We start from the raw sequence: 72,089 nt of genomic DNA, 5'->3' as shown, positions 1-72,089 counted from the left end.
CTGCTATGGCTGATTTTCGATCTCAAGCTCACATCTCTTCCTTATCCTCTCACTTCTTGCTTTTCTACCATCCATAAATCCGTTAGAATATAGTACAGTACAGACCCTTCTGCCCACAATGTCTGTGCTGGGCAGAATGCCAAATTAAACTGATCCCTTCTGCCTGCATGTGATCCAGATCCCTCCAGTCCCTGCATATTCTTGTGCTCACCTAAAAGCCTCTGAATGCCACGATCATATCTGCCTCCACAACCACCTCTGGCAACCTATCCCAGTTACCCACCGCTCTCTGTGTAAAAAAAAAATGCCCTCATGTCCCCTTTAAACATTCCTCCTCTTACACTAAAGCAATGTCCTCCTGTGTGTGACGCTTCTACCTTGGTAAAAAGACTCTGACTATCCATCCCATCTATCCCTTCCATTATTTTATAAACTTCAGTCAGCTTGTCCCACAGCCTCCAATGCTCCAGAGGAAACTGTATGTCTAACCTCTCTTTATAGCTAACACCCTCTAATCCAGGCAGTATCCTGATAAATCTTCTCTGCAGCCTTTCTAAAGCTTCCACATCCTTCACATAATGGGATAATTAGGACTGCACACATGTGACCTAACTAAAGTTTTATACATCTGCATCATGACTTCCTGGCACTTATATTCTGTGTCCCTCGTAATGAATCATGCCACATGCCTTCTTTAGCACTCCCTCTACTTGTGTGGCCACTCTCAGGGAGGGGTGGCCTTGGACTGCAAAATCCCACAGAAGCTCAAAGAGTGATTGATCTTCATTGATCTATTGATCTTAGTTATGAAGCAATCAATGAGTAAACTTTCATATTCTATCTGAATACAAAATTTCAAAGATTCATGGTATTTCTAGTGAATTAATTTTCCTGATTTCAGTTTTAAATGGTGCTTCCCCCTTACCTTGATTCTGTGGCTACATCAACGTTAACCATGGATTCCCTATTATTGGTTCCTCTATCAGGTATTAATGTTTCCTGTACTGAGTATCAATCGTTCTTACATTAAGCGTCAACACTCATCAGCATTCCCTGTGTCAAACATTAAAGATCCCATCAGTATTCATTAATGGCATTTGTATAAAGCATCAATCCCCCTAGTATGGAGAATTCTATTCACAGCTTGTTCTGGATTCCAGCATCTACGGTGTCTTCTTTTTCTCTTGGCAGATAAACAGAAAAAAGAAGTGTTGTCCAGAAAATAGAGGTGATCAGAGACCAGAAAGGAAACCTACTCACGTAGAAAGCACATCCAAGGTATTAGCCAAGTGTCAGGAAAGGAAGATATAATTGAGATATAGGATGAGGTTAAAAAAAATGGGGAGGCATTGGAAAATACAGTGGTACATACTGTTTAATGGATAATTAGTCTGATGAAATTAGGAAGAATCCTAGGTTACTGAAATCAATAGGGGAAGAAAGGGAGTTAGAATAACTTCCAGATATCAGTAGATTCGTTGGATGTACCAGAATCTTCCTGGGATAAATCTAATAACCACAGGTTGTCAACTTAAGCTTGGGAATTGGGCAATTCTACAAGCAATAATCTGGCACAGAATTAGTAGTGTATTGGTTAAGTGTGAATTGATAAGAGAAAACCAGTATGGATTTACTAAGTACAAATCATGTTTAACTCACTTAATGTGTTCTTTGATGAAGTGACAAAGAAGGTTGATGAGGGAACAGTGGTTAATGTGATATATATAGACTTCCAAAAGCATTTGATAAGGTACCACGTTACAGACTTTTTCATCAAGGGGGAAACCCATGGAATAAAAGAGTCCAAAACAAAATAGACAGAAAGTTAGTTTTGTGGCAGAGAATCAAATTTGACTGTAAGTCCGTCTATTGATCTGGAGGAATGATCAATGACCCTTACTTAGAGTGTTGTTTTGTCTTGGGTGGACAAATAACAATTTCCAAAACTGCAAAAGACACAAAATCTGATGGCATAGTGATAAAGGATGGGTGAGTGGTATAACTGGCTTGTTCTTAATGGAGCTAGTACAGGCTTGACAGGTCGAACAACGATTGATACTGTATTGATAACCAGTTGTCTAATATTGAAAAATGTGGTCCATAATGAATGTCAATGGCCTTCTATTGAACAAGAATTCTCCATCACTGAGCAACCCTCGTGAGAGTTCATTGCCCATTAGTGAGAATCAATGACAAAATACTGAGCACTTATTATCCCAGTACACGTGACACCCCACCCCACTTTGTGACATTCATGCTACAGAATTTTAACCCTACAGAGTTCACAAATCACTACCCAGAAATTTGAGATTCAGAATAAAATTCATTTCCCTGGAATTAATGTGAAAAAATAAACATTACTTCAACTCACTTTTTCTTGATGTGTATGCAGATGACACAGCTTTGCATTAGGGCAAATTATCTTGCAGCCAGTTGTCTGGGAACACAATGCTCTCTCTCTCCCATAAAGCGATGTGGGGAGGTAACCTGTAACAAGCATCAATGGCCACTGTACTGAGCATTGGACGTCAATGATCCAGAATTGCATCAGGGGTCCAGTAATTAGCTTCAGTGGTTCTGTGTTGAGCATCATTTGTTCAGCATTGACCATCACTGACCTTTGTCATAAGCATCAATGGTTCAATATTGTGTATCATCAGTCCAATATGAGCATCAGTAGCCCTGTACTGACATCAGTGGTCTGGTATTAGGTATCAATGATTTAGTATTGATCATTGATGGTCCAGTACTGAGCATCAATGGTCTGGTATTGGGCATCAATGGTTCAGTATTGACCATCAGTGATCCGGTACTGAGTATCAACGGTCTGGTATTAAGCATCAATGGTTCAGTCTTGACTATTGATGGTCTAATACTGAGCATCAATGGTCTAGTACTGAGCATCAATGGTCTAGTATTAGGCATCAATGGTTCAGTATTGACCATTGATGGTCTAGTACTGAGCATTAATGGTCTGGTATTAGGCATCAATAATTTAGTATTGACCATTGATGGTCTAGTACTGAGCATCAATGGTCTGGTATTGGGCATCAATGGTTCAGTATTGCCCATTGATGTTCTAGTATTGAGCATTAATGGTCTGGTATTGGGCATCAATGGTTCAGTGTTGACCATCAGTGATCTGGTATTGAGTATTCATGGTCTGGTATTAAGCATCAATGGTTCAGTATTGACCATCAGTGGTCCGGTACTGAGCATCATTGTTCCAGTTAAGAGTGTCAATGGTCCAACGTTGAGCATCGATGGGTGTACTTGAGGGAGCACAGCATAGGCTCCCTAGACTGGTGGACTTGCATGGGAGGAAAGACTGGATGCTCTGAAATGATCATCTTTTATGTTTAAAAGAATGAAAGGAAGTATTATTGAAACTTACACCATTCTTAAAGGGCTTGGCATAGTGCTTGCAGGGAAAATAGGTAAATAGGTTTAGTATAGTCACGTGTACCGAGGTACAGTGAAGATCATTGTTTTGCATGCTGATCATTTCCTCTCATCAGTGTGTCAAGTTAATGCAGGGGAAAACAACAGCAGGATGTAGAATAAAGAGTTACAGTCAGAGTGAAAATGAAGTACAGATGTACAATAAAGTGACGAGGTAGAATATGAGTTCAAGAGTTCATTTTCCCATGCCAGAGGTCTATTCAGTACTCTTAAAACAGTTGGATAGAAACAATCTTTGAGCGCATTGTATGTGCTTTGTATCTTCTGTCCAGTGGAAGGGGGGAGAAGAGAGGATGGCTGTAGAAAGCTGAAGCAAGCTCTGATGTATACAGCTTGGATACTCTCTACAGTGCATCTATAGAAACTGGTGAGGGTCAATGGGGATATGCCAATTTTTTTTTTAACCTCCTGAGGAAGTAGAGGTGCTTTATTTGGCTGTAGCATCTATATTGTTGGTTATTGGTGAAGTTTTCTCCTAGGAACTTGAGGAAAGGTTGTTGTTGTGACACCCAGTCATTCTGTCCCGGAAGGGTGTTTCCCCTGGCTGACCAATCTCAGACCAGGGCTCACAGTCTCAGAGTTAGCAGTAGGCTATTTAAAAGTAAGATGTGGAGAAATGTCTTCACTCTGACGCTGCTAAATCTTTGGAATTTGTTGCCTTGGAGGTCTATGGTGGCCTGATGACTGAGTTTGTTTAGTGATCAACAGACTGCTGGCCATTAAGGTAATCAAGAGCCATGGGACACTGAAGAAAAATGGTAACTAGCATTTCATTCTGCTTATTCTGAAATTGTGACCACCTAGTCATAGGTTCCTCAGACAGGGATAAAAAAAAAACACCTTATAGCCAGAATGTCAAACCCTGAAAGACCTTCTGGCCCAGGAGCACAACTGTTACAAACTCAGCAAGTCAGGCTGCATCCATGCTGAGAGAAAGGGTTAATGAGACTTATTAGCAATGCACAGCTTTTGGCTGGAGGTCAGTCATCAAGGGACATGTAGAAGTATTTAATGTGATGAAGTTTCAGAAGTAGATAGAGCAGAGTTGTCAACCCTTGTGTAATACAGTCAGTTATGTTCTGGCAAGAAAGAAAGAGGGGTGACCTTACAAACATGAGATCCTGAGGGGTGTGACAGTGTAGGTGTCAAGATATTTCCATCAGTGATAGAAACTCTATGAGGGGACATAGTTACAAGATGAGATGGTTCTTCATTAAAAACTGAGGTGTGTAGGAACCTCTTCTCAGAGGGAGGTGAATCTCTGGAATCCTCTATCCCAGAAGGTTATGGAGGTTGGGTCATTGAAGCTATTTAAAGAAAAAGTAGGTATGTTTTTGAAAGATTGGGAACTGTCACAGAAAAAGAGACAAGACCTGGACATATCAACTATGGTCATACTGAATGGTGGGAGAGGACCGAGGGGCCAAGAGGCCTACCGCCGATCTTACTTTCCAATACTCTCATGACACAGAAACCTGAGTTCAGATTCTGGATCTCTGGTCTTGAATGCTACAGATCTAGCCCTCAGTGCACATCTATATCTGCTGTTGTTATTGATAATAGTGGCATTTGACTTAGTTGTGGATGGTAAGACCACCACAACAGGGAAGGGTGAGGAAACTGAGGGCAGAAACACCAGTGAAAGCTATCAAACTGCAAAATTAAATTGGTGTACTATTGTTATATATATCGAGGTACAGAGACAAACTTCAGTTTGCTTGCCATCCATGGAGATCATTTCATCATCTGAGTTCATCAAGCAGTACAAAGGAAAGCACTAAGAAAATGTAGAATCGAGTGTTGCAGTGACAGAGGAAGTAGAGTGCAGACACACCAGTGGAACAGACACAAGGAATTCTGAAGATGCTGGAAATTTTGAGCAACACTAAAAATGCTGGAGGAACTCAGCAAGTTAGGCAGCACATAGAGAGGAATAAACAGCCAACATTTTGGGCCAAGACCCTCAACCAGGACTAAGGAAGGGAGAAGAAGCCAATATAAAAAGGTGGGGGGAAGGAGAGGGGCTATGATATAAGAAGCTAGGATGTGATCGTGAGAAAGGTAAAAGGCTGAAGAAGAGGGAATCTAATGGAAGAGGACAGTGGGCCATGGAACAAAGGATAGGAGGAGGAGAACCACAGGGAGGTGCTGGATAGTTGACGCTAAGAAAAGGAATGAGAGGGTGACCAGAATGGGAAATGGAAAGAGTTGGGAGGGAGGGGGATTGGAGAATAATTGCCAGAAGTTAGAGAACTCAATGTTCATGCCATTAAGTTGGAAGCTACCCAGACGGAATATGAGGTGTTGCTCCTCCAACCTGAGAGTGGCTCTGTTGTGCCAGTAGAGGAAGCCATGGTATGGAAATGAGAAGTAGATTCAAAATGGGTGGCCACCGGGCAATCTTGCATTTTGCGGCAGACAGAGCGGAGGTGTTTAGTGAAGCAGTCCCCCAATCTGCGTCAGGCCACATCGGGAGCACCAAATACAACAGATGACACCAATGGGTTCACAAGCAAAGTGTCGTCTCAACCGGAAAAACTATTCGGGACCATGAATGGAAATGAAGTGCCAAGGCGGTGATAAGGTAGATTATAAAATCAAGGAATTGCAAGAGATCAGAAGGAGAGAAGCTGTCTTTGAGCTTAGTGATATATGTGCTTTCAGGCTTTTGTATCTTCTGCCTAGAGGGAAGGGGGAGAAATAAAATGTCCTGTGTGGGTGGGGTCTTTGATTATGTTGGTTTATTTGCCAAGGCATCTAGAAGTGTAGGCAGAGTCCACAGAGGGGAGGCTGGTTTCCTTGATGTGCTGAGTTGTGTCCATAACTCTCTGCAGTTTCATAAGACCCTGGCAGAGTAGTTGCCACACCAAGCCGAGATGCATCCGGATAGGATCATTTCTATAGAGCAGCAATAAAAATTTGTGAGGGCCAAAGTGGACATGCTAAATTTCTTTCTCGTCCTGGAGAAGTTGATGTGCTTTCCTGTCCATGGTGTCTATTGGTGATGTTCACTCCTAGGAACTTGAAGCGCTCATCCCTCTCAGCCTCAGCACCACTGATGTACGTGCACTGCCCTTTCCTGAGGTCAATGACCAGCTCTTTTGGTTTGCTGACATTGAGGGAAATGTTGCCATGACACCATGTCACTATTGGTGGAGTTGACAGGACCCAATTGTATGAGTGGAGTTGTTTTAGAGAAAAAAGATGATTTCTACTGGCTAGGTTTGGGCCCATTTTAAATTTTACACCAGAAACCATGCGATTGTCATTAAAGCCATCTCATTCACAAATATGTCTAACCCTATTAACCTTAAATAACCTTTCTAAAGTCATATACCAATTATACCAAGTCAGTATTTTAAAACAAACTCCACAGATGCTAGAGATATGAAAGAAAATGCTGCAACCAGCTTGCCAGCCTGGCAGCATCTTTGGAAAGAGTCCCCAAATCAAATACTAATTGTTTTTCCTTCTGCAGATGCTGAGTACTTCCAGCATTTTCTGCTTTTATTTAAGGTTAGGAGAGCTAAGTGTCTCAGGTTTAGCCTGAAGCAAGAATCAGTTCACCAAACAGTTCACAAAATGGCGACTGCAAGGACAGTCTCACAAAATGGCCACCTCCATTCCTGCAACCACATGGCAAGAACAAAGACTTTTCTCTTTCCACCACCCTTGCCAGATTCCAGTTCACTGGTTTTTAGATTGTAGTTCTTTCTGGCCAATAGCAATGATTCCTGACTGCCTCATTTAAGTTGCGAAGGCAATTAAAGACTAATTATAAATAATTGTCTTGCCAATAGCAGGTGGCACTATGGCACTGCTGAGAGGGCATTTGTCTCACTGCTTCAGAGACCTGGGTTCAGTCCTGATCTTGGATGCCGTCAGTGTGAAGTTTGCAGGTTCTCCCTGTGACCGCATGGGTTTGCTCTGGGTGCTTTCATTTGATCTCCAGAATGTAGGTGAGTGGTAGAATCTAGTTGGAGGATGTGGGAAAATAAAAGGATTAATGCAAAATTAGTGTAAACAGATGGTTGATGGTCAGCACGAACTCAATGGGCCAAACAGCCTGTTTCTGGGTGTCACAGGTTCACAGAGATTGACTAATCAATAAAAGCAATCATTTCCGTGTTGCCCCTACATTCGAGCTCCTTGAATGATTAAAAAATGCTCTTACATTGTAAAAATTACTGGTCAGTATTTAAGTTTTTGACTTTCCTCCGGCCTCAACAAGGTGCAATCATAACAAGCGTTAACACATCCACTTTACAAGGAGCAAACTGGGTTTGAAACGCAGCCACCAATTCAGATGAAGGCTACTAAGATGAAAGTATGATCTGAGAAGGAACAAAAAGTTCTCCTGGTGTGCTGGATCATGCAAAATCAATGAAGCAAAGAATAATAACGTGGATCGACCTGCCACTCCTCGTGCTCATGGCTGTCAGAATGCATGGGTGCAGAACTGGCTGGCACCTACATAATGGCAAAGACTGTGTGTGGATGGACCAGCAGTATCTATCAGCAGACACTGGGAAAATCACTGTGTGCAGTGTCAAGCTATCAGAGCAATACTACACAAATACAGGCCTTTCAGCCCAATCATCCCATGCTGAGCATGGAGCCCCCCAATTAGCCTCAATTTCCTGCACTTGGCCTATATCCCTCCAGACACTGTCCCTCCATGTACCTATCTAAGTGTTCCTTAAAAAATGCTATTGCGTCTGCCTTAACCACTTCCACTGGCAGCTCACTTCATATACTCACAACCCTCTGTGAGAAGAGGTTGCCCCTCAAGTCCCTTTTAAATCTTTCCCCTCTCACCCTGAATCATGCCCCCTCGTTTTGGACTTTCCTACCCTTAAGAAAAGACTGTTACATCCACCCTATCTATGCCTTTCATAATTTTAAACACTTCAATATGATCACCCTTCATTCTCCCATGTTCCAAGGAATAAAGACCGAGCCTAAACTCTCTTTATAATTCAGATATTCTAGTCCTGGCAACATCCTCATAATTACTTTCTGCACTCTTTCCAGTTTAACCACATCTTTCCTACACAGGAAGACCTGTACATAGTAATCCAAGTGCCGCCTTCCCAGCAACTTATAAAAAGCAACATAATGTTCCAACTCTTATACTCAGTGTCCTGACTGCTGAAAGCCAGGGTGTTAAATGACTTTCTCATCATTTTGTAAGGCCACGTTATTTGAACTATGCAATTGCACACTTGTATCCATTATATTCTTACCTTTCATAACATATCTCCTACACTGGTGCTGCTTTGACCTCATACTTATCTGTATTGAAATCTTTTTGTCACATCTTGGACCACTTCCCTAACTGATCAAAATCCCACTGTAATCTTCAGAAGCCTTCTTTACTACAAACAACACCTTCTAATTTTGTGTCCTCCACAGATGTACTGATAAAACCTTGTGTATTCATATCAAATCATTTACAGTTCATACTGTAGATAATGAATAATAAGGGCCCCAACACTGATCCCTTTGACACATCACTATGCTGGTCTCCATTCTAGGAAACAATCAGGAACCAATGTCCTCCGCTTCCTACCTCTGAATCAACTTTGGATCCCCCTTACTAGGTCTGACTGGATTCCAAACAACTCTACCATGGGGTACGATGCCGATGGACTTGCTCAAGTCCAAATCAATAACATATGCCACCTTACATCTTTTCTATTTTTTCTTGATACCTCTTCAAAAATCTCAAAGATTTGGCACACTTGAATTTCCATGCACAAAACCACACTTCCTCCTTCTTATCAGTCTCTGGTAGATGCTGTCCATCAGAATTCCCTCCTTCTTCTTAAAAACAAAATGGCATTAGCCACCTGCCGGTCTTTGGGAGCTTCACCCGTGCTCACCCCTAAGGGCAGCATTTCTCTCTCTAGTCGCCCTTTTAATACTGCTATAGAACGTCTTGGATTTTCTTCTGTGTTACCTGCTCATCTCATCTCATACCCTCTCTTTGCATTCCTGATGTTCCTCTTAAGTGTATTCTTAATCATTTATCAATGGATTCACTTATCCCCAACCTCTTACACCCATTGGATGCTTTCTTCATTTTCCTGACCAGAGCCCATCTTTTGTCACTCGCTAAACATGCCAGGTTTACCCTTCTCTCTAACAGGAACTTTAGACTTTTTGATATCACGCTCTTAAAAGCCTCCCAGTCACCCAGTTGGTACCTTTCACTTTACACAGCCTCACCCAACGGACTCCTGCTCGATCCCGTCTAATTCCCTCAGTATTAACCCTGCTCCAGCTGAGGACCCTAACCTGTGGATATGCCCTATCCTTTTCAACCAATACCTTAAAACTAATAGAATTGTGGTCACTAGAGCCAAAGTGCTCTTTGACATTTAATTTCCAAAGTTCAAAGCAAATGTTATCATGCAAGTACGTATATGCCACCATATACAACCCTGAGATTTGTTTCCTTGTGGGGAATGATAGGTTAAGCATGAGAGCAGTGTTAGAACATGCATTGATTACCAATTCCCCAACAACTCCTTCACACAACACACATCAAAGTTGCTGGTGTACTGCGTCCGGTGCTCCCGATGTGGCCTTTTATATATTGGTGAGACCCGACGCAGACTGGGAGACCGCTTTGCTGAACATCTACGCTCTGTCCGCCAGAGAAAGCAGGATCTCCCAGTGGCCACACATTTTAATTCCACATCCCATTCCCATTCTGACATGTCTATCCACGGCCTCCTCTACTGTAAAGATGAAGCCACACTCAGGTTGGAGGAACAACACCTTATATTCCGTCTGGGTAGCCTCCAACCTGATGGCATGAACATTGACTTCTCTAACTTCCGCTAGGCCCCACCTCCCCCTCGTACCCCATCTGTTACTCATTTTTATGCACACATTCTTTCTCTCACTCTCCTTTTTCTCCCTCTGTCCCTCTGAATATACCTCTTGCCCATCCTCTGGGTCACCCCCCCCGCCGCCCCGTCTTTCTTCCCGGACCTCCTGTCCCATGATCCTCTCGTATCCCCTTTTGCCTATCACCTGTCCAGCTCTCGGCTCTATCCCTCCCCCTCCTGTCTTCTCCTATCATTTTGGATCTCCCCCTTCCCCTCCAACTTTCAAATCCCTTACTCACTCTTCCTTCAGTTAGTCCTGACGAAGGGTCTTGGCCTGAAACGTCGACTGCGCCTCTTCCTATAGATGCTGCTTGGCCTGCTGCGTTCACCAGCAACTTTGATGTGTGTTGCTTGAATTTCCAGCATCTGCAGAATTCCTGTTGTTTGCGTTTAAACTCCTTCACACAGTCCTTATCGCCAATAGTACAAGAAGAATTAAGACGGTGTGAGCATGCGTTACCAATTGGTTGGAATATAGAACATAGAACAGTACAGCTCATGATCAGACCTTTCAACCTATACCAAGGTGCCGTGAAAAACTTAGCTTTGCCTGCCTCTATACTGATTATTTCATCACCTCAGTACATTGAAGGAGTACAAGGAAAGTACAGTAACAGAATGCAGAATATAGCGTAATAGTTATAGAGAAAATGCATGATCCACAACCCTCCATTCTCTAGCCTTCTCCTGTGGCTGTCTAAATGCTGTTTGAACATTGCTCTAATATTTGCTTCCACCACCTCCCCAGGCAGTGCATTCCAGCACATCACTTTTTGCATGTAAACATTTTGCTTCACCGATCTCTTTTAAATGTTCCGCCCTTCACCTTAAGTGCATGCTCCTTTTTAGTATTTGATATTTATACCAAAATATTGATTGGAATGGTTATCTGGATGAAAGATTTCAGTTATACGTAGATGAAAAATTTGTTCCCCTGTGAGTGGGGAAGATTTGTTGGAAGGGTAATTGTTCAGAGGAAGACGACTTGGCCCATCAGGTCACGCCAGCTCCCAGAACAATTCCGTTGTCCCAGAAAATTTTCCCTCCAGCCTATTCTTCCCACATCCCCACAAGTTTTCCTTAGACTCTACCACACACTCATACAATTGGAGCAATTACAGCAGACGTAGGGGTATGGGAGCAGCAGGGTTTGGTGGCACGGCAGGTAAAGCTACTTCTCACAGCTCCAGCAACCTGAGTTCGATCCTGACCTCAGGTGCCGTCTGTGTGGAGTTTGTTCATTCTCCCTCTGACTGTGTGGCTTTCCTCTGGGTGCCCTGATTTCCCCCACATCCCAAAGATTTCCCATCCCCTTTTCCCTCTCTCACCTCATCTCCTTGCCCACCCATCACCTCCGCTGGTGCTCCTCCCCCTTTGCTTTCTTCCATGGCCTTCTGTCTCTTTCACCAATCAACTTCCCAGCACTTTACTTCATCCCTTCCCCTTCAGGTTTCACCTATCACCTTGTCTTTCTCTCTTCCCTCTCCCCACCTTTTAAATCCACCCCCTAGCTCTTTTTTCTCCGGTCCTACTGAAGGGTTTCAGCCCGAAGTGTCTAACATACTTCTTAAGGATGTGACTAACCACATTGATGAAGGTAGAGCAGTAGATGTAGTGTATATGGATTTCAGCAAGGCATTTGATAAGGTTCCCCACGCAAGGCTTATTGAGAAAGTAAGGAGGCAGGGTGGTCAGGGACCAGTGGTGTGCCTCATGGATCTGTTCTGGGATCCCTTCTCTTTGTGATTTTTATAAGTGACCTGGATGAGGAAGTGGAGGGATGGTTTAGTAAATTTGCTGATGAAGCAAAGGTTGGGGGGTGTTGTGAATAGTGTGGAGGGCTGTCAGAGGTTACAGCAAGACATTGATAGGATGCAAAACTGGGCTGAGAAGTGACAGACGGTTTCAACCCGGATAAGTGTGAGGTGGTTCATTTTGGTAGGTGAAATATAATGGCAGAATATAGTATTACTGGTAAGACTCTTGGCAGTGTGGAGGATCAGAGGGATCTTGGGGTCCGAGTCCATAGGACACTCAAAGCTGCTGCGCAGGTTGACTGTGTGGTTAAGAAAGCATACGGTGCATTGGCCTTCATCAACCGTGGGATTGAGTTGAAGAGCCAAGAGGTAATGTTGCTGCTATATAGGACCCTGGTCAGACCCCACTTGGAGTACTGTGCTCAGTTCTGGTTGCCTCACTACAGGAAGGACGTGGAAACTACAGAAAGGGTGCAGAAGAAATTTACAAGGACATTGCTTGGATTGGGGAGCATGCCTTTTGAGAACAGGTTGAGTGAACATGAGCTTTTCTCCTTGGAGCGACAGAGGATGAGAGGTGACCTGATAGAGGTGTATAAGATGATCAAAGACATTGATTGGGTGGATAGTCATAGGCTTTTCCCAGGGCTGAAATGGCTAACACGAGAGGGCACAGTTTTAAGGTGCTTGGAAGAAGGTACAGAGGGGATGTCAGGGGTAAGTTTTTTACACAGAGAATGGTGAGTGCGTGGAATGGGCTGCCGGCAATGGTGGTGGAGGCGGATACGATAGGGTCTTTTAAGAGACTATTGGATAGGTACATGGAGCTTAGAAAAATAGAGGGCTATGGGTAACCCTAGGTAATTTCTAAGTAAGTACACGTTCAGCACAGCTTTGTGGGCCGAAGGGCCTGTATTGTGCTGTAGGTTTTCTATATTTCTGTGTTTTCCATAGATGCTGCCTGGCCTGCTGAGTTCCTCCAGCATTCTGTGCGTGTTGTCAAAGATTTCAAATTTCAAATTCGGAGTTCAAAGTACATTTATTATCAAAGTATGTATACATTGTACAACCGTGAGATTCATCTCCTGACAGGCAGCCACAAAACAAAGAAACCCAAAAGAACCCATTAAAAAAAAGACTGTCAAACACCCGATGTGCAGAGAGAGAGAAAAATGTGCAAACAATAAAAGTAAGCAAATAGCATTCAGAGGAAAAGTGAGTCCATAGACACGAAGCCTGTAGCAGATGGAGCAGGCCACAGCCTCAGCCTCAGTTCAACACGGAGCTGGGTTAACATCACGGAGCCCTCAGATACAGAGCCTGTAACAGTCGGAGCAGGAGGTTTATAGGTTATTTCACCAAAGTACCCAGGGGAATGCAAGCTTGAGATTGGCCCAGGTGCTCCTGCTTCCTCCCACTTCCCAAAGGCATGGGGGTCAGTGAGTTAATTAGCCACTGTAAATTTCTCTCAATGTATGGGTGAGAGGTAGAATTGGAGAGGAATGGAGTTGATAGGGATGTGCAGAGAATAAAATGAAATTATTGTAAGTGGATGTTTGATGGTCAGTATGCTTGGTATGCTGAAGGGTCAAACTGTATAACTCTATGAGACCATAATTCTGTTACACCTGGGGGAAAACTCACACAGCCAAAAATTGAGCATGCAAATTCTCCATACTCCACCCAAGGTCAAGACCGAACAGCTCCATTACTGTGCTGCCCATCTCCAACTGAAACCCTGACAGGACAGAACCAACTGGAGGCAGGGAGGATACTTCGTTTAGCTGGGAAACGAGGTCTCACAGTGTCAGAGTGTGGGAGACGAGACTTAGGGCTGAGATGAGGAGAAGTTTCTTCACTCAGAGATGACTGAAGCTGCGGATGAATAAGCGCACAATGTCACAGAATATATCCACGCAAGTCAGTAGATTTTAGTCACAGAGTTTTACAGCATGGAAACATGCCACAATGCACAATTACTTTGTTCTAACTGATGCCTAGTGTTTGCCTGCATTTGATCCATAGCCCACTAAACCTTTCCTACCCATTACCTGTCCAAATATCTTTTAACCGTCCTCATTTCTCATCAGGCAGTTTATTCCTTATACCTACCACCCTCTGCATGAAGATGTTGCCCCTCAAATCCCCTTTAAATCTTTCCCCTCTCTCGTTAAATCTATACCCTAGAGTTTACCCTGGGAAAAAGACTGCAACCATTCACCTTTCTATACCCCTCATGATTTTATAAAGAGATCAGGTGATATGAGGAGGGAATGGGCTTATGGTAATGAGATAAAGCTTCAGCTATTGAAGAACTGAACAGACCTGGACATCTGTATGGCTAGTCTTTGACTTTATTTGACCAATCAGAAGTAACCTCAGTGAAACCTATCGAATAATGAAAGGCCTTGGTAGAGTGGATGTGGAGAGGATGTTTCCTATGGTGGGAGAGCCTAAGACCAGAGGACAAAGGCTCAGAATAGAGGGGCATCCTTTTAGAATGGAGATTTGGAGGAACTTCTTTAGCCAGAGTGTGGTGAAACTGTAGAATTCATTGCCACAGATGACTGTGGAGGCAAAGTCATTGAGTATACTTAAGGCAGAGGTTGACAGATTCCTGATTAGTCATGGCATGAAGGGTTACTGGGAGAAAGCAGGAGACTGGGGTCGAGAGGGAAATGGATCAGCCATGATGAAATGGTGGAGCAGACTCGATGGGCCAAATGGACTAATTCTGTTCCTATATCTTATGGCGTTATTCAACACTAATGTGTCCTGAGGTCAGTTAGTACCTCATAGAAAACAATCAGCTTTTTCCCTTAAGCAGATGGCACATAAGAGGTTTACCAGGATGCTGCCTGGTTTAGAGGGCATAACCTGTAAGCACAGGTTGGACAAACTTGGGTTGTTCCCCGTAGAGCAACTGGGTGGAGATGTGATAGAGATCTGCAAAATTATGAGACACAGATGGGTTAAGACAGAATCGTTTCCACAGGGTAGAAATATCAACAGCAGAAGTCACACTTTTAAAGCTGGGTCGGGGGGGGTGAATTTAAAGGTGAAATTAGAGGCAAGGTTTTTTTAGTTACACACAGGGAGTGGTAAGTCCCTGGAATGAGTTACCAGGGGCAGTGGTAGAATCAGGAAGGCTGGTGGAGTTTGAAAGCCTTTTGGATAGACAAATGAATATGAGGGGGAGTGAGAGAAATGGGTGATACACAGGAGAATGACATTTCGTATAAATTGACATCAAGATAGTACAACATTGTGGGGTGAATGAGCTGTCCAGTGCTGTACTGTATTATTCTATGTTCTAACGCATGTACAACTTATTGGCAGTAATGGCATTTATTGATTGACCACATCATAGACCTTTCAGAGCTAGATGGACTTGTGTGATAATCTGGTGGCTTCTGGGTTACACTTAATCAATTTTTTTGTAGAATAACTCAAATTTAAATTCCACAGCTAATCCCCTTGTACGATCCTGACGACTGAGCACTCTGATTTTGAAGGCAATAATTTAACCACCATTGCAATTCGCAGCTTATTGTGCATTGGTTAATTAAGTTGCATTGTTTTACAGAACTTCACTGCCACACGTTGAGAGTCAGCAGGACACCAGCATTTATGTGCACCCACTTTTTATAAGCGTTGCCACAGAGGGAAGGGGCAAAATTCTGGCGGACGTAACAGAGGTTTACAGTCATAGACTGAGGACTTGCACACGGCGCCTCCTGCTGGCAGAACCAACTTGGACACAATTTCAGTCTCAAGACATCTGGCACTGGTTATTGAACAGTGACACCCTCCACTGACCCGTTGCGCAGTTTGTAGCAGTTCTGAGACTGTCTTTGTTGAATGAGTTTACAATTCTACACTGTATGTAAGGAGTTTTTACGTTCTCATCGTGACCGGGTGCGTAGATTTCCCCTCACATTCCAAATACGTGTGAATTAATGTTAGTAAAATGTGGGTATGTTAGGATGGCGATCCTTGCGGGCTGCCCCCAGCACATCCTCCGACTATGCTGGTCGGGGACGCCAACGAAGCATTTTACTGTGTGTTCCAATGTACACGTGACAAATAAAGCTAATTTTTCATCTTTATGGATGCAAAGTTGAATATGCAATTTGAATCAATTTATCGAATCCAAAGATGACAGGCAGTTGATGTTAATTTTAATCTGTCATGGTTTTAAAGAGAGAGAAAATTATCTACAGACCTCATAAGATGTTATGTTTTGATCGAATTGCATTCGTCAGCTATATCAGGACATCAGTTAATCAGCGCATTGATCTAAGGGAGTGGTGTAATCTTGTAAACAGACAAATAAAATGCACTGCTGATCAGCAGAATGAGCAACAGATAGGCGTAGAAAAATTGCCTTAAATTTCATTCATCCTACCCAGCCAGCCCCTCCCACCCGACCCACGCCCCTCCTCAAGGACAATTGGAACAGCAGAAGATGACAAAACCCCTGGAGAATGCCCTGAAAACATCAGAATCAGATTATTTGCCATTACTGAATTAGATTAAGTAGAAAGTTTGTTGTTTTGCAGTAGCAGTTCAGTGCAAAGACGGAATTTTTTTTACCAATGAATAAATAACCCACAAGAGAAACAATGCAGTACAGTAGTGTTCATGGGTTCAGAGACCATTCAGAAATCCCATGGGGGAGGGAAAGAAGATGTTCCTGAATTGTTGAGTGTGTCTTCACAATCCTGCACCTCCTTCCTGAAGGTAATAACAAGAAGAGAGCTGGCGGCTACCTTATTAAGGCTCCAGCTCTTGAAGATGTCCTCACTGGTTGTGCCTGTGATGGAGCTGGCAGAGTCCATGGCCTCTGTAGCCTCAGGCAATCCTGCACACTGGGAACTCCGCACCAGGCTGTGATGCAACCAGTCAGAAAGCTCTCCACTCTGCAGCAATAAAACATTGTAAGATTCTTTAGTGACACACTGAATCTCCTCAAACTCCTGATGAGGTAAAGCTGCTGGCATACCTTCTTCAGAATTTCATCAATGTGTTGGGCCCAGGGTTGCTCATCTGAAACGTTGACGCCCAGGAACTTACAGCTGCTCACCTTTTCCACCGCTGACCTCTCAATGAGGATTGACTGCCCTGTCCTGAAGTCCACAATCAATTCTGCTTATCTGGATATACTTTCCCCGTAGTTAACAGAAACATTCCAGTTTCCAACTCAGAGTGCATGTTGATCAAGAGAGTTCCAGATTTCTGCTCTCCTTTGCCTGCTGGGTTACTCCCAGAGAAACCTGGTTCTAATTCTAATCTACTCTTAGAGACCTGAGATAATCCCCTCAGTTTGATGATTAATTCTATATTGCTTAGAATCAATTCATAAGAAGGGTTAGAGCTTGTTATTGTCTGCCAGCCCATGTTTGACGTAGGTTCCATTTGATATAACCAGGAGGATCTATTTTTAAGATTCAAACATCAACAAAGCCGAGTTTGCCAAATGTGCTTTGCTCTGGAATATGAAGATCATTTCTTTTACAGCTTTATATTTAGCTCTTCCTTAATGAGTCCTATTCTTCACAGGATCATTAAAGTTTCATTCCTCACTCCTTCCGAACCCCCTGCCAGCAATGATATAGGTGCTAAATAAATTCACAAAGGGGTTTATTGTTTTCATTTCCTTTGATCAATTCTTAGAAGGTGTCATTCATCACACTTGCTGTATGAGTAACACTGCAGAGAAACAGGCCCTTCAGCCCATTGAGTCAATGCTGACCATCAAACACCCTTGCACCATTCTCATTTTATTCTAACCACATTCCCATCAACCACTCCCCCAAAATTCTACCGCTCATCCACAATTAGGAATAACTTACAATGGATAATTAACCCTACTCGCTCATCTTTGGGATGTGAGAGGAAAACAGAGCGTCCAGGGGAATCTCATGCAGTTCACGGGGACCTTACATAATCTTCCTTGGATTATTGGTTTCCTTTGGATGCTCTGGTTTCCTGTCTTTGGGATGTGGGAGAAAACTAGAGATTCCAAAGGAATCTTTGGATGCCACGAAGCTTCCTAATAGGTTAATTGGCCACTAGTGTGTAGCTGACAGACAGAATCTGGGGAAGTTGGTAGGAAAGTGGGGAGTAATAATGGAATTCTTGTCGCATAAACAGGTTGCTCCAGGAGATCAAGCAGCATCTATAGAGGGGAATAAACAGTCAACGTTTCAGACCAAGTCCCTTCTTCAGGAGTGGAAAGAAAGGGAGTAGAAGCTAATATAAAAAGATACGGGGAAGGGAAGGAGTACAAACTGGCAGGGAAGGAATGATGGAAGTAAGAAGCTAGGAGAGGACAGGTGGAAGAGATAAAAGGCAGAAGAAGAAGGAATCCAATAGGAGAGTACAGCTCATGGAAGAAAGGGAAGGAGGAAGGGAACCAGAGGGAGATGATAGATAAGTGAGGGAAAAAGAGAGTAGAAGGGAGGGGGAAGCAATTACCGGAAGTTAGAGAAATCAGTGTTCATGCTATCAGGTTAGAAGCTACCCAGCTAGAGTATGAAGTGTTGCTCCTCCAACCTGAGTTTGCACTCATTGCTGCAGTAGAAGAGTACCTCCCAATTTCTCATTTCACACCCACCCCCCCCCCACTGACTCACTCACCTTTTCCTCTCACCTGTCTTCATCTATTACCTGCCAGCTTCCCCTCCCTCCACCTTAATTTTCAGTTCTGCCCCGTTCCTTTCCAGTCCTGAGGAAGGGTCTTGGTCTGAAACATTGATGTTCATTCCCCTCCACAGATGTTGCCTGACTTCCTGAGTTCCTCCAGCATTTTGTGTGTGTTGTTCAAGATTTCCAGCATCTGCAAAATCTCCTATGTTTATAAACCAAGACTCCATCTGTTTTCGCACATCCCATGACGCTGTTTCAAAGATATTTTCCCCAGTGTCCTGACAGATGGTTATTCCTCAGCCAGCAAATTTCTGGCCACTCTTACATTGCTGTGTACAAGTTAGTTGCCACATATCCTACATGATGAAAGTGATTACACTTCAAAAGATACTCCACAGCCTGCAAAGCAACTCAAGATTCCCTCATGGGGATATAAGCAAAGAGGAGTGAATAGAAGCAAAAGTAGACCACTCGGCCACTCAAGCCTGCTCTGCCACTCAATACGATCATGGCTATTCAGTCCAAGGCCTTAACTGTGAGAGATACATGCATCTCTGAATCTTCCTCCTGGCACTATAGAAATGCAAGATTATTCTTTTTTCACTCACTTAATGTTAGGCTGTTTAGAAGTGAAATCATGAAGTGAAAAGGTTAGTGGAGATCACTGTTCCCTCTAATCTGCATGGTGTGTGGCCACACAGTAACTGAAATGCTTCCACACACATACCATTTGTTGCCATGTGGCTGGAATTTTCTTTTATATAATGTTAACATAACTTTGAAATCTATGTTAAGATAATTGAAAAATACCCTCTAATTAATTATGTGTTAATGAATATAAGCCATAAATTTTCTAAATAATAAACGTACCACAACCTTTACTTTGAACTATTTTAGAGATTCAACATATTTACCATAAGACCATAAGATCATAAGCTCTAGGAGCAGAATTAGGCCATTTGGCGCATCGAGTCTGCTCTGCCATTTCATCATGGCTGATCCATTTCCCGCTCAGCCCCAGTCTCCTGCTTTCTCCCTGCATCCCTTCATGCCCAGACTAATCAAGAATCTATCAACCTCTGCCTTAAGTATACTTGGCCTCTACTGCTGCCTGTGGCAATGAATTCCACTCTCTGGATAAAGAAATTCTTCCTCATCTCTGTACTAAATGATGCCCCTCTATTTTGATGCTGTGCCATCTAGTCTTAAATTCCCCCACCATAGGAAACATCCTTTGACAATTTACATTGTCAGAATTTCAAGTTACAATGCTGTCACAAATTGTAACAATCAACACAGAATGGAAGTCGGTAGCTCATTGCTAATAAACCGCCAGTCCACTGAATACTGATGCTGTCTAGTTAAAACATTTTACTTTTGCCTGCCAGTTGTTTTGACTATCTGATGGTGTTTACTTGTGTTGTGAGTTGTGGTTTGTGTTTGTTTGATGTGCATATTACAGAAAAAAAAACATTTAAAGTGCGGCGTAGTTTTCAGACCGTGTAACAGTTTCTTGTGCAGAGCAACGGTTGGTCCATGCAGCTGTAAAAATATATTAGCGGAGATGCAGAACTCCCTCCCATGGAAATGCTGTGGATGCTAGGAAGTCAGTTAGGTTTACCTTCAGTAACACAGTTGCAGAGGAAATTCACTATGCTGTTCCCTAGGCTTGAGTAGTTCAGACTTAAGGAGAGATTAGATAGGCTGGTTTGTTTACCCTGGAGCATTGTAGGTTGAGGGGAGACCTGACAGAGGTATACAAGATTATGAGGGGGGTAGATAGGATAGGTAGGAAGATTTTTTTCCTATGGTGAGCTGTCTAAGACGTCACAGGAAGTTAGGAGTTTTAGAGGGGATCTGAGGGGGATTTTTTCACACAGAGAGTGAATAGAATCTGAATGCATAACATGAAGAGGTGATTGAACCAAAGACACTTACAACATTTCAGATGCACTTGAATCACCCAGACAGGATATAGGAGCAGAATTAGGCCATTTGACCCATCAAGTCTGCCTTTCCATTCAATCATGGCTGATTTTTTACAACCCCATTTTCCAGCCTTTTTTCTGTAACCCTTAACGCCCTTTACTATTCAAGAAACAGTCTGAAAAACACCCAATAATCAGGCCTCCACAGCCCTCTGTTACAATGAACTCCACAAATTCACAACCCGAAATGAAGAAATTCCTCCTCATTTCAGTTTTGACGCGACATCCCTTATGAGGCTGTGCACTCATATCTAAAGCCCTCCTGCTGTTGGAGTCATTCATTCTCTCTGGTCCAGGGTCCAAGTGCTGGCGGGTGGGAGCAATGGATCAGCATGGAAGTGGTAGAACAGGCCTCTTTCTGTGCTGCGTGACTCTGTAACTACCACTAAGACATTCACACCTCTCCTCCCTGCTCTGCGGCATTGTGTGGCTGCCTGGATCAGATGTGTTGCTGCCACAGTCACTGGTCACCAAGGGGAGAGAGCTGTATCCATTCTTGCTCACTTCATCCCCTGTATTAACTCATTAGCAGACTCTCCTCTCCGATATGCCGCATTAGTTGGATTATGATGAGGGTCCTTGTACCAGGAACAGGGAAAGCATTGTGTAGGGCCTTCATTAGCATTGCTTAAAAAGGACGTCCTTCAGTGTGATTAACAAAAAACAAATAATCCCTTCAGGGGTTTTGTGTAACAATAGTGCTGACAACCCTTCCATGTAACACGTAGACAGCCTTGTATAAAGAAACATTCTTACACACTCATATATAGATGCAGTTTGAGAAATAAACACACACTTATATGAACATTTACCTATAGAATTAACTATGTGTTACTTATGCATATATAAATGGGTAGGTTGAAATATACACAAGGATATACAGAGGTACATAGCATCAAAATATGCACATAAGCAAATAGACAGAATCATAAGAGACCATGCACAGTCATAAAATTGTTCAGCATGGAAACTTACTCTACATATGCACCATCTTCTGTGTAAGTAACTTGCCTCATATCCCTTCCCTTCTCACTTTGAACCAGTGCATCAGCAAGTCCTGGGAGCTCTACTCTACCACACCCACACACACAAAATGCTGGAGGAACTCAGCAAGCCAGGCAGCATCCAGCATCTGCAGACTTTCTCTGGTTTGTGCTTTAAACCTGTGCCCTCCAGTTTTGGACTCTCCTACCCTGGGGAAAGTACAGTGACTATCTGCCATGATGTTCTACCCAGAGGGCCTGTTCCTGACCTGTCCCATTCACTCTGTCTATGCTGCTAGTGATCTTGGATGCCTGTATAAGATCAGCCTGACATTGACAGACTGCTTACAATTAATTTGTTCTTTGGGATGCAATAGAGCTGCGTTGCTTGTTCATCCTTTCCTTGAGAAGGTAATGGCGATCTGCCACCTTAACCCACAGCAGTCCTATCGGTGACAGTGCTCTCACGGTGCTGTTGTGGTTGGGGAGTGTGGCGGGGAATAGTGTTCCAGGATTTAGACCCAGTGACGATGAAGGAATAGATATATTTCCACGTCAGGGAGGTGTGGGACACTGAGGTAAATCTGCAGGTGGTGCTACTCCTCTGCACCTGCCGCCCTTGTCCTTCCTAGACAAGGGCAAGAAAATATTTAAACCTATAAATTACATCTTTACCTCTGTACAGACGTATACACATGACCACGAGCACGGGCGGATAAGCAACCACATACAATATTGCACGATAACACATTTAAAAGCGGCTCATAGATAAGGGCAGATACAGTTCTGAGGTATACAGACATTTGTACACAAAGAAACGCATTTACACATCGTATCATACAGATATCAACAGATAACCAGTACTGAAACATTGACATGGACACAAGGTGGATAACGACGATCGCGTGCGTGTCTCTGTATATATTTCGCTATATGAATGTCTCTGTGATGTAGTTGGCTAATTTAAATATTTCATTGCGTATAGACATGTCTAAAATTAAAGGACGGAGTGATACGCAGGTAGCACACCTGGACATGGCGGAGTCGCTAACTACACCCACACAGATACACACTAGGCAGCCGCACAGGAACGGGCTAGGCGATGCAGTGGGTGATAAACCCACGGGCGCAGAAGTTTCGGAATAAACCTGTCCCGACAGTTTATGCCGATCTAGAATCTCAAAGGTTACCTGGTGATATCGCTTCGAGGCAAATTCGTGTCTCGTGTCTCTGCGGTCTCGCGTCTGCTCTTAAAGGTGGTAAACGAATTTATTGTGGTAACGTGTGTGGTAGTTATTATCTGAGTCCATAAACTAGTCACTCACTCTATGATGATGGTATATCCGCGACAAGAGGGCTGGCTTTCTCTCGCTTGCTCTCTATCTCACTCTATCTCTCACACTCTCTCCCTCCCGTCTCTTTCTCTCCCTCTCCCCCCTCTTTTTCTCTCTCCCTATTTCTCTCTTTCTCTTTTTTTCCTCCCTACTCACACACTCATTTCTAAACTGCCTTTCCACATTATATCTGCACTAAAAAATTGCAGACGTTAAGTGTGCTGTTAAAATCACAATCGCGCCTTCTAATATTTAAATGTATTACACTTTTAACCCGTTGCTCTGCATCCCTTCAATACAATCGGAACAGAGTTTCGAATAAATTCGTTGAAAGGCTCGGCCGTTATATTCGGTGCGAGTTAACACCCTGTACTACAATCTCAAATAGCAGCCGTAACAACCTTGCCCGGTTTTAATAAGTGTGAAATGAACTGTCGTTCCGCTCAGTTTAATGAACCCGTTGATTCCAAATAGAGAGACACCGTCTCCTTGAGAGAGCGGATACTGTAAAATTCGATAACCACATTAACAAATGGCTATCGATTGCCATCTAGAGCGGCTGGCAGTTCATCTTATTGCCCAGCCCACCGACAGTCACCCTCCTCCTAACCACCTCGCCAATCTCACTTCCAGACCTTGAGAGAACGCTTCTCAGTTGGCGCTGCTCCGCCTCACGGTTTCCTATCCGTTGCAAAGGATCACGCGTGAGTTTCTTTTTTTATTATTATTAATGAACTTTGCATCTCTTTTCTTTTACTCCATAGATTTTAGCGTTGCACCGTCAAACCCGTGTTTTTGTTTCTCACTCCTGTGAGGTAACCGCATCTCTAATACAAGTGATTTCTCTCCCCATTTGCCATTTACAATGGAAGAAGACGGACGTGTGTAACTGCATGTACAGTGGACCCCGCGCGGCTCGCAGCTGCAATTAAAAGGGTAATGCCGCTCGACCGCGCGTTTGCATGGTGCAGATGTCCGATCAGGCTGGCTCCCTCCGCTTGCGGGGGTGGGGCGGGGGATCACTCCTTACAAGCATTAGACTCGGAAGTGTGTGTTATGCACCCCAACCCACCCCGCTTCCCCTGGGACTTTCAACCCGCTAAACACAAAGCCAGCTGAACACAGAAGGCTCTGTGACACCTCTCCGATAAGAGAGGAGAAACAGGGGTTAGTAATCTGGTTCAAGGTACAAATGCAAAAGAGGAGGGGGACAAGAAAAGAAAAGAAAGGCCACTGCCCCATTCACTATGAACATGGCTGATCCACCCCAGGCCTCACATCCCCTTCTGTGCCTGTTCCCCGTATCCCTCAGTCCTATGACCATTAACAATGTTTCGGCGTTCTCTTTTCCCCCGAAAACAGCCTCCACGGCCTTCTGGGATAGAGATTTCCAGAGACTTGCCACTCTCGGTGAGAATTTCCTGTACATACCTCAGTTTGAAATGATCGGCTCCTAAAGTTCCAATGATGTCCCTTTGCTATCGACTCTCCCACCAAGGGAAACATTTCAATATCTACCCCGCCAAGCCACGTCAGGGGCTTAAATGTTTCAGTTACCCCATTCTTCTACGCTCAGGATAAGGCAGGTCCAACTCCTAAAGCCACCCGTATTCCAACAATAGTAATTCCAGGGATTGGTCTTCTGGCCTAACTTTCCTAAATACCGGGAACAAAACTGTGCACATCGTTCCAGGTGTGACCTCCCCGGCACCCATGCCCCTGGTTGTTGTGGGAAAGTGGAGCCAGGTGAGCAGGTTTCCAGACAGAGAGACTGAGCGAGTTGGCGTTGTGTTACCAGCTGGCGTGGCCGTGAAACTCGAAGTGGCCTTAATCCAGTCGGTTGAAGCTTGAGGAGTCAGGGAGCTGATTGAACAATACGACCAAGGGGCTGATAACCAGTGACAGGAGACATACCAATATAATGAATAGGACCAAAGGGTTGATGTGGCAACGAGGCTGGTATCCCAATAGGGGTTGGCGTACCATTAAGAACATCCAAATCAAAGGATAACGAACTAATAGGAGTTGGTGCACCAACAAAATCAATAGAACCAAGGGACTGATGTGGAAAAAGGAGGCCGTGAGCCAATAAAATCAATAAAAGTGAGGGAATAAAGCACCGATCGCAGTTGACACACCGGTAAGATCAATGGGACTAGGTACTAATATGCCAATAGTTGGTGTCCCAATAAAATCAATAGGACCAAGGGTGAGGGTGGGGGGAGGAGGCACTGTGAGGCACAATTGTTGCTCTGTCTAGATGTGGACCAGATACACTTTAGTGACACTGGGACAAGCACGTGATCAGCCTTCCATCCACGGGAAATAACAAGAGTTCACAGAGAGAGAAGACGACGATTGAAAACAGGGTAACCTCACACCAACACCCCCCCCCCACCAACCCTGGAGTAAAGAAAGAAATCGTGACTTTGGCAAATCAGCGAAAGGGGAAAATTAACACGCTGGAGTTTGATGATGATAACGAGCTAGGAATGGTTAGACAACCAAATCTTCTATTAGTACAGGACACTGATGCAGTAAAAACTTACCAAAGGGTTTCACGGGAGTGCAATCAAAGTTAGGTCAAGCAATCTTCAAGGGTAACTAAACAGAGAGACGTACTGGGCCATTTTGCTCAAGATTGCCCTTTAAGTAGGGTGGATGGAAATGGAGATGGGCTCGGGGCCTTGGGGACACAACATCCAGCCAGCGACCCATGGAAATTGAGGATGAGTAGTGCAGGTTAGCGCCTTTCTCCATTGTGTGCGGATGGCGACAAGTGCGCAGTAACGCAGCCGACACCACCTCGCGTCCTTTGACTAGTCGGTTTTACTTAACCCGCAAATACCTCTCCGGAACAATGAAGAAGGAATTCATTAATGGGACCTATTCTATGCCTCGCAATGAATATATAGTTGCCACGAAACCTTTAGGTAGATCAATAATCCTGGGGGTGATTACAAAACTGGGTCTAATCGATGGTTTCGGTGTGTTATAAATTAAATAATATATACTTGGGAGTGAGTACAGTCTGGGATCTGATCGATGGCTTCAGTGAATTTCCATATAGAATAACGGGTATCTGGGAGTGATTACAGGCTGGAATCTAATCCAGTGATTCGGGGGGGGGGGGGATGATACAGAGAGATCATGAATTATTCCGTTTATGTGAACAATAATGAATACGCTGAAGAAAACTTAGCGCATTTATAAGCTGAGCTCTCAGTTATGTATGCAATATGCAGTATGTGATCATAATCTAATGAAAGAGAGGTGGTGGGTGTATCGTGCCCGCTTTGGAAGGTAATTAAATCACGCGAAGGTGCAGTCCACCAGACAACGCTGTCCTCTAGACAACGTCTGTGCTCTTACTCAAGAATTTTGCAGTTGGTGACAATTGTGTCATGAGAAATAGTGAGTGGGGTCCATCCTCTGTCGCGACGTTTGCTCTCCGTCGCCGACAGACAACATTTCCAAGCGGTCTCCGTGCGATCAAAGAGTTGGGATGTTTAAGTGGAGAGGCGGAGATCACGTGGCCTGGTGGTTTCTACGCCACGGCGCCTCTCCAGGAACAGCCAATGGCTCTGTGGCGCTACACTAGCCCCACTAGTGTCAGACGACACATCTCATTGCAGACTAAAAGGGAAAGAGTGAGAGAGAGAGAGAGAGAGAGAGTGAGTCACGCAGACACAGTGCTTTAAAGAAGTTAATTTGAGAAAACATCAAGGCCCAGATTTTATTCCTCACTGAACCTTCAGTTCGAGTAACGTTTCCCTCAGATCAGAGTGTGCGGAACTACTCCACGCTGAGCGTATATGATACCCCCACCCACCACCTCCTTCTCCCGGGATGGCCCGTTTCTCTGTCTGTCTGCCTCTCTTTAACCCCTTCCTCCCCACTTCCCATCAACAGTGTTGTTGGGATGAAGCTGAGAAGAAAGATGAGCTCAGCGAACAGAAAGGGAAGGGAGTCCACGCAAAGGCAAGGATGAGGAGTAAGTAGGTCGTGAGGCAGGAAGGGCGGGGAAAGAAAATAAACGGAGAGGAGTAAGAGGAGAGCGGGGGAGAGTGAAAAGCAGTGATTACTGTCATTGAAGCGCTACCAATAATACTTGGAACCCCCTCCATCATTTTTTTCAGGGGTCAACTTTATATTAGCTACTTCAATTTTTACAGCGGACAGAGAGGGAGAGGAGGGGTGTAGAAGAAGGAGGAGAGGGGGATGATGAAAAGAAAGGCACATTAAAGGTGGGCTGACAGACAGGTGTGGGCAGCGTTAAGTGCGACGGAGCAGGTAGACGTAGGGAGCCAGCAATATAGGTAGCGGAAAGAGCAGAACCCACGCTCGATGCGTGATGCGGGTAAAATAAGCTCAGGACGGGAGATAAAGGGGGAAGGCAATGTGAAACTGTTTAGTTCCATATGGGAAAGTTGCAAATACCGGCTTGATAATCGAACTTGTGAAGTTACCCGTGATCATGGAAGGGTAGGCGAGGGGCGTCCGGTAATAATCTCGGGGTGGGGGGGGTGGAATTGCACGGGGAGTGATGGGAAGATTAAAACCCATGATGAGATTAGGGGACGCCTGGGTAAGGGCGGAAGAAAGTTGCGTTGATGGGGTGAGGTGGGTGAGAGGAGATTATGTGGGACAGGAAGACGGCGTATGGTGGGACGGTCTTTGAATTCCAGAACAGTAGACTGGACAGTTCAACCGGAAGGTGTCCTCCAACAGACCAGTGTGTGCGGTGGGGCTTCATAAGGTACTTGTAAGATATTTAAATTATAGCGGATGCCCTCAATCAGCACCACACCGTGACAGCTAGGCATCCGGAGAGGATACACGCTGTTTTATCATGTGACGAAGCCCATACATACAAAACAGAACCCGCTGAAACCATCTTACCTTCCTAAAGCTATAAGACATGCAGCACATAACGAATCCGCGGAGGAGCTCAGCGGGTCGAGTAGCATCGGCGGGGTTGGGAGGGAGGGGGTTGTGGAGAGAAGAATTGTCGATGCTTTGTCGACCTAATCCTAATGCAGGATATTCCTCCGAAACGTCGCCAGTGCCCCCCACCCCCCACCCCCCGTGCACCCCGATGCTGGACCTGCTCAGAAGATTTTTCGTTGCTCCACATTCCAGTGTCTCCGCAGTCACTCGAGCATCTATTAAAAGAGGCTGTTCGGTCAGGCGTCTCCGTGCCGACCATCAGTCATTCACACTCATCCAGACAGAAGCCGTTCTGTTCACCCCCATTTCTCCATCACTGATAAATGTTGAGAGGGGCCTGGTGGAGCTGTGTTAGTTATGAGAGGCATCGGTGGACAGAATGCTTCCTCCAAGGAGAAATGTCAAACACCAGAGAATATGATTATAAGGTGTGTGTGTGTGGGGGGGGGAGTTTAAAGGCGTCGTGTGGAGTAAGTTTTCTTTTAAACGCAGAGAGTGGTAGATACCTGGGATGGGTTACTTGTAGTGGAATCAAATAGTTTGCTGCAGTTTTACAGGCTTTTAGAGACGCGCATGGATATGAAGGGAAAGGAGGGATATAGATGACACACAAGTAGAGAATATTTAGTATAAATTGGCATCATGATCTGCACAACATTGTGGGCCGAACGACCTGTCCTGCACCGTACTGTTCTGTGTCCAATACCTCACACACCCATCCTACACCCGTAAGAATTTCACTCTGAACGCTATCTGTTAACAACCAAACTGGTAACTAAAGGGTCAATATTATCGGCAGAGCACGGAACAGGCAATTCAATAAAATCAGAACTGGTAGAGAGGAGAAAACGCCTTCATAGGTCACTAGCGAGCGTTGCCGCTTTAAGAGCATTAACTTTCACTTTAGACATTTTCCACACGCTGCTTCAGTTTCGGGGTTGCAAGGGTCGAGAAGCAGTGCCGGTTTCCCCTCTGCAATGAATGTGTGGCCAAGCTAAGAATCGCCCAGCCGGTTCCGCTTCACCCCTCCCCGAAACAATTCGCAGTGCAGCCATTCTCCCGACCCAGTGAACGGCCGAGGATGGCAGTTTCCACCCTCCGAGAGTGTGCAAAGGGGGTTTATGAATTCTCCGTTTGCTGAACACACTCCCATTCTAACCGTCGCCTGGGAATTATTATATATTTTGTTTGCCTTCGCTGCTTTGCAAAACTTTCTTGTCTGTCTGCCCAATTCGATTTGATTTAATTAATGTCAATTGCCCAAAAATAATTTGAATGTATTTCTGCCGTTGCGAAAAAAAAGCAGACCTCAATCTGGTTTTTGACTCCGCCTCCCGCTATTGGTTGAAACTGCAGTGAGAGAGCAAGCGCAGTTAGCAAGCTGAGGACGAATTTACCAAAACGAGCTTCTCCAGCTCTAACTCTGAAAGACCCTGCTCCTCTCCTCCCAGCTCTTACTTTGAGAAATACATCTATAGATTCCTTTTAAAGGAGATTTTTAGTTGTTTAGTTTTGTTTTCAGGATTTTGCGCGCGTTTATAAGGACTAAAGTTGGATTTATTTTATTTTCGTAACATTTATTTATTTTCCTTTGTTTTAATTTTGAGAATAAGTTGTAGGCTTTAAGGATTCGAGCGACCTTATCCCTGCAATCGAAGAGAGAGAGAGAGAGAAACACCGGCAGCTGTTAGGGAGAAGCGGCGCCTCTGTGTGTGTGTGAAAGGGAGAGAGAGAGAGAGAGAGAGTCAGAACGGTTCACTTTGCCCTGGTCAAAACGACAATTATTCGCCGGTGAAGAAGCGAAGGACACGCACAGAGAAAATTCGAAGGATCGGTCATCGTTTGGGGATGTTACATTAAGTGTTCTACCAAGGAAACGAAATTAGGGAGATCAGAAAACGCAACATTGCGCACCGGAGGGTTTACCTTGCTGGGCTCTTTTGACGTTTGCAATATTTCGTGATATTGCAACAGGAACTTTTTTTTTTGCTTTTACAATTCTGTGAAACCAACCGGCTGAGGTCGCGGACTCAACGATGACTGTTACAGACGCTTAGGGCCCAGAGTCTCCAAGTCTATATCCAAAATCTTAAAGAAGAACATCAAGGAATCTCGATTTTTGTGGGATATAATTTAACAGCAACCATGAACTCGCTCCTTAGTTTACTCAACTGTCTTTTGGCTGCTCTCTTGTATTTTCACAGCGCGAAGGCAAGTTATCATTCTCTCTGTTAACCTTAATAAATTAACAGTAATTTAGTAATTACCGAAAATAGAAATTTGCATGTTCGTTGAAGTGTTCCGCCGAGGCACATGTGCGTTGGTTTGACAGACATTGAGGGTATGTTAGAAAGAGACTAATAATACTATTCAAAATAATTTACTCTTCCCCTTATTCTCGCGCGCTCCTATTTCCTTAACCCGTCCCTTGAGTGTGTGTGTGTGTGTCCCAATTTTCCCCTTCACCCGCTCCGTGCCTCCTCTCCTCCACTCTCTTCATCCTCCTCTCTATCCCACTTTCTCTCACTCTCCCCTCACGCTCTCCTTTGCCCTCTACATCTCTCTTCCCTTTCACTCTATCTCTCCCCCTCTTCGCTCCCTCACTCGCCTACCCTATTACCCTCTCTCTCTCACACATTACACCCTTCTCTCTTCCTCGTTCCCCCTTCTCCTCGCCTCTCTATACCCCATCTGCCCTCACCACTTGCCTCCCCCTTTAGCTTTCACACATCTGCCCGTCTCTCTTTCTCTTCCCCTCTTTTTTTCACCACCAACTCCTCTCTTTCTTGCACACACTTTCTGTCGCTTCCTGTTCCCCCTGCCCCGTTTCCGTCCCCCCCGTCATCTCATCGCTTTCCCCGCGCACACACATACACAACGGCGAGCATTTAACTAGAGTTCACCCGGGCTTTAACTTGGAGACCGACGAGTCGCTACCCGGACTCGACTCCGGGGGGGGGGCGCTGGTTTCTCAGATAAATATGCGACCTCCCCACCTCCCCCTTTCTTTAAAAACAAATGACGAATCGTTGCTGACGGCCCTATTAAAACGACAACGTGCGCGCTAAAAACCCCGTTTCAAAGCTAAATCCAGGATGTGTGAGCGGTGGAGCTCCGGAGAGTCACCGCTGAACGGTGAGAGCTCGGCGCGGGCCTCGGGACTGTCCCTGATCACTCCACTAACGCTGGCCGATTCTGTCCATACGCCTGGGGGCTCGGCAACAGCCCCGAACCTCACCACCTCGATCCCGGCGCCGTTCTTTCCCTCCGCACCCTCTCTGAACACCCCCCTCCCCAACCATTCCTGCACCACCTTACTCTCCCCTAACTTTCTTTCCCTCTCTACCTTCTCTCTCTCTCGCCTGTCCCTCAATCCCCGTCCCTGACCCTTTCTTCCGCCTCTTTATCTCCACATTTCTACCCAAAATCCCAGTCTTCCCGTGCCAATTCCCCATTCATCTCTGCCCCCTTCCCTGACCCTCTCTCCCTACTCCTAGCCTCCCATTCTTGTCTATTCTCCTTCAGCTCCTTTCTCGTGTTTCCCTCTCCGTATTCCCATCCGGATCCCATTCCCATCTCACTCCTTCCACAATACTGTCCCCTCTAACCCACCCCCACCGTCCTGTCGACCACTCACTGCCACTCGTTCCTGCCTACCTTCCCTGTCGTGCGGTCTGTTCACGAGCCGGGCTCCGGGATCTCAGCCTACGTTCCCCGAGCCCAGGCTACCTGCGAGGGAGGAGGAAATGTCAGGGTGGCGGGCTGAGATTATTCAATAGCTACTCAGGTGCAAGAGTGAAGGGGTAGTTATTATAATTCGCGAGGATGCGGAAGAGGATTTAAATTTGCACTCAGAGAGAGAGAGAGAGAGAGAGAGAGACCGACCTGCTTTCGAAGGCCAGTGAAAACGGCTCGCTCTCCCTGTTCCAGCGACCAGCGGAGAACGTCCACACAGCAGAATCTCCGCCAAATCGCAGCTCACTTCGTCATATAAATCAACACACATCAAAGTTGCTGGTGAACGCAGCAGGCCAGGCAGCATCTCTAGGAAGAGGTACAGTCGACGTTTCGGGCCGAGACCCTTCGTCAGGACTAAGGGTCTCGGCCCGAAACGTCGACTGTACCTCTTCCTAGAGATGCTGCCTGGTCTTTTATGTGTGTTGCTTGAAATTCCAGCATCTGCAGATTTCCTCGTGTTTTCGTCATATAAGTATACTTTTTCTATAATTACACAACAACACAAGCTGTCAGAGCACCATGGGCATTGTCGTAGTAATACTGTCATACACTGACACCCCTTCTCTCTCTCTCTCTCTCTCTCACACACACGCACACACACACACACTCAATTATACATACACTGACACCCCTCTCTCTCTCACACACGCACACACACTCAGTTATACATACTGACACCCCCTTCTCTCTCTCTCACACACACACACACACACACACACACACACACACTCACTCAGTTATACATACACTGACACCCCCTCTCTCTCTCTCTCTCACACACACACACACACACACTCAGTTATACATACACTGACACCCCCCTCTCTCTCTCTCTCTCACACACACACACACACTCAGTTATACATACACTGACACCCCTCTCTCTCTCTCACACACACACACACACACACACACACACACACACACTCAGTTATACATACACTGACACCCCTCTCTCTCTCTCACATACACACACACACACACACACACACACACTCAGTTATACATACACTGACACCCCTCTCTCTCTCTTTCACACACACACACACACACACACACAGTTATACATACACTGACACCCCTCTCTCTCTCTCTCCCACCCTCATCTACATCCACTCACGCACTTGTTTCTGTCTGTCTTTCTTTTTGCCCATCTCCCCTGCCCATCTCTCCCTCCCTATCCTCCTCTCTCTTTCCTACCCATCCATTTCACTCTCTCCTCTCCCAGCCCCGCCCCCCGCTTCCGTCTGACCATTCCTCTACCTCTTCTTCTCAATATTCACCTCCCTCGCCCCCACCCTGGGGCTTCTGCATCCCCAGTGAATCTCCGTCCACTAACACCTTCAGAAGGGCCAGGACCGGCTGTAGCGCCGACACCAGGTGCCGCTGTTGTTCTGCGTTTGATGTTAATTCCAAGACAATCGCAACCTTCAGCGCTTTTACCCCCGGCTAAATATTTTCTCTCGCACTCTGTCTCTTTCTTCCATGCAAACAAATCAATATTTCTGTATAAAGTCCGACATGTCGAAATGTGAAGCTACAAGGTCGAATTTCAAAATAAATAAATCCCCCTTGACCCAGGTTCACGAGCTGTTAACTCCTCCCACCCCTAGTTCTTGTTCGCAAGTTTGCGGTGTGTGTATGTGGGGGGGGGGCGGCGGTGAAAGCTAAAGTCCTGAGGGGACTCTTGGTTGGTACGCCCTACCGATTCATTCCGGAAGTTTTTTCCCCGATCGTCAACTAAGGCAGCTTTTTCGGAGAGTTCTGAATATTAATATCCATTTAGGCATTAAACAAATTATTGAATGGGGAAAATGTGTAAGGGGATGTATGGAGAACAAGTGGCGACGGCGTGAGCTCGCTTAGGCGCAGTAGTTTCACCTCTTAAGATTCTACCAAAGCCCTTGTTAGACAGAAGGCACGCAAGGGATACAAAATTATGGGAGACCTGGATAGAATAATTGCGGGACGCTTTCTTTCCTATGGCAGAGGTATCTAATACCAGAAAGCATGTGTTTAAGACATAAGTATCGAGAGGGCGGTTGGAATCTGCAGCACGGGGGATGAGTGGTGGCGGCAGAGACGCTCACATTTAAGAAGTACTTGGACAATTTCTTCAATCACCAAGGCACTGAAGACTACAGACCTAGTGCGGGTAAATAGGTGCTCAGAATGGACAGCAGGGACGTAGTCCTGTTCCTCTGTCTGATGACCCTAAAATCAAGTAGTATAAAACTACCAATATGCGCACAGTCTTTTTCCCAGGTGAAAGGGGCCAGCAACTAGAGAGCAGAAGCTTAAGGTGAGAGAAGAGAGATTGAAAAGGGAACGTGGGCAACTGATTTCACGCAGGAGGTGATAGGGTATATGGAACGAGCTGCCGGAGGAAGCTACAATAGCAACGGTTAAGGACTCGGAGAGGTAGAGGGACAGGAAAGGTTTAGAGCATTGTGGGTAAAATGTAGGAAAAATGAGTTTAGGTGCGGCCTAATCAGTAGGGCCTGATTTTGTGCAGTGTGACTAGGCTCCAGAACCTGATGTCTGGAAATGATAACTTTAGAGGTAGTGAGTTAGCAAAGCGACCTCTATTTTGTCCTATGTTGCCGCTAATTTTAATAAATGAATAAGTGAATGTAATGTATATTCAAATAAAAATATTGCATATATATTCATATCCCCTTTCTCTCTTTTCCCTGCCCTGTCTGCAGATGGCCCACATCCCCAACGATGGACTTCGGAGGAATGAAGGTAATGATCTGATGACCGTAAGTGACAGTAATAATTGGGTTTATACTGTTCCTGTGGGTCCTGTCTGTGAATCGCTCGCTGGCCTGGCTGCTCATTGTGGACTTGCGTTGCCACCTGCCGGCCACTGGCAGAAACTTGGCTGACAGCCCATGCTTCCTTCCCCCTCGCCCCTTCAGCCTGCTGTGAGGTGGGGAAGGCCGCTGAGGATCTCCTCCTTGGCCAGGCAGGATGTCTGCCTTCCATGGGTGGGCAAGCCAGTTAAGAGCACAACTGCACGTTCAGGTTTCTTGCTTAACGTGCACGCCCCCCCCCCTCTCTCTCCGACCCCGGTGCTTCGAACTGGGCACTCGGAAGGCCGTTTGTAGGGCGGGTGGCAAGTGGCAGTCAGGTCATTGAGTGGCAGGTGTTTGAGAACTGCGGAGGCTGTCGGTGAAGGGGCGTTTGGATCTGAGTGGGGGGGGGTGGTTGGACATTCAGATTAGTAATGTATTCAGTCATGAGTTGTGGGCTTTGTAGCCTGAGACAGCAGTTAATGACCCATCCCAAGCTAGCCTTGAGAAGGTGGTGGGAAGCTGTCCTCTCGAACCGCTGCATTCCCGGAGGTGTGGGTATAGCCACAAGGGAGGGAATTCCGGGATTTGGACTCAGTGATGCTGGAGGAACTGCGATATACTTCCAAGTCAGGACGGTGTGGGCAACTTCACGATGGTGGTGTACTCTGTGCTTTTCATGACCCTGTCTTTCTAGTTGGTAGTGGGCATACTCAATAAATCCATTTTTGAATTGTGACCATGATAGCATCAGTGAAGGACGGCGCCAACTGGGCATTCACCACCTCAAAGTGGCACAAAAGTGAGTCAGAGCTGGTCGTATTCAGGCAACAGTACAGACACTGACAAAGGCCTCAGCATGAGCTAAGGTACAGGCACTGACTGCATTGCAGACACTGATGGGTACAGGCAGTGACTGTTACAGAAGGTTAAGTGGGTACAGATACAGACGCTGACATGGGCACAGGTACAGGCAGTGACTGTATTACAGAGACTAACATGGGTACAGTTACAGGCACTCACTATTACAGACACTGGCATGGGTTCAGTTACTAGTACTGACTGTATTACAGACATTGATGTAGGTACAGGTACAGGCACTGACTGTATTACAAAGAGTGACATGGGTATGGGTACAGGCAGTGACTGTATTACAGAGAGTGACATGGGTACAGGCACTGACTATCACAGAGAGTGACGTGAGTACAGGTACAGGCGGTGACTATTGCAGAGAGTGACATGGGTACAGTTACTAGTAGTGACTGTGTTACAGACATTGATGTGGGTACAAGTACAGGCACTGACTATTACAGAGAGTGACATGGGTACGGGTACTAGTGGTGATTGTATTACAGAGAATGACGGGTGCAGGTACAGGCACTGACTGTATCACAGAGAGTCATGTGGGTACAGGTACAGGCAGTGACTTTCATAGAGAGTGATGTGGGTACAAGTACAGGCGGTGACTTTCACAGAGAGTCACGTGGGTACAGGTACAGGCAGTGACTGTTTCACAGAGAGTGACATGGGTACAGGTACAGGTGGTGACTGCATCACTGACGTGGGTACAAGTATAGGCGGTGACTGCATCACAGAGAGTGATGTGGGTTCAGGTACAGGCGGTGACTGTATTACAGACATTGAAGTGGGTACAGGTACAGGCGGTGATTGTATTACAAGCACTGACATGTGTACACCTAACAACTAATTGCTTCTGTTGACACAATGTCCAAATCCACCCCCATTTTGTGCATGGTCATGTGCCTGTCTGAGAGTCTCTGAAATGCTTCTTTCCCCTTTGCCTGTGCCACTACTCCTGGCAGTGTATTCCACGCAGCCACGACTCTCTGTGTAAAAGAATGTACTTGCCCAGCCTATCTTTGGACCTGTCCCTCTCAGGTTAAATGTACGCCCTATAGTATTAGATATTACGAGTCTAGGAAAGGGATTGCAGCTGTTTGCTCTAATGCAAGCTCAGACTGTGGTGGAGACACAGCACACAGACACACACACACAGAGTCACTGATAGCAGTGACACCTGTACAGAGAGAGGACCTGACACAGTGAAGTACAGGATTTGGCACTGTATGGTTATTAACCAAACACTGCCACAGTACAAACACTGACAATATTTACATGTTGAGGACACGATGCTAGCACAGGCTGTGAGACTGCAGAAGAACCTCCTTCTGGGACAAACACTGATCCCGGAAGAGATACAGAGACTGTAGGGGGGTCTGGTGATATCAAAGATCTTTGCATTGAGATTGACACTAAAACTACACAGAGACTTCTACTGACACCATAAAACTGGTTTTCGGGTAATCGTGGTTTTGTTGTTTGGGGGCGCTGGCTGTGCACAATTTGGCTGCCGTGACCGTGCACTGAGAGGGCAGCTTTGACTATTAAGGCGTTTTGGACTCTTTGCAATGGGCACCAACAGTGCTCGGGGTACGCAGGTCTGTCTGTCACCGACGGTGCTCGGGGTACGCAGGTCTGTCTGTCACCGACGGTGCTCGGGGTAGGCAGGTCTGTCTGTCAATGGACAGAGGAGTGGTTGACGTACAGCGTACCGGAGCAGAGATACACATCAGGAGCACAGAGGGAGATCATTGCCCCAGCACAATAGGTGACTGGTCGTGGTTATTCTGTCCAGTAGAGAGACTGTCAGCAATGAGCAACATGTCAGAAAGTCAGGGTGTTCTGCACGTTGCTGGTGTTAATTGGAGCAAAGTCCACCTGTTTTTTGGTCTGCCACTCCCACTGTGGATAGGCTGTGCGTCTCCAGACCTAGGCCAGCAGTCCAAACACTAATTCTGGCAGTGCAGTATAGCTGCTGTGGGACCCAGTGATCGACACATGCACTGAGACTATAGGAGGATCTGATTCTGGTACAAGCATTGATGTTTGCACAGGGGTGGAGACTACAGAGGGGTCCAATACAGGAAAGGCACTGGTGCTGGTACAGGGACACGATATCGGTACAGGCAGCGACACTGTGGGGGAGCTGCCTCCCCTACAGCACTGTGTGCGAACCTTCAACAGGAGGTGGAGGAGGCAGCACACCCCCACCTCCTCGAGGGCAGTGCAGGACAGGTTGTACCCAGACTCAGAGGGCCTGAATTAGGTGGTGAGGAGAGTCACTCTGTGCTCCCTCTTTCAGTCCCATATTAATATATTCATTCAGGTGGCAAGTCCAGACCTTACAAGAACCAGTGGTCTCACAGTCACTGTTACTGATTTTTAAATGTTAATTTAAAAAATTAAATCACTAAATTTAAATTCCCCGGTTACTATTGTCGGATGGAACGCAAGTCTCTGGATCTTGGCGTGGTCATCTGCAGCTCTGGTGCAGGGATTTCACCTGGCCTGGACACTCCTTACACTGCCCAACACCTTAGGCACAGGGAAGGAGCCCACCTCTCGCCCAGTCGCAGGTCCGTGCCTGTCAGCCGTCCCAGCTCATGGTGCCCCTCTGTGGGAGTGGCAGGAATTGCCCTTCCTGTCAGCATCACATGCCTTTCCGGTCACCAGACCTGAGGCTCTTCACCAACTCACCTGAGCCGTGCCCCAACTGGCAGTCCCTCACCAGTCTCCCCAGGCCTTGACTGAAGCTCATTGCCGGAACCCCTTTTCGCCCATCACCCCAGAGAGGTTTGTGGGAGCTTGTGCTGAGCAAAGTACTGGCCGTATTGCAGCAGTGCTCTTGAACTGCACTCCAAACGGCGTTTACCGGCGTGCAGAAGCCGACTGAGAGGTTCGCAGAATGAATCGATCACAGTATAAATGAAAATATCTCTCAATACTCAGCAGGTCGGGCAGCAGCTGCAGGAAAAGAGGGAGTCCTTGACCAAGGGGGCTCTTCCTTTGCACCTGCTGTGCGATTGGTTGATTAAATCAGAGTGTGAGAGGCACCTTTTGCAATCATCTGAGGCACAGTTAGATACTGGCCCCTGGGGCGGTATAATATACAGGAATCCTCCACCTTCACCCCCACCCTTTTCCTGGGGAGAGAAAGGTCCTGTCTGCCTGGGTATGGGACAGAGATTGGCTCTGATTTGGAGGCTTGTGAGGTGAGGAGGGAGGCTACTAACTGTCATGCATTTTGCACTGTCTGACATTGCTTGTTGCTGCCCCTCTGATAGGGATAGATGGGGAAGTTACGACGGAGACAGAGAGAGAGAGACAGAAAACTGTACAAACAACTCTGTGTACAGTTTAGAGAAATATGAGATAAGATAGTACGAGAGCTGGTTATAAAGGCCATCTTTAACATGTGATCGAATAGTGACAAGGTCATACAGTAGAGAAAGCTAGCTCTGACCTGCTGCTTGCCAACTACAAGTCACGCGACTCTGCTGCGGAATTCACTGTAACCTTTTGCCCCTCCCCGAGTGAATTTTCCATTACCTTCCCAGTCTTACCTGCAATTAACTTTTTCGCCTTTGATATGCAGTTAGAGGTTGGGTTGGAGGCTATTTGGGTGTTCGAGGAGAGAAATGTGTGTGTGGTTCTGTATGAGAGAGAGAGAGAGAGAGAGAGAGAGAAAGGAAGGAAGGAATTGGGGTGTTTGTGTGTGAGTCCATGGAACGACTGTGTATATGTTTATGTGTGTGAGAAGAGGGGGTTAGTGTTTGTCTATGTGAGTGAGGAGGACGTCGTGAGAATTCAAATGACGTGTGACAATTGGATAGGGACGTGAACATACAGGGAATGAAGGGACATGGATCATGTGTAGGCAGGAGGCATTAGTTTAATTTGGCATGAGGGTCAGCAGAGACACCATGAGCTAAAAGGCCTAAATCCTCTGTTGTACAGTTCTACATTATGGTCATGAGTACCAGCTTCTGTGCGTCGTGTGTGTGTGTGTGTGTGCGTGTGTGTGTGTGTGTGTGTGTGTGAGAGTGAGTGTGTCTGTATGTGTATTGTCTGCTCTGAGGCCAGCCTGTATAACCAGAACAGCTGAAGGACATTACTGAAGGTCAGGCACGTCATTTGAAAAGCTGATCTCTCTCTAACTGCTTCAGACAGCACCAGCTTCTATCACACTGCCCCCATCAGTCCATGACTTCACCAGGAGGTTGCCCTCAGTCGGTGCAGGCCACCAGCATCGGTGTTGGTTTTCTGTTGTGTCCAGCAATGACAGGAGACCTGTCTCCTGTTTTTAAAGTCGAAATCCTTTGCAGTGGAGCAGTTCCACTCTCTAGACAGAGGCCTGGGTCTGGTGGTACAAGTAGTTGTCACAGACTGGGCTCTTCCATGGTTGCTGTGGCTGGCCATGACTTCCCCAGTGGCTTGTCATGCCCCTCGCCCTCCACTGCCGTCCTGGCTGTTGGATCTCACCGTAGATCTCATCTTCCCAGTCTGCCGAAGCTGCCTTTACCCAGGCATGTCCCTGTCTCATCGGGGTATGAGGCCTGCTGGCTACCCCAACCTGGTTTAGCCTGCCTGTCAAAGTGATGTCCTGGGTCGTGGCCACTTTCACATGCGAGCAGCGATCTGGAGCCACGGGCGAATGCTGAGTGTCCGATGGGGCCCAAAGGTCTGTGAGCTGCCCCCGCATGGACACAGCAAGCCTCTTCCCCGGACACCCCATATACCGCCCCCCCACCAACAACTGACATCAGGCCATGGGAAATCCCACAGCCCCAAAAACCAGTCCAGGTGAAAACTGTGGGGAGGACGAGAGTGTCTCAGGGGCTTGACTCATCCTCCTGGTGGTGACAGTTTGCACTGCTGCTGGGCCAGTGTGGCAGATAAAAGACAAGCCAGTCCCTCTCCACCCCCCCCGCCACACACACACACACACACACACACACACACACACACACCACAATCTGCCTCCCCCGCCCCCCCAGCTCAGTTGGTCTGAATGTGCCCTCTGTTGTAACACAGGAAAAATGGCAGCTAGCCTGTGCACAGCAAGGTATAACTAGATGAAGCGTTTGCACGAACTGGAGACTCAATGGCATTAGCTCTTTTGGTGGGCTTGTGGAGACTGGTTGGTCTCCTGTAAGGTTATGCAGAAGGCAGTGTCCTGGGTGTGGGCAGGAGTCTGTTGAAGCAGCCAAGGGCTGGGGCAGCAAAGAAGTGGGTCAGTAGACCATGATGCCACAGCGAAGAACATTGGCTCTACAACAGCTGGGTTTAAAAGAAGGAGCCCAGCTTACTCCTCAACCTTTGTTAGTAAAGGGCAGGAGCAAGATTTAGGCCATTTAACCCCTCAGTACAGTTCTACCACTCAATCCAATCATAGCTGATCCAAGTTTGGCTTCAGTCCATTGTTGCTGTCCCAACCCCAATAGACCCAAAGCCCATCTGATGAAGCCCTGGAGATCACTGAGATCTTCGAAGGCTCTTAACCTTCTGATTCCTGCTCCAGCGCATTCATGATCTCCAGGCACCAAATCCATTGGGTCCCACCGCTACCTGTTATGTGGTCAACATGGCATGGTAGGACGGGTAACCTCCTCGTCACAGCTTATTCACCCAGGGCAAATGGGCGTCAGGGTGAGCTCAGTACTGGGTTAGTCCATTTTATTGGCTTGAGCTTGAGTCAGTGAGGCAGAGCTAAGACACCCACATGCCATCATTTTAACAATAACTCTTTGCAGTCAAGGAGTGAGAAACGATTGCACACTGAATCTGGGTCATGTGGGGAACTAATGCTTATGGTTGGATGAAGAGGTTTAAGGAGGCTGTCCGAGGAGAGGCATCAAGGAGTGGAGAGGGTAGGGAGGATGCTGTGGGGTTTGGAGCTTGGATGTTAAAGCACGGACATCAGTGGTGGAAGAATTAGGCAGGAACTGTGGGGAAGGGCAGATCTTTGGCAGGAAGCGGTCATAAATTTGGGGGAGCTGGGAGGGAGTTGTTTGGTGTTGCAGAAGTGTTGTGAGAGGTGGAGTGTCTGTAGGTCAGTGGTGGGGAATAGTCTTCCCTCAACCCCTGGTTGCAGACAGTGGTCCATCTGGTGTAGACGCTGGCTCGCAGCTCAAGCCGCCCAGGTTCGATCCTGGCCTCGGGCCTCGGGCCTCATCTATGTGAAGTTTGAACCTTCCCTCTGTAATCGCGAGCATTTCCCTTGGTGCTCTGGTTTTCTCCCACATCTCGAAGGTGTGTGCGGTTTGTAGGTTTATTAGCTGCTGTAAATTATAGGGGAGTGAAGTGGAATTGGTGTACAACTAGTGTAAGTGAGTTGCTGATACCATAGACTTAGTGGGCTGAAGGGGCTATTCTGTATAATGCCGTGAGACCCCCGTTATCCAACTCCTCATTCATAGATGTGTCGGGGCAGGGTTTCCGTTGCTCTCTCAATATGCCCAGTGGGATCGGGATCTGGAGCTACCCTTACTCCCACTGTTCTACCCATTGACAGTCAATCCCAGCAGCTCGGGACTTGAGCCAAGGGACGGCTTATACGTGGAAAGGAACTTTCTCCGCACCACCCCCTTCCCCTCCCCTCCAGCCAAATGCTCAGTATCCCCACGCAGGACTGCATGGAGCTCACACATGCCTTTGCTTGCATTTCAGTCATAAAGTTCATGGAGGTGTGGAGAAAGAGCTACTGCAGACCAATAGAGACACTAATAGACATCCTGCAGGAGCACCCCGATGAAGTGGAGTACATCTTTAAGCCCTCTTGTGTGCCTCTAATGCGGTGTGGTGGATGCTGCAACGATGAAAGCCTCGAATGTGTCCCCGTCGAAGTGCACAACGTGACAATGGAAGTAAGTGCAACTTCAGTACTCAGAGGTAAAGCGGTCAGTACTGATCCAGTGGGGCTTGGTTCGCTGGTGGCTGCCCGTCTCTGATTGTGTATTTCAGTCTGACTTTATGGTTTGATTAACTCTTAAGACCTGAGCGTTGTGATTATTGCCCATCCCTCTTTGCCCTTGAGAAAATTGGACTGAATTGCTTGTTGAACTGCTGCTGTCTTTTTGGGGAGGGTGTTCTGGGATTTGGTCAACCTCACGCGAGGGGTGGGATCAGCACTGCTCTGTTTTGCCCTCACCTGAGGCCTCATCATCTCTAGGTGAAAAGGAGCATCTGACCCTCGCTCCCGAGGGTCTCGGCCTTGGTACTGCCCATAGGAGCACTGACCCAGTAGTCCCCCCCAGCCTGAATGAGGAAGGGGGGAGGCCCTCGTTGATGTGTTCATGAGGTCCGAGCATTGCAGGCAAGACCAGAGTTCATCGCCCATCCCTCACGGCTCTGGAGAAGATGGGGGTGGGCCGCTCTGTGAACTGTTGCTGAAGGTGCTTCCATGACTCTTGAAAGGGGAGAGAGTCCTTGAATTGAGCTTGTGACATTGAAGAAATGGCAGGATGGTGGCGGACTTGAAGTGGACCTTGTGGGTAGTGGTGATTCTCTACATCTGCTGCCCTTTTCCTTTTGGCAGTGGAGGCTGTGAGTTTGGGATGAGCTGTCGGAGTGGCCTGGGTGGGTGACTGCAGCGTACTTTGAGGGAGGTGCACTCTGGGCCTGTGCTGGAAGGGATAGCAGACTGAATGGCAGTAAAGCAAGCTGCTCTCTCACGGACTGTGTTGAGTGCCAGTGACAATTGCTGACACGCACTCGTCAGGCAAGTGGAGAGTGCTCCACCACTCCACCAACTGTTGCCGTACAGGTGATGGCGGTGGCTTGTGGCAAGCCCAACCCCAGGCCTGCTCTGTACCCACACTATACCCGTAGCTGAGTCTCTGCTTTGTGGGGACCCCCTGGATGGGGATGGGGATGGGGATGGTGGTGCAGATGAATATCTAGGTGAGGTGTTGGACTCTCTCCTGGAGGCCTGGGACCATTGAAGAAATGGGCTCAATTGCACCTTGTACATAACCCACTGCCTGGCAGTGGTTGGTGAGAGGGTGGAGCCACATATGTTGGCACTGTGGAGAATGTGTGCCATTCTTCCTACAGATGTGCTGGGGTGCTGGAGATGTTGCAAGGATTGAATATCTCTATCAGGGTCCAGCAGGGTCAATGCTACCAGCTAATCAGAGCCTGTTGCCTGTCACTTTAAGACCCACCGAGCAGCTGATTGTGGACAAGCAATCCTAATAGCTGTCCAAGGTCAACCATGGGCTGTCTGCTGTCAGTGACAGTGGTTTGCTCATTACTCTTTGGCATCCTGTCAATTTCCACACAACCCCATCGACGCCAATTAACAAAGTGGCTCCACCCCAACTTAAACCTTGGGCCACCGAATTTTGACAGAGACTCTTTCTATATATAAGCATTTACATTTATTTTTAAACCTCTGTTTGCAACAAACCCTGAACAGCTAATCAGGAGCTTTTAAAATGTTGTCATGTTGGAAAGAAACCAAATTGGCGAGAATAGATTTGCTACAATTGAACTTGTTTGCTCCTGAGATCCTGTTCCCACTCAGTGAGTGGGATCTTGCAACATTCAGGGAGGCTGTTCAGGCCTTTAATCATGGACCAGTTCTTCAAGGGAACCTGCCAGCTGCTTCCACACCTCACTCCTTCCAATAACAGTTCTTCTTACTTTTTGAGTAATTATCTGCCTTCCTCATGGAAGTGACCACAGAAAATGATTCCAACACCTGATCAGGCAGTATTTAAAAACAGGAGTTTGTGTTGAAATATTCAGTATTCACTGCCATTCAGTCTTCTGCTATCAGGACCTCCCATGAATGAAACCATGCTGACTACTCCTGAGCAGGCCTTGACTATGCAAGTGATGGCCGATCTTGTCCCTCAGGATCCCTTACAGCTGAAGTCAGGCTCACCGGCCTGTTGTTCCATAGCCTGCCCTTGCTACCCCTCTTGAACAACGAAAGAACCTTAGGCGCCCCTCCAACAATTATCTCTACAAGGGCCTCTGTGCTTTCTTCCTGGCCTCCCAGAAGGTCCAACGGTGCACTTGGTCAGGCCCTGGGAACTTGTTCACCTTAAAGTGAATTAAAGCTTCAAATACCCACTTCCTTGTAATATGCAAGTATCCCAAGACCTCACTACTTGTTACCCTAATTTCTTTGGGATCCATGATATTCTCCTAGTAAACACTGAGGAGATATAGACATTAAAAATCTCAACTATCTCCTGTTTTCCACATATAGGCAGCTTTGATTGTCTTTAAGAAGACCTAGTCTCTGCCTAGTTCCCCTTTTATGGTAATCTAAGTGAAAAACCTCATAGAGTTATCTTGAACTCTATTCTTTTTGTTTGCTCTCCTGATTTCCCTCTTAATCCTTCTCAAACTTTTTTATATTCATGAATATAAAATATTTATATTTGTACCTAGATGCCTAAAAACAAATGTATGTATCTTTCTTGTTCCTGATCAGAGCCTTGCCATCTCTTGTTTGCCAGGATTCTCTGAACTTGATATGCCTACCCTTCTCCCTAGCAGGAGCATGTCAGCCCTGGACTCTTGCTGTGGCTCTTTCAAAAACCTTCCACTTGCCAACTGTTCCTTTGCTTTCAAACAGAGTTGCCCAGTCAACCTTAGCTGGATCTTGTCTAATGCCCTCTAAGTCAGCCCTGCTTTGGACCTGTTCTGTCTTTTACCTTGACTATTTTAAAACTAATAGAATTGTGATCAATGGACCCAAAGTGTTCCCCAGCTGCAACCTCTGTTACTTGGCTCATCTCGTTCCCTAATAGGAAGTCCAGTCTTCTCTGTCCCAAGTAGATTCCTTTATATATTGCGTGAGGAAACTGTATTAGACACCTACCCAAATTCTGCCCCATCCTGGCCCTTTGCGCTCTGGCTGGCCTAGTTGATAATAGGAAGGTTGAAATTTCCCACTCACATTGCCCCACTATTCTTGCTATTCTCAGAAAGAAGCAGGCAGTTTCTTCACAAGTCTGCTCCCCAGGTTCCTGCTGGTTAACCCTACCCCTTCTTATTTCTAAGTTCTACCCAAATGGACTTGTTTGATGATCTCTCAAGAATATCCCCTCTAAGCACTGCTGTTATGCCCTCCCTGATCAAAAAAGCAACACCCTCTCCATTCGTACCTGTTCCTCCATCATGCTTAAATCAGCAGTAGGGAATGGAGGAGTAGGGATCATGAGTGGGTAGATGGGAATTGTGGTTTGCATGGACATTACGGGCTGAAGGGCCTGTCTGCTGTACTGTTTTTGTTCTATGCTCTGTAGAGAGGATGCCAAGCATTTTTACATGAAATATAGAACAGTACACCACTGGAACAGACCCTTTCGCCCATAGCGTCTGTGATGAACACTCCTGTGAAAGGACAAGTGACGTTTGTATTCGTTAAACAGTTTACTAATGTATGCTTGTTATTTCCTTCCCCCTCAGATAATGAAAATCAAGCCCCACCACGGGGAAAATCTAAGCCTGATGCACTTTGTCCAGCACAGTAAATGTATCTGCAGGTGAGACATCGATTGATTGGCTGCGACGAGCAGGAGAGGCGGGAACTGTGGAAGGGGTTATGTCGCACCGACGACACAAGTCCAACACCTAGTGGGGAAATCTCTTCTCCGGAGGCCAGTCATTCATATCCTGGAGGGAACATCTGACACAAACTGTGCTGGGGAATATCTTTACAGCAACCCCCTCGACCCCACCCCTGTATGCACAGTCCCAGGAAAAGAATAGTTTGTGACATGCTGAACCCCAGTCCGAGGGAAAAGGATAATCTGTGACACACTGTACCCCAGTCCAAGGGAAAAGGATAGTCTGGGACACACTGTACCCCAGTCCCAGGGGAAAGGATAGTCTGTCACACACTGTACCTCAGTCCCAGGGGAAAGGATGGTCTGGGACACACTGTACCCCAGTCCGAGGGGAAAGGATAGTCTGTGACACACTGTACCCCAGTCCCAGGGAAAAGGATAGTCTGGGACACACTGTACCCCAGTCCCAGGGGAAAGGATAGTCTGTGGCACATTGTACCCCAGTCCCAGGGGAAAGGATGGTCTGGGACACACTGTACCCCAGTCCGAGGGGAAAGGATAGTCTGTGACACACTGTACCCCAGTCCCAGGGGAAAGGATGGTCTGTGACACACTGTACCCCGGTCCGAGGGGAAAGGATAGTCTGTGACACACTGTACCCCAGTCCCAGGGGAAAGGATAGTCTGTGACACACTGTACCTCAGTCCCAGGGGAAAGGATAGTCTGTGACACACTGTACCTCAGTCCCAGGGGAAAGGATGGTATGGGTACACTGTAGCTGTGTAAAAGCAGGAGTTTATAATTTATTGTTCATTTGCCTTACAGACCAAAGAAAGAAGGTGAAGAGACACAAAAAAGGTAAGAAATGCCTCAATGCTGAAATAATCTGATAGTTAAAAGCAAAAAAAAACAAAACAAAATGAATCATTGAGTCCCTGCTTTGCGTGCTTTTGATGCCTCATAGTTGGAGAGTGTAGAATCATGATTCATGGGCAACAGTATCCCCACCAAGCTAGTCCCTGCAAATTCACAGAGCAGTGGTATCAACCAGTCATGGGCTGGAACACCCACACTCTCCACTAGTATCACCACAAGTGGCGAGAGGGACTTTCTGCCTATCTCCCCCGCAGTGCAACTGGTGGACAACCCTTCTGCCGTCCAAATTGGAAAGCCTGCTGCATGGTTGTTGCAATGAAATTGATCAGCCCTGAAAGTGCCCCCTCAATTATTTCCCACTCTCTCAACGTATTCATCCTGGGCAAAGGATTGGAGATGCAACAAGGCTAGCTTTCCCAAGCAAAGGTTTGAATTGGACGATTGGGTCTGGTGTGTCATTAGTGACACACAAGGTGCAGTTGAAGTCACGTGGTGAAAGTGTTGGCATAGAGGCACTTTGCTGTGCTTCATATGCAGTTGTGAAGATATGGTGCCCTCCACTGTGTTGTTCAACCTTGCTGTAGGATGGCGGAGAGAGCTGGTAACTAGTGCATTGGTTGGAGGTTGAGGGATGCAGGGTACAACACAGCCAGCTTCTTCACAGCAAGATTCCATACTCAGAATGACAGGGAAGTCAAGGGATTTGGTCTTTCAGTGTTAATTGAGCACAAACTCCCCCACCCCTCTGTAGGAGACCCCTGGCTCTTGCTGGAACAGCGGGCAGCTAGCAGGGATGTTTGATACTCACCTGTCAGAGGGGGCAGGGGCCTCCCAGTTCAACATCCCAACCACTAACCCCCCCCCCCCCGCCCCGCACCATCCTCAAGAACAGCATCTCCAAGCAGGAATGTCACCAGGAAGCCCCTCGCTAAACTGTTCTCTTTTCACAGCAAGCGGAAACGAGGGAAAGGCAAGGGTCAGACTCGGAGGAAAAAGAAGTGCAGAGTGACAGAGTGCAGGCCGTATGTCAGATTACACTGTCTCTTGACTGAGCTTCCCTCTGCCTGGAGCTGAATAATTCCCTCTTGGGCTGAACTATCTAATTTCAAGGGGAATAATCAGAAGGCTACTTGTGATGGGGAGGACAGGCAGAAGCCTGTCTGCATGGAAATTTAATGCACCCTCAGTAATTCATTGGTCTTGGCTTTTGCAGGAACTAGGACTGTGAGGCTTGGTGGTGGCTAGAGGGGGAGGGAGAGAGGAGGCAAGGTTGCAATGATTCCTGCTTATGGTGACACACAAGGCTGGCTCCGACAACCAATTAGTACTAATCAGCTGCTGGCCAATCATCTTTGCATTTTGGTATTGCTAACTAACAGCAAGCGCGCGTTGCAGCTCATTCTGCGGGGTCGATCACCAACCTGTTCGCCCTCCGCAGTTCCCCACCCCGACATTTTAGTGGTCACACTGGAGGTGTCACCATAGCAACCACTGCCTATGCCCACTGAGTATGCCTCAGCCTTGCAGTTCCACTCGTGCCACACAGACAGCCGTCTTAAGTCAGTGCTGAAGTTCCCAGAGGAGGGTGCTCTCCCTGGCTGAAGAGTTGGAACCAGGGGGGTCACAACCTCAGAAGAAGGAGGTCAGCCCCTTTATCCTGGCAAGAGCAAAACTCTCTTCACCCAGTGGGTGGTGAAGTCTTTGGAATTGTCTACCCCAGAGGAATGTTGAGCTCACCCGTTAGCTTCCCAGATACTCAGAGGATTGGAGGTGAAAGTACTGTGACATGGCCAATCAGCCATGGTCTTCACAAATGGCAGAACCGCTTGAAAGACTATGAGATATAGGAGCAGAATTAGGCCATTTGGCCCATTGAGTCTGCTCCACCATTTCATCGTGGCTGATCCATTTTCCCTCTCAGCCCCAGTCTCCTGCCTTCTTCCGTATCCCTTCATGCCCTGGCTAATAATGAATTCAGAGGGGAATGAAGGGAAGGATGCGCTAGCCCTGGATCAGGCCTAGAGGAGGTTACTCGAATGATCAGTGTTTGATGCCTTGGGCCTGTATTCGGTGGGGGAGGAGGGAGTCTCATTGACACACATCAGATATTGAAAGGCCTAGATAAAATAGATGTGGAGAGGATGTTTCTATCAGGCGGAGAGTCTAGGACCTGAGGGCACGGCTTCAGAATAAAGGGATGTTCCTTTAGAACTGAAATATGGAGGAATTTCTTTAGCCAGACGGTTGTAAATCTGTGGAATTCATTCCACAGATGGACTATGGAGGCCAAGTCTTTGGGTATATTTAAGGCAGAGATTGATAGGTTCCTGATTAGTTAGGGGTGAAGGGTTAAGGGGAGAAGGCAGGAGAATGAGGTTGAAAACTATCAGTCATGTGTCACTGAAGAAGATGTTTACATTATGCCTGTTACTCTAGGACTTACTAAAGAACTTTACAGGCATTTAGTTAATTCCTGAAAAGGGGCTGGGTGATGTGCACTAGCTTCTCATTCTCATGTTCCTGAAGACAATAAAATAAGCTACTTATTTTCTTTCTTCCCCTTTTTAATGTGATCTGTCTGGGTGGAGGATGCTTTGCTTCCACCCTGGAGGTGTGAGCTCTGTGGAGGCTCGACAAGCTTGGCCTCAGAGGGGGGCGATGCTTCCCTGAAGGGCAGCTGAGTAGGGGAAGTGGAGTTCTTTGGCTATCCAGCATTATGCTGCTACAAGATCAGCAACAGTTTTGCCCATGTTGGAGCACTTGTCCAATTGCAGTGGTTTAATTCTGGAACGATATAGGCCCTGAGTAAGCTTTTCCTAGGCTGGATTTTGACACTTGATTTGAAGATAGCTCTAGTGTAAAGATCCCTCTGAAGTTTGGCAAAGTGCTCACATTGTGTCAGCCAAGCAGTCCATCTAAAATCAGTTTCCTGGCTGTTTTTGAGTGGGTGTAACTATTCTGTGCGTAAAACAGTGGCCCAGAAAATTAGAAATGGATGATTCTGTCCAAATGTCAAAGAACAAGCATATGGATATTCTTTGCCTCATGACTTCACTAACCAACAGAAGCTTTCAAAACTACTCAGTCAGGAGTCAATGAGCGATTCTGCTTTGTTTTTGCTGCATTGAATTGCCAAATCAAATTGGCACCAAAATTTTCTCTGACCAGCATTTGCATCCACACATTTTATTTTTATTTTGACATGCCAAAATCCAACCGGGAATGTAGTAATGGATTTGGAAGAGGCAGAGAGATCTGTTCCTCCTTACCGTCTAATCATGACTGACCCATGATCTCCCTTCCCTCGTACCATGTGATAGCCCTCACCCAGGCAATGTATAAACAGGAAGTCCAACAATCCCATTCTCCGAGTTTTGATGCCACTAGAAAAGTGGGAATTAAGTACAATAGTTCCAATACCATTCCTCAGTTCCTCTCTGAATTTACCAGGATAAGCTCTTAGTTTCTGAATATTGCCTGGCTCTAGTTTATTAGTACCACAGACCCCAACACACCTGCTGTAAAATTCCATGCTTCATATGTATTTCGATTCAATCTTGGATCATTGCTGATTGAATCCCAAGCTCCAAGGCTGATCATCTACTGACACAATCACAGACAGACACCACTCCCTTGGTTGCAGGCAATTGGTTGAAATCATGCTTCGGGTAATAATTTGATCTTCACTGTGTGGGCGCGGTGATAATGTCGGAGCTTTGAACCCTGGTTCCCTTTGGCTGTTTCTAATGCAGTTGGCTCATGCAGTGGGGAGAGGCTTCTTCTCTGAGGTCTCCCGGCCCCTTAGTCTCAACCTTCCAGCTCTCTCCCTTCCCTCTCAGCCCTCTTTGGCATGGGGTGAGCTGGGCTTTGAGATTCACACATGACTGGCTGATTAATTTCATCACCACTCCCCACCACCTCTCATAGCTAAGACCCATCACCCTACCAATCTATCTCTCACTACAAAAGCCAGCTGGGAGATGTGAACATTTATGGCTTGTAAGACTGGGCATTTCAGAGAATGTGCTTACTGATCTATAGTGTCTTCAGGGTAATTACCACCAGTTCGGGTAATCTCGTAGAGCAGCATTAACGCAGCACTGTGCTTTGCGTACGAACCCCGTTCGTTGTTAGCCGGAGAGCAGCTTGTTGGTGTTAATGTGATTGGAAAGCCCCTCCGTTCCCTTACCCCTCACTCCTCCTTCTGCAAGTCCGATGGCTGCCAGAGAAGTGTGCAGGGCTTGTGGTAGGGAGGGTGGGAGTGCGGGGAGTGAAAAAAAGAGAGGGGCAAAATGATGGGTAAAGAGAAAGGAACAAAGGAAGCTGGGAGTGAGGAGAGTAAATCAGAGCGAGAGGCAAAATGTAACATAGAAAGGGAACGATTGAGAGAGAGAAAGACAGGGAAAATAAAATAATTCAAAGTGCAGAGTACTTTAAATGTGATAAACAAACACTAATGTGCAGTTATGGAGGAAATCAGCGTAAGAAGGGGCTGTTTCCAGGCACAATCACTCTCTCTCTTTCCGTCGAGCACCCCTCCTCTCGCCACTGCAAACTTGCGCTGGGCTGTTGGGCAAACTCCTTGATTGTCAATTTGCATGTCTAAATGTTTCTTTGCTGACGTGCCCTAGATTTAGAGATGTTTTCTGTTACCTTTTTGCAGTCACTGTGAGCCTTGCTCAGAGAAGAGAAAGCACTTGTTTGTACAGAATCCAGAGACCTGTAAATGTTCCTGTAAATTCACACATTTACGTTGCAAGTCAAGGGGTCTTGAGTTAAATGAACGAAGTTGCAGGTTCGTCAGATAAAAGCTCGCTTCATGCTTAACTTCTGTTTTTGTTTGACTTTTGACGTCTGTGCTGTGTGCTTTGTTACTGTCGGTTTCATTGTGGGTTGCATGATGATTTATTACATACCCATTTACTGTCTGGGCCTTTACCCTCCCTGATGTCCAATTCCTCAACTAAAGTAAAAGGCTCCAAAAGGTAGGGTGTCACTGGTTGGTGCCTAGGTCAGCTGTCGGCATTGGTCAGAGGTCAGGGAGAAGTTAGGGGGTCGCTGGCTGCCAGCATCACTCTGAGGTCAGCAGTCACTACCCACTGCTAGAGCAGCATGGTTGGGAGGTCAGGGTCACCACCCATATAGACAATGGTCAGAGGTCAGGGGTCACCAGCACTGGTCAGAGGTCAGGATGTCAAGGGGTCACCACCCATCAAGCACAGGTTAGAGGTCACCAGTACTGGTCAGGGGCTATAGTAAACAGGGTTCACTAGCCACTGCTACTAGTGAGATAAGGAACAAGGAGAGAGCTGAGATCGTGCATTAAGCTCTATGGTTTGCTTTGATATGGATTAAAATTTACTCTTAATGAACAAGAACACCAAAAATAGACTGCAAGAAAGTTCTTTCCACACCCAGTTACCAGTAGAAATACTGAGCAAGCCTGTGAACCCTCGCTTGCCCAGGTACCAGCCCTAATCCACTCAAATAGAGTGGATGTTATCTTCCTCGGTGGTACCAGATGGTCAGAGTGGTACAGCACAGAAACAGGCACATTAGGACTGTAAACTTCTGTTTCTGTCAAAATGCCTCTTTATGCATCTTATTCCTTGGGCAAACACATTACAGGTGTCAATCACTGGAGAGCCCCAATTCCACCACCCCTCCCAAATGATCACACCTCCCCCCCAATGAGATAAATGGCTGGGGTGATCACACACTTTGGCTCAGTTTGCTTCAGGAGGTTTATCTGTTGACTTTGGTAAGCCAAGTTGTGCCAGAGGAGAGGTGTGTGCGAGATTGTGATCCCAAGACACCTCCACCTCCCCAGCACTTGAGCTTCAAGCAGTCACACTGCCCAACGTCAGTAGGTTGAGTAAAAAATGGGTGTGTAATAAATATCACATCAGTGAAACATGTAAATCTCTTGACCGAGGATGAGTTTCCCTTAGGGAAAAGTCATCTTCCTTTGTTGAAACAGAAACCCATATAATAAGAAACGATGGTCTTATTTTGGTGTGAATTGTATTTCTGCATGGCATTGTTAATATTGTTGCCTTTCCAATGCATTTCATTCAGATGGCATTCTGTGGTAGATAGCCAGTGCTACTTTATGCTATCAGCTGGGCAGTGTTTAACCTGGCCCGTATTATCTCCTCTCCCCCATCTTCACTTTCTCCTACCGTGCATGATAACAAAAGAGACTAACATTAACAGTCAACATAAAGAGATGCATGCTCTTAGTTAATGCATACCCAACAGTAAAACTTTACTTTAACAGACGGAACCTGAGAGTTATAGAGAGACACAGAACAGGCCCTTCGAGCCATTGAGTCTATGCTGAACATCAATCACCCGTTTATATCAGTCTCATTCTTTTCACCTTCCCATCCAGTGCCCCACGTATTCTACCACTTGCCTACACAACAGGGGCAATTAAGCAACCAACCTGTACGTCTTTGGGATGGGGGAGCAAACTGGAACACCTGGGGGCAGCCTGCGCAGTCAGAGTGCAGTGAGTCATGGAACCATAAATATGTGTTTAAATATGGTTTAAGAGACCCCAAATGTGCCCTTGCTTCCCCACTCATTCTTCCCACAGCTGAGTGTTACACAGGGGTGAAGTCGGTGTCTGGCGTTGGTTCTCTGAAGCATCTTCCTCATTAAAGGGGCTCAGGAATTTGCAGAATGCCCCGCTGCCAGGCATTCAAAACATACTTAACCCCTCCCCGCAAAAAGCACTTTTTGTGTTTAGCATTTCATGTGGACAAGATGGCAGAAGGGAATAAATTAGAGGGATGAGTGCTGTGTTAAATGATCAAATAAAGTTAGGAGATCAATTTAGCTGCTTATTTCTGTACGATAGTGCAGCAGTGGTGATGTCACTGGCCGAGCAGTGAGACTTCTGTTAATCTACAGACAGGAGTTCAAATCCCACCAAAGCAGTTGGAGAATTAAATAATTCAAGGAATTAAATAATATAGGAATTAAAAAAGAACATAAGTAACAAAAACCCCAAAAGTAGTAGCATTCCCACTGTTATTATGTAGCCTGGCCGTGATGTATGTCTTCTGTCAGGGTCACTAGATATCCACATTCTGTCATCTTATGTGTTGCATGATCTGAAGGTGCCCCTGACAAAGTGCCCCACTGTGTGAGACTTGGCGTGATTAGGGCATTGGTTAGGTCAGTTATTGGTGATACAGAGACTTGCGTTTCCTTCCTGTTGCTGGCCATGCAGTGTCTTCTCATGAAGTCAGGCCTCTTGTTGACCGGTTTGTCTCTGTAACTACAAACGTATCTCTGACAGCCAACTTCTAGCCTTCATCCCTCTTCCCACAATCCTTTCCTTTTCAAGATCTCTCTCCCTTATCCTGTTTCACTTCCTCATCCAGTTGGTACTGGACCCCACTTCAATGGCAACCTTAGGAAAATTCAGATGGTCCCCACTTGAGCAGAGAAACCCCATACCTTCTCTCCCTCTTCCACTCCCTTTCCTAAACCAGCTGGGTAGTGTGCGATTCTGACAAATCAATGAGGGGTTGGAGAGTGAGGGTCTCTGCTGTTCAACTGGAGAAGTTAAATCAGAGGTCTTAAGGGAGGATCCGGACACAGGTTTACCTGAATCACCTTCACCTGTCACACCTAAACCACAGCGTTGCTAACAGGGTTATTCAGCCCCTGGAATGGAGTCTAGCCTTTCTTCCTGTGCACACGTACAATTTCACTGTTGAACGGATACAACCTAACCTGGCCCCTTGTCACTCCACAGGAGTGTCAGACTGGCAGGGACAGCCACCTGTCCAATACCCCGCCGGTTGACGGGCAGCTTGGTGTGGCTTCTGAGCACCTGACTTCCTGCCAGGGCTCGTTGACGTGCCAATGCTCTTGGTACCATGTGAGTGAAATGGTGCAGTGTTCCGTTTTCTAATGGAGCCACTGCCTCACCACCCCATTCCTCAGCTGCCTGAGCAAAGTCTGCACATCCTCCCTGGGTGCTCCAGTTTCCTCCTACATTCCACAGGCGTGCAGGCCAGTGGGTTAATTGGCAACTGTGAATGGCCCCTAGTGTGTGGGTGAGGGGTAAAATCTGGGGGGGGGGTGCAGTTGATTGGGATGTTGGGAAAATAAAATGGGATTGGTGTAAATAGGAGATCAGTGGTCAGCATGGAATCATCAGGCTGAAGGGCCTGGTTCTGTACGGTGTGACTGTCCAATAGGCACAGAGGGGGTGAGGGCTCTAAAACCTCTTATCGATCCAGGGACAGGAAGCCACTAGGCACAGTACCTAATTAAACCCCACACCTCTGCATCCTTATCCTCTCCTCCTGATCCCAGTCCAAGATAGCAAGCAGCAGCATTGGTATATATACCTTTATTTAAGTCCGAGCACAGCCACCATTACGATACTACATCCTATGAGAGAGCTTGGTGAATTTTCTACTGCTTTTTAAGTGTGTGCACCTGTTAATCAGTTGCTCATCTGCCCTTCATTTTGTGTAACCAGTTAATTATAACTAGTCTCCTGTTGAATTATTGCCGATAACTCCCATTTAACTTCTCTTCAATGGTAACGTGTGCAACACTCTCCAAAGTGCCAGTTCTCACCTCCTCTCTGTCTGCCCAGCTTCCCTCTTTGCCTCGTTGGGCAGGTGGACACTACGAGCCTTCATTATTGGCTGAGCTTCAGATACATGATCTTAATGAGAGAGTAGAGACTTCCTGGTTAAAGTTTATTCTGTTGGGATGTTGGGTGCCAATGACAAGCCAACAATTATACACCTCCCTTATTACAATCACAACTACGTTAGTGTCAACTGAGTGGCTAGCTGGACCATTGTACTGCGCATCTAAGCGGCCACTATATCAGCTGGTCTGGAGTCACATGTCAGTCAAATTGAGAAAAGGATGTTTGAATTCTGTAACTGAAGCTCACTGTTGAACCTTTACAGTGACCCTGTAGTTTAACACTCACTGTTATGAAGACTAGTTCCTCATCCCTCCTAGATTTGTTCATTTCTGGATCATGGGCTGGAAGAACGGTGATGAGAAAGGGTAGGTTGGATGGTGTTGGGTTGGGAAACAAGACAGGCCCTGTCCCAGTTGGTGGTTGGAAGTGGGGTGAAAGGAACCATCTGGTCCAGATCCTGGGAAAGGGTTAATCTGGGTAGGAGTTGTGCTGAGGTCTGGTTATTGGAGGAAGAGGAGAGCAAATTGTGCCTAGTTTTTGAGTAGTGACAATGTACAGATGAGGTGAAAAGGGATGGGCACTTTGTTCTACCAACTAGTGGGGGGTGGAGGATCCTTCTTTGGGGCTTGGATCTTGGATGTCACAGACTAGTGACTTCCACCATTACATAGTTGGGTATCTCTCTTCTCCACCCATTGGAAATCCTCCCATTCATTCCCTTGCATCTTCCATGATCAGGGGAGACTGACAAACGTCGTTCTGTGGGTAGCCCTGTGCTGAGCTCGGACCTTTATATAGGGTCCTTTTTCTTGGTGAGAATCCTTCCTCACTCTCAGAATAAATTGTTATGACAAAGAAGAAGAGAAACACCTTTGGAATTCTCAACTCTGGGATTAAGGAAACTTGTTCATTCCAAACATGGATCAATAGATACTCAGAAAATCAAAGCATTTAGGGATAGTGTAGGAAAGTAGTGCTGAGAGAGATTTACCATGATCTCAATGGATACTGGACTAAAAGGCCTATACTCTTGGTCATTATGGTCGAGTGGTTTATTCCTTGTGTTCTTCTATCTGGGCCTAATATAGTTCTAAATCTGTAAACTTGCCCTGAAGAGAAATTTTGCCACCCTTCATAGGCATTTGAAGATGGGGAGGGTAGAGTTATCCCTACTTTACCCTCACCACAGACCTTCTTGAGAGTTCAGGTATTGGGGATCCAGAGAAACTTAATCTAGAGATTGTTGGTCCTTGCACATGCTGGGCCCGAGTCAGTATGGTGCACCGGATGCACGTTCCTGCACAGGTCTCCAGGAATCTGCCTACTTCAGGCCTCAGCAAGCCAGGAGAATGTGGTGCACGATGCCATCTGTGGATCGAACAGGGGCTCAGTGAGTGAGAGAAGAGGAGAGCACCAAGATCTAATGGCCAGTGGACTGTCTTGATACTAAGGTTAGAGCTTGAAGGTGAGACAAAGGGTGTGAATTTAGCTACTGTTGGAAACAAAGGAGGCAAATGTCTTTTAGCTGGTAATGGAATGCCTCAGATATAGCTCCACAGTCTGTGTTTGTTCCTGGGTTGAAAAACAACTAAACTATGGAATTGCTCACTGCTTTGGAGCACCTTTGGGCCATAGATGTGCTATCCAGTCTTCCATCGGGGTGAGTGTAATTACTCTACAAGCAACATCCAATGCCATCATAATGTTAGCATCCTGGAGGTCATCAGCTTAGCTGGAACCGTCATACAAATATTGAGACAAGAGTAGATCGGAGGACAGGTAACTTGTGTTCACTGCCTCACCACCTAACATCCCCAAGGCTTTTCCACATTCACAAGGCACAAGTCAATAACCTGACTGAATGCCTTCTTGGGTGAGGCCTTCTCCAACAACTCTCCGGAAGCTCAACACCATCCAAGACACAGCAACTGCTTGGCTGGCACCACATCCACCACCATTAAAGAATAAAAATTAATCTCCTCCACCACCGCCCTACAGTGAATGCAGGGTGAACCATCTACAAAATACATTGAACTCACTCACCCAGGCAGCTCCAACAGCACCTCCAAAATCTACCAGGAAGGTCAAGGGCAGCAGGTACAATGGGAGTACCACCAGTTTCAGCTTCCCCTCCAATTCCCACACCACTTTGACTCGGAAATCCATCACGGTTCATTTACCGTCACTGGAATTCCCTTCCCAACAGTACCATGTGAGTACCTTCACCAGGAAGACCACTGTGGTTCAGGAAGGCATCTCGCCTCCATCTTCACAATCCTTGCTTGTGACGCTCATGTTTTTTCGAAAAAAACTCAAGGAACAAGAATTGGCAAGGCTTAAATTTGAAGAACTTCTCTCCTTCTAATCGCCTACCTTGAAGTCCAAAGCTCAAAGAGCTCAAAAACCTAGCCAATGTTGCATGGTGAACTGGCTGAGTCATCCAATTGGAAGAAAAAAGTGCTTCCAACCTCACAATGCAGCACCCCCCTCCCCCACAGACATCTCCAGGACCACCAGCCTAACACTGGTGGCTGTAAGCTTATCCTTACAGTCGGCATTCTCTTTCCTCCCCTGCACAGGGACGTTAATGAAGTAAATCGCCCTGCTTTGGGGAATTGAATTACACAAGGGGACCTTTGCTCCTCTGTTATTTAAGTCCGCCCTATAACACTCTAGGAATGCCTGCACATTCCTTTGCCGTGTTTTATTAGCTCTTTGATAACTGTAGCAGGTACCAGTGACAAGGTTTTACATTAAAAGGAATACTGCAATCACATGACCTGACCTGGAAAAACTTCATTAGCAGTGTTAATGGAAGCCAGGCTTGCTTTTGTTTGACCTGAAGTCAATCATTAACTTTACCTTGTGAAATACTTGATGTCAACCTCTCTGCCAGAGTCAGGAACTATCTAGAAACATGGAACTAACAAGGTGACAGGGAGAGTGGCTGAGGAAAGAGAGGAGGGGAGATGAAGGCTAGGTGTAGGGAGGAGGAGGATGAGGAAAGGACGCAGAATTGGAGGATCTATGCCCATGAGGGGCATGGGTAAGGTGAATGCACATGGTCATTTTTCCCAAGGCTGGGGAATCAAGACACAGAGGGAATAGGTTTAAGGTGAGAGGGAAGAGATTTAATAGGAATCTGAGGGGCAGCTTCTTCTCCCAGAGGATGATCCTTGTATGGTATGATCTACCAGAAGAAATGGTTTAGGCAAGTACATTAAAAACAATTAAATGTTATTTGGACAGGTACATGGATAGGAAAAGTTTAGAGGGATATGGGCCAAACTCCAGCAAATGAGACTAACTTACCATCAGCATGGACTAGTTGACTCTATCAGGTCTTTTGTAGGATGGGGTCAGCTATGTGGTTGAGAACCAGTCACTGTTAAACAGTGCCCTATCTATTGAGCTTCCCTACATCTCTGTCCAAGCCTTTGGATGGTTTGCAGATGGTTGAAGAATTGGTTATTTGGGGTTTAACCTTTTGGAGATCATGAATATGCTTCAGTTGTGCTGAGCTCAGGGCAGTAAAGGGTGAAGTCCAGCAGCAATTTTTATCATTGTGACTGGAGAAGGCTTGAAAAGAGAAGTCTTCCTTGTCTGCACTGGAGGCAATGGGCACCACTGCTGAATGCTTTCCTCAAAGAATATATTCACACTAGATGGCCACAGGGTTTCCCAGTTTCTGGTTGTACCCACCTTTGGTTGCCATTTGGGAATCAACCACAGCCCAACATATTGTCCAGTCTTTTATCAGCCCCTCCCGTTACTATGGTAGGAGCTGAGTGTCCTACATGGTCGAAGAGTGGAGTATGTCATTGCCGCTTCTCTACCGTAGCCAAGCATGCTAGAATACAAGAGGGGCACTTGCTTTTCTGTCCGGTCTTGTCCCCGTCTGTGCCCACAGAAACAGAGGCTGGGGCACCTTTAGCTTTGGGCTCCCTGATCGCGAGAGGGATCTGATCATCTGATGTGACGATTGGGGCCCTAATGGCAAAGTGCCACCGATACTGGGAGTCTGAGATAAAATCAGAGTACACACCCCACCTCTGTAGAGATAAAGGCCAATGCTCAACCTGCAAGGTGTCCTCATTTACCTTCAAGCCTCAATGTCCTTCCATGTTCCTGTTCAAAGGGAGCAAAGGTGGTCCCAGTCATTTCAGCGCACTCCTCATTTAAAGGAAGCTGCAGTGTGGCTGCTGCTTGAGTTAATATGTGGCTCAGTGAGCTGCTGCCTCACAAACCCCAGTGACCTAGGTTCAGTCCTGACCTCAGGCACAGTCGATGTGGAATTTGCACATTCTTCCTACGACCATATCCCAAAGACATGCAGCTTGGTAGGTTAGTGAGCCACTGCAAATTACCCCTAGTGTATAAAGAATCTCAGGGGAGTTTATGGTACATAATAAGTTGCAAGTGTACAGTGAAATATGGAGAGGGAGAATGGGACTGATAGGCTTGTTGTCAGGTATCCAATGGGATCCCTCTCTATCACTGAGATTTCAAATCTCACCATAGCAACTGAAGAATTAAATAGTCATGAATTTAAGAAGTTTAAAAGCTGTAACCTTTTACTAAAACTTTTTTTTATAACTCTTCCCTTTGACATCCAACACAACCCTAATCCTGATGAGTTCAACCTATCTGGTTCTCGCAGATCCTGCCCTGTAGCTGATGGCAACACTGGCTGCTTTAACTGCTTGGCTAAGTGTGAAGCGTAACCCTCCGGTCTGGCCGGCGATGTTAGTCTGGGGGAAGACAGTCTCTGGCCTCGCCAAACTTGTGAAATCTTGTTTGTGTGGATGCTGTGTGATGTGTTCCCCTGTTACAAATCAGTACCACAAAATATCAGACAGTACACCATATGCAATTAAATGATTGAGCTTTATAATTCTTAATTTGACTATAGGTTAGTAAAGAAAAAAGGCCCATTTTAATGTAACAGTCTAATGTGCACATTGGAGCTCATGGTTTTCCTGTCCGTTAATTCTCCATCGATTTCCTCCGAGCGTCGTCAACTCCCAGCTCAATTCCAAGTCCACTCCGTCCTGCAGTCTACAACCTCTCCATTCTGGCATCTTCTCTCTCCAACTTCCACCGAACAAAAGACCTCGAACAACTCACTCTCAGGTGCACAAGAATAAAGCACTCCCTTCATTGGATGGCAGAACATTCCAAAGCCCCCGTTATCTCTAGTCATAGCCCAAATACTGCTGCTACAGAACAACCACCACATTAGCAGTGAGACCTTTTCCAGGGCATTACAAAAGCAATAATAATTCTTCTTGGTAATGGTGACCAAGCGATTATTGGATTGTTGTAAACCATCACTGTGTTCATTTATGTCCCTTAAAGGATGAGATGGGTGATAAAATACAGAAACAAGCCCTAAAGTCCATCATGTCCATGCCGAATACTGTGGCCTTCTATACTAATCCCATTTAGACCATAAGACATAGGAGCAGAATTTGGCCACTTGGCCCATTGAGTCTGCTCCACCGTTTCATCTTGGCTGATTTATTGTCCCTCTCAGCCCTATTCTCCTGCCTTTTCACTTTAACCTTTGATGCTCTGATTAACCAAGAACCGGTCGACCTCTGCTTTAAATATTCTCAATGAGCTAGCCCCCTTAGATGTCTGTGGCAGTGAATTCCAAAGATTCACTACTCTCTGGCTGAAGAAATTCCTTCTCATTTCTGTTCTAAAGGAACATACTTCTTTACTGAGGCTATGCCTTCTGGTCCTAGACTCACCCACTGAAGGAAACACATTCTCCACACCCAATCCTTGTAGGCCTTTCAATACTTGATATGTTTCAATGAGATTTCTGCCTCCCCCCCCCAACCGTTCTTCTAAACTCTGACGCGTACAAGCCCAGGGCCTTCAAGTGTTCCTCATACATTAACCCTTTCATTCCCATAATTATTTTCGTGGACCTCCTCTGGACCCCCTCAAATGCCAGCACATCTTTTCTTAGAAAAGGGATCCAAAATTGCTTGCAGTACTCCAAATGCAGTCTGACCAATGCCTTAGAAAGCCTCAGCATTCTCGTCCTGCTCTTATATGGAATGAATGATAACATTGCCTTTAGTTTCCTCACCATTGACTCAACCTGCAAGATAACCTTTAGTGAATCCTATACAAGGACTCCCGAGTCCCATTGCACCTCTGATTTTTTTGAATTTTCTCCCTGGTTAGAAAGTGATCTATGTCTTTATTCCTTATACTGAAATGCAATTTTGCTCTCTCACAGTCTCAATACACACTGCAGAGACTTGTATACCAAATGCCCCACCCTCAGCCCTATCACTCTGCCAATTGAGCTTAAACCCTCCCAAACAGCTCTAGCAAACCTCCGCAAGGATATTGGTCCCCCTCAAGTTCAGGTGGTAACCCATTCTTATTGTACAGATCGTACCTTCCCCGGAAGGGATCCTAATGATCTGGAATTCTGAAACTTTGCCCCTCAGCCACTCATTCATCTGTACCATCATCCTATTCCTGCCCTAACTATCATGTGGCACTGGGAGTAATCCAGAGATTACTGCCTTGGAGGTCCTGTTCTTCAGCCTCTTCCTAACTCCCTATGCTCACTGCGCAGGACCTTTCTACCTATGCATTCGTGCCAATGTGCACCGTGACCTCTTGGTTGCTCACCCTCCCTCTTGAGAATCTTCTGATGCCACTCAGAGACATCCTGGACCCTAGCACCTGGGAGGTAATTGACCACCCTGGCCACAGAATCTCCTGTCCATCTCCCTGACTATCAAATCTCTTACCACTATTGCTCTGCCTGAATATACCTTTCACTGCTGCACCTCAGAGTGCCACTGGCCTGGCTGTTGATGCTGTTCCCTGATAGGTTATCTGCCCCCATTCCCCCCAACAGTTACCAAAGGGTATACTTGTTGCTGAGGGGATTGGCCACAGGAGAACCCTGCGCGTCCTGCATACTCCCCTTCTTTCTCCTGGTGGTCACCCATCTACTATCTGAAGCCTGCACTCTGGGGGTGACCAGCCCAGTAAAAGACTCACCTGTGAGGTTTTCAGCCTCTTGGATGGCAGGTATTCTCATGTCATTTAATTAGTACCTAAATGAGCACTTGAATCTCCAAGGCATGGGCCAAGTGCTGGTGAATTGGATTTGTGGTTGCCCTGGACACAATGGGCTGAAGAGCCTTTTCTCACATTGTATGATTTGAGAACTCTTTAAAGAGGTAGACAACAGTTCTAATGACATTGTCCCTCTAACCCTTGTCCTCTCTTTCTCTCTCTCCCTTCCGCCCATTCTAGGTGTGAAAAACCCAGGAGATGAGCAAAGTCTGACGTGAAAAGCAACTTTCATCAGAGACTGTAACCATTATCATTTTTTTCTGAAAAAAACATCCAGTTTTTTTTCGTTGAACAAGAAAACATAAATATGAAGACTAGAAGCACAGCACTTTGAATTTGATTGATATTACTTCTGGAAGACATTTGAAACAACAAGAGTCAATCCGAGACCTACAGCAAGTTGTGCGTGACTATTATTAATGAAAGGGTTAGTATTATTCAGGATACATGCTGCTAAAATGTTGGAAAAAGTACTTGGAAGACCATTGGGGAAGTAATGAATTCCTGGTTCAGTTTATTGGGTCACTTTTTTAAAAATTAATGACATTATATATATATATGAAATATAGAACTATATATATAAGACACAAGCCTTGCGAAAGACTTCCGTAAAATTGGAGAGATTAAATATATATTATGTATTAAATTACGGACTCATTGAAGCTTCGCATCAAGGACCCAAGATTTTCCAGAGAATGGATGGAGATATTTGTGTTCGAGGATTTGGAATGAGATGGGGCAGAGGGAGGGTTTGGTGATTGAGGTCATAACACACTGCAAGATTTTATTTGCGAAAAGGAAACGACCGCTGGAGTATGTCATCCAGTGCAGACAGCAGCCTTGGCTGCCTGCTTGTGTCAAGGGAGCCCGGACATTCAAAGGGTAAGGGCCTGTGTGACCTGCTGGTCCAGCATCTCTGGGAGGAAGATTTTTGCCAGCCAGGAGGTCAAATCTTGTCGCTAAGGAACTGTCACTGAAGCAGTAAATCAGGGCCACTGGAGACAGTCAGAAGTGTTTTTTGGTGGTGTGTTGTACACAGAAATAGAAAGAAAGAGAGGAAACTGGAGTACTACCAGCCAACAGAGGCAATCAGGCCTGTGGAGGGAGCATGTGTGGCCAACCTCGCAGGCTTGAGACACATCCTATAAAGACAAGGCAAGTGTGGAATAATTTGCTGCTGGCGTGGCCTAGCCAGGTCATTTTGACGTGGGTACCCCCAAGGTCACCTCTGGCCAAACTGCTGCTCTTGGATGTGACTCCACACATACACAAACACACACACACACACACACACACACAACCCCATAAAAGCAGGAAATGGCCAGGTTCCCCTCTCCTGTGGTCAGTTATGCCGTCGCTCGGTGGTGAGGCTGGTATGTAAAACAGTGAATGGGGGAAGGGGTCTGGCTATGCAACACCATTCCTCTACCCCCAGTCACTGAACTAATCCCGGCAGAGCCTTGCTTGGTTAACCAGCTTGTCACTTAAGCTGGGATCCCAAGAGTAACAGGGCAATGTTGGATTAGCTCACTGGTAACATCACAATTCAATGTCGCAGAGAGAGGGGGGATAAAAACCCGTTCTACCATTCTGCCCCTGAGCCAAAACCCTGCCAGAGCAAGGGAGTGATCCTATCTGGGAAAGCTCGTGCACCCATGTAGTTGAGTCAATGGTTTGGGAAAGGGTGGGCACACAGTTACTATCTATCAGCAGTGAAGAGCAGCTGGACCCTGAACCTGAACTCAGCTGAACCCGCAACAGGGAATTTGTCACCAACTACTACCTTGTGTGTACTGGGAAAGCCCTGGGGGAGAGGAAACAAATAGAGAATCAGTGAAAGTGATTCATGTAAATGTGATGAATTCTTCAAAGCAAGCAGCTGTTAACCTTGTGAAGCAACATTAATGTACCTGCGGATGTTGTGAAGTTGCCGTAGCAATTATTGTTCCTTGTCCTTTCGGCTATCTTTGAAATCCCACTTGCAATGTTATCATTACGAGACCACCTCGCCTTGCCCGCCTCAGACCTCAGACCACCCCTATTTTTGACGTGTGTGTGTATATAAATATATATTATTTTTCTTTTCTCCCTCTCTCTCTCTTTTCTTTTCTCCCACTTGCCTTTTCTCCTCGCTCTATACACCTCCCCCTTCACATTCTCTCTCACTTTTTCTCTTGCATTCTTTCTCCTGTTTTCTCTACCTCAGTCTCTTTCGCTTTCTCTCATTCCCATTCTCTCTCTCTTTCTCTTTCTTTCTAACATTCCCCTCCTCTTTCTCTCTCACTTTCTATCGCTCACTCTCTGACTCTCATGACGTCTCTTAGCTCCCACTTACAACTGAGGCGGTCATGGCCAACACCCACTGCCTAAGCAGAGGTAGCAGAGCACGCTGCCCATGATTCATCCCCCACTCCCTCACCATCCCCTTCCTTGGCAAGTGCATTCCTTGACACACATCACAGACACACACTGTAGTCCTGTTCCTTTGAAGCATCCAAAGTAATTCCTTTGTTGACTGGAAAAGTTTGGACCTTGGCAACAGGCTCCACATTTCCACATCACTCAAATCATTGGGAAATGCAGGACAGGGTGCATCAACTAAATCCCATTCTCCCCCATCCACCAATCTTCCTTGTAACTTCCTTCTTGGTATTTGGCCATTCATGCAGGCTCTGTTCCATGGGGCTGGGCAAGTGCATTCCATCTCCCCGGTTGGCCTTGCCTGGATAAATTACTCCCCTTCCAAGGCACCTTCTGCTCATCCTTCCAAAAGCCATCTCATTGGGCAAGCAAATAAAGAAAATGACCTGCTGTGTATTTTGTGTAGAACTGAGAACAATTAGGATTGTTCTCGAATATTCTGTCTGTTAAATATTAAAAGAAAGAACATGAAAGAAAAATCCACACAATTGATTCTTTGCATAATGTTTATAGTCACATTTTTAGTATATTTTTTTTGTCACTGAAATATATTTATTGGTGCTACTGTTCTTATCCATAATTATTAAAAAATACTGTTAAAATATTAACAACATTATTTTGGTCTAGATAATTATTCTGTAGCATCATATATTTATTTTTGAACTAAATATAAATGTTTTTTTATTAAAAATGTTAATTGTAATCTGTTTTCTTCTAATCATATTTTTTATGTGTTATTGGGGGGGGTGAAGAGCCAAGAGGAGGGGGAGTGTTTTTGGAGGGCATCTAGGGTCAGTGACTTGGGGGTGTGGGGAGGAAAGACATGTATGTGTTGGCACTTTTACTGCCTGGTTTGGGTCCTGTTTAATGGGCCTGCCTTTCTCAGGAGAGATGCTGCTTCTAATCTACATAAGAACATAAAAAATCGGAGCAGGAGTAGGCCATCAGGCCCATCCAGTCTGCTCCACCATTCACGGCTGATCTGGCCATGGACTCTTCTCCACCTACCTGCCTTTTCCCCTTAACCCTTAATCCCTCTATCTCCAATTCAATTCTGTCCACAGCCTGGTACTTTAATTATTGCAGTCATGAGTTACGAAAACACCTTCTCCTCTTCATTCCATGATGACAGGGCTGATGAATGAAAAATTGGGTTGGTTAGGCTTATAGAAGAATGAGTGTGGTTCTCATGGAAACCTATGAAGTTCCAACAGAACCAGACAGAGTGGGCATAAGGAGGATGTTTCTGATGGTGGAACAACTTGGAATCAGGAATCAAAGGCCTAAGGTACAGAATATGACATTTACAATGAAAATTGGGAAATTTCATAACTGAGAGAAGGGTGAACCTGTAAAATTCTCTCTCAAAAGGCAGTGGAGGCCAAGTCATTAAGCATAATCAAGGAGGAAGAAAATACGTTCTGAAAGCCAAAGGAATCGATAGATATGGAGGAGAACATACATGTACTATTACCATTTCCTCCAACCTTGCCCTCTCTGAAGCAGAACATTCTGTCCTCAGCAAGAGCCTTACTTTGTCCCCCTTCAACGGCCTGCCATGACATTGAGCTCTGCTTCCATTGTCTCTGGCTCCAAGCCCACTTCTTTGGCAAGGATTCCTTACCCCACACCGAAGACAACTTCTCCCATCTCCAACAGTCCTCCTTCTCCTGGACACCCCGCTCTGGTCTCTGCCTGTTTTGGATCAATTGCTGACGAGACAGTAACTGGCTTGACCACAGTGCTCATTTTCCTCATCGAACCTTACCCCCTCTGAATGCACCGCCCCCCACTCTCTCTGCACTAACCTCAACACCATCAAATCCGTAGACAAAGTGGGTGCTGTTGTAGTGTGGTGGACTGAACTCCATCTTGTTGAGGCCAGGTAGCAACTCTCAGACTCCTCTTACCTGCCCTTTGAAAAGGACCCCACCAGACCATTAGGCCACTGACACCTGCACTATCTCTCTGGAGTTCTCCCATCTACTGTCACCAACCTCATACTGTAGTTCTCTTAATCTGCACTGCCCATTTCTACCTCCTACCCAAGATCCACAAGCTTGATAGAACAGTCCCATTGTCTCCGCCTGCTCCTGCCCCATTGAACTCATGTTCACTTATGATTCAGTCCCTTCCCAGCTATATTCATGACACTTCACATGCTCTTGATCTCCTCAACAACTTCCAATTCTCTGGCCCTGGTCTCCTTATTTTCACGATGGATATCCAGTCCATATACACTCCTTTCCCTCTTCAAAAAGGCCTTAAAACTTCCCACTTCTTTCTTGACAAAAAACCAAACCAGTTCCCTTCCATCACCACCCTTTCTCCATCTGGTGGGACTCAACAATTTCTCCTTCAGCTCCCCCCACTTCCTCCAAACTCAAGGGATGACCATGGGCCCCAGCAATACCTGCCTTTTTGTTGGATACATGGAACAGTCCATGTTCCAAGCTTTCCCTGGTAACACTCACCAACTCTTTCTGCACAACATTGACAGCTACATCAATGCTGCTGCTTGCGCCCATGTTCTCATAAATTTCATCAAATTTGTGTCCAACTTCCACCCTGTGCTTAAATACGCCGTCCATTTCTGACACCTCTCTCTCCTTTCTCGATCTGTCTCCATCTCTGGAGATAAACCGTCTACTAGTATCTTTTATAAACCTACCAATTCCCATGGCTATCCTCACTATACCTCTTAGACCATAAGCCATAAGAGCAGAATTAGGCCATTCAGCCCAATGAGTCTGTTCTGCCATTCCATCATGACTGATCCCGGATCCCACTCAATCCCATACACCTGCCTTCTCGCCATATCCTTAGATGCCCTGACCAATTAGGAAATGATCAAATTCCACCTTAAATGTACCCATGGACTTGGCTTCCACCACAGTCTGTGGCAGAGCATTCTTCAAATTAACTACTCTCTGGCTAAAAAAAAGCCTCCTTATCTCTGTTCTAAAAGATTGCCCCTCAATTTTGAGGCTGTGTCCTCTAGTTCTGAATACCCCCACCATAGGAAATATCCTCTCTACATCCATCCTATCTAGTCCTTTCAACATTCAGTAGGTTCCACTTAATCTTCTCAGGACAAGGAACAACCATTACCACTCAATTCCAGTGAGTACAGGCCCAAAGCTGTCAAACACTCCTCATATGTTAACCTCTTTATTTCCTCCTCTGGGCTCTCTCCAAACACATCATTTCTGAGAAATTGGCCCCAAAATTGTTGACAATAAGTGCAGTCTGACTAGTGTCTTATAACGGCTCAGCATTATCTCCTTGCTTTTACATTCTACTTCCCTTGAAATAAATGCCAACATTGCATTTGCCTTCTTTATCACAGACTCAACTTGTAAATTAACCTTCTGGGAGTCATGCACGAGGAATACTGCGTCCCTCTGTACCTCTGATGTTTGAACTTTCTCCCCATTTCGATAATAGTTTGCACTATTATTCCTTTTACCGAAATACATTATCATACATTTCCCAACACGGTATTCCATCTGCCACTTTTTGTCTATTATTCCAATTTGTCTATGCCCTGCTGCAATTGCCTTGCTTCCTCAGCACTACCTACCCCTCCACCTATCTTTGTATCATCCGCAAACTTTGCTACCAAGCCATCAATTCAATTTTCCAAATCATTGACAAACAACGTGAAAAGCAGCGGTCCAAATATTGACCCCTGGGGAACACCACTCGTCATTGGCAGCCGACCATAAAAGGCCCCTTTTATTCCCACTTGCTGCCTCCTGCCTGTCAGCTATTCTTCTATCTTTCTTGTAACATTATAGGATTTTATCTTGTCAAGCAGCCTCATGTGTGGCACCTTATCAAATGCCTTCTGAAAATCCAAGTAAATGACATCCACTGCCTCTTGCTGGTTACTTCCTTGAAGAACGCTAACAGATTTGTCAGGCAAGATTTCCCTTCACAGAAACCATGCTGACTTTGAGTTATTTTATCATTAGTCTCCAAGTACCCCGAAACCTCATCCTTAATAATAGACTCCAACGCTTTCCTAACCACTGAGGTTAGGCTAACTGGCCAATAATTTCCTTTTTTCTGCCTTCCTCCCTTCTTAAAGAACAGTGACATTTGCAATCTTCCAGTCCTCTGGGACCATGCCAGAGCAAGTGATTATTGAAAGATGATGACCAATACATCCGTTAACTCTTCAGCAACCTCTCTCAGGACTCTGGGATGTAGTTCAACTGGTCCAGGTGACTCATCCATTTTGCTTACTTTACTTACTTTATACTTTATGGTCACCAAACAATTGATAGTAGAACATACAATCATCACAGCATATTTGATTCTGCACTTCACGCTCCCTGGAGTACAAATTGATAGTAAATATTAAAAACTTAAATTATAAATCATAAATAGAAAATAGAAAAGGGAAAGTAAGGTAGCGCAAAAAGACTGAAAGGCAGGCCCGGATATTTAAAGGGTACGGCCCAGATCCGGGTATGGTCCAGATCATTTTAAGACCTTTGAGTTTGCCTAACACTTCTTCCTTCGTAATAACAATGGCAATCACTCCTGCTCCCTGACACTCACGGACCTTTGGCACAATGCTAGTGTCTTCCACAGTGAAGACAGATGCAAATTACCCATTAAGTTGATCTGCCATTTCTTTGTCCCCCATTACGACCTCACCAGCATCATTTTCCAGTGGTCCAATATCAACTCTCACTTCCCTTTTACTCTTTACATAACTGAAAAAAAACTTTTGATATCCTGCTTTATATTATTGGCTAGTTTGCCCTCATATTTCACCTTTTCCTTCTTACAGTTTTTTTAGTTGCCTTTTTTTGGATTTTAAAAGCTTCCCAATCATCCAACTTCCCATTCGCTTTTGCTACCTCATATGCCCTTTCCTTGGCTTTTATGCAGTCCTTAACCTCCCTTGTCAGCCACGGATTCCTAGCCCTGCCATTTGAAAAAAATTACTTCCTCTGTGGGACATATCTATCCTGCGCTTTGTGAACTATTCCCAGAAACTTCAGCCATCTCTGCTCTGCCATCATCCCTGCCAGTAACCTCCTCCAATCCACCTGGCCAAGCTCCTTTCTCATGCCTCTGTAATTCCCCTTATACCATTCCGACATTGACACATGGGACTTACACTTCTGCCTCTCAAGTTGCACTATAAGTTCAATCATATTATGATCACTGCCTCCTAACGGTTCTTTTACATTAAGCTCCTTAATAAGATCTGGGTTATTAAACAACACCCAATCTAAGATAGCCTTTCCCCTAGTGGGCTTAAACACAAGCTGCTCTAAAAAGCCATCTCATAGGCATTCAACAAATTCTCTCTCTTGTGATTCGATACCAATCTGATTTTTCCAGTCCCCTTGCATATTGAAGTCCCCCATTACAATTGTGTTATTACCCTTATTACAGGCCTTTTCCAGTTCCCTTTGCAATCTCAACCCCATGTCTTAGCCACTATTTGGGGGCCAAAATATGATTCCCATAATGTTTTTTACTCTTGCAGTTTCTTAACTCTACCCACAAAGATTCAACATTCTCTGACCTTATGTCACCTCTTTCTAAAGATGTAATTCCATCTCTTACTAACAGAACCACACCATCGCCTATGCCTTCCTGCCTGTCCTTTACATACAAAGTATATCCTTTGATATTAAGCTCCCAACTATGGCATTCTTTCAGTCATGACTCGGTGATCCCCATATCATCATAACAACCAGTCTCTAATTGCACTATGAGTTCATCCACCTTATTCCAAATGCTATGTGTATTTAAATACAGCACCTTCAGTCCTGCATTCTTCGCCCTTTTGAATTTTGCCTCTGTGGTACAATTTAACTCTTTGCTGTGCCTGCATTTGTACTCAATCACTGGCTCGTCCTTCCTTACATTGATGTTACATCCATCATCTACTTGTAAGCCGGCTGGCTCATCCTCAACTCTATCATACTGGTTCCCATCCCCCTGCCATGTTAGATTAAACCACTCTCAACAGCTCTAGTAAACCTGCCCACAAGAATATTTGTCCCCCTTGGATTCAAGTGCAACCTATCCCTTTTGTGCAGGTCCCACCTGCCCCAGAAGAGGTCCCTATTAACCAGAAATCTGAATCCCTGCCCCCTGCTCCAATTCTTCAGCCCCCATTTACCCGCCACCTCATTCTATTCCTATACTCACTGTCGCGTGGCACAGACACCAATCCTGAGATTACTACCCTTGAGGTCCTGGTTCTTAGCTTCCTTCCCAACTTCCTGTATTCTTATTTCAGGGCCTCCTTCCTTTTTCTACCTATACTCACCTTTCCTTCCATAAAAATGCTATTCCCATTTCTCATTTCCTTCGTCGTTGCCACAGCTGTTCCCAGGACCAGGCTTTTCTTTTCAGGACATCAGAGATGGCTTCCTTCTTCAAAGAATGGGGTTTCCCTTCCTCCACCATTGATGCTACCCTCAACCACATTTTTTCCATTTCGTGGACATTGCAGTCACCCCATCTTCCCGCTGCCTAAACAAGGATAGAGTTCCTCTTGTTGTCACCTACAACCCGATGAGACTCAGCATCCAACACATCATTCTTCACAACTTCTGCCATCTTCAACAGGATCTTACCACCACACCCACCTTTACCTCCACCCCTTCACTCTCCACTTTCCGCAGGAATTGCTCCCTTCGTGATACCTTTGTCCATTCGTCCCTCCCAACTAATCTCCCTCCTGGCACTTATCACTCTTTGTGATGGCACTTATGTACTGGTTCCAGGACAGATCTTCTGATACGATTAATTGTAGAATGGTAGATGGAGTTTAATATGGGCAAGTATGAGCTGTTGACCTATAGGAGGTCAAGTGAAAGAGGATGGAGTACAGGAAATGGCAGGACCTTTAGGAATGCTGATGTGCAAAAGGTATGTAGGTGTCCAAGACCACAGCTCTTTGAAAGTGGAAAAGGCAGGTGACATGTTTGGTTTCACTTGTTGGGGAATTGAATTTGAGAGTCATGAAGTCGTGTCACAGATGTAAAAAACATTTCCTA

At 46.0% G+C, this 72,089-nt stretch overlaps 1 protein-coding gene across 7 annotated transcripts; it reads left to right on the top strand.

Moving 5' to 3' along the window:
• The first annotated feature begins 28,359 nt into the window (after positions 1-28,359).
• Positions 28,360-65,673, top strand: LOC134342459 (vascular endothelial growth factor A-like). Of its 7 annotated transcripts, none has more exons than XM_063040620.1 (8): positions 28,360-30,235; positions 34,471-34,510; positions 42,091-42,287; positions 45,850-45,926; positions 46,776-46,808; positions 47,777-47,848; positions 51,490-51,621; positions 62,812-65,672. In XM_063040620.1, the coding sequence occupies exons 1-8, from the start codon at positions 30,170-30,172 to the stop codon at positions 62,831-62,833; spliced, it is 639 nt and encodes a 212-aa protein (XP_062896690.1). In that variant the 5' UTR covers positions 28,360-30,169; the 3' UTR covers positions 62,834-65,672. The 7 variants fall into 7 exon arrangements, with proteins under 7 accessions (XP_062896690.1, XP_062896693.1, XP_062896694.1 ...); XM_063040624.1 differs by having other exon boundaries at positions 30,164-30,235; positions 34,471-34,527; XM_063040622.1 differs by lacking the exon at positions 28,360-30,235 and adding an exon at positions 30,326-31,159 and having other exon boundaries at positions 62,812-65,673.
• The last annotated feature ends 6,416 nt before the right edge of the window (positions 65,674-72,089 follow it).

This window comes from Mobula hypostoma, chromosome 2, assembly GCF_963921235.1.
Source record: "Mobula hypostoma chromosome 2, sMobHyp1.1, whole genome shotgun sequence".
In the NCBI taxonomy this organism is placed as follows: Eukaryota; Metazoa; Chordata; class Chondrichthyes; order Myliobatiformes; family Myliobatidae; genus Mobula; species Mobula hypostoma.
Note: the sequence above shows the minus strand (reverse complement) of the source record. Positions and strands in the feature narration are given on the sequence as shown.

Bases quoted from the DNA above. Each gene is read 5' to 3' on its own strand.
- LOC134342459 (XM_063040620.1), top strand. From the start codon at position 30,170: ATGAACTCGCTCCTTAGTTTACTCAACTGTCTTTTGGCTGCTCTCTTG. The intron at 34,511-42,090 runs GTAATGATCTGA...CTTGCATTTCAG, and splicing joins TGGACTTCGGAGGAATGAAG to TCATAAAGTTCATGGAGGTG. The intron at 42,288-45,849 runs GTAAGTGCAACT...CTTCCCCCTCAG, and splicing joins TGCACAACGTGACAATGGAA to ATAATGAAAATCAAGCCCCA.